Source organism: Malus sylvestris, chromosome 5, assembly GCF_916048215.2.
Source record: "Malus sylvestris chromosome 5, drMalSylv7.2, whole genome shotgun sequence".
NCBI classification, from domain to species: Eukaryota; Viridiplantae; Streptophyta; class Magnoliopsida; order Rosales; family Rosaceae; genus Malus; species Malus sylvestris.
Genome location: NC_062264.1, coordinates 24,719,680 through 24,788,231, shown reverse-complemented (window position 1 = coordinate 24,788,231; position 68,552 = coordinate 24,719,680). Strand labels below are relative to the sequence as shown.

The 68,552-nt window shown below is 36.5% G+C and overlaps 5 protein-coding genes across 7 annotated transcripts; 3 read left to right on the top strand and 2 right to left on the bottom strand.

The window, feature by feature from the left end:
* The first annotated feature begins 11,420 nt into the window (after nucleotides 1–11,420).
* On the top strand, nucleotides 11,421–14,343 carry LOC126621551 (lysine histidine transporter-like 8). The gene is made up of 5 exons (XM_050290076.1): nucleotides 11,421–11,867; nucleotides 12,126–12,259; nucleotides 12,370–12,803; nucleotides 13,278–13,409; nucleotides 13,507–14,343. The coding sequence occupies exons 1-5, from the start codon at nucleotides 11,554–11,556 to the stop codon at nucleotides 14,041–14,043; spliced, it is 1,551 nt and encodes a 516-aa protein (XP_050146033.1). The 5' UTR covers nucleotides 11,421–11,553; the 3' UTR covers nucleotides 14,044–14,343.
* A 31,335-nt stretch (nucleotides 14,344–45,678) lies between these two features.
* LOC126624747 (protein NO VEIN-like) lies at nucleotides 45,679–47,398 on the bottom strand. Of its 3 annotated transcripts, none has more exons than XR_007624209.1 (4): nucleotides 47,099–47,398; nucleotides 46,588–46,798; nucleotides 46,362–46,441; nucleotides 45,679–45,950 (listed from the first exon to the last, which is right to left on the bottom strand). XR_007624209.1 is itself a non-coding variant. In XM_050293848.1 (3 exons), the coding sequence occupies exons 1-3, from the start codon at nucleotides 47,165–47,167 to the stop codon at nucleotides 46,419–46,421; spliced, it is 303 nt and encodes a 100-aa protein (XP_050149805.1). In that variant the 5' UTR covers nucleotides 47,168–47,397; the 3' UTR covers nucleotides 45,679–46,418. The 3 variants fall into 3 exon arrangements, 1 of the variants encoding a protein (XP_050149805.1); XR_007624208.1 differs by having other exon boundaries at nucleotides 45,679–45,954; nucleotides 47,099–47,397; XM_050293848.1 differs by having other exon boundaries at nucleotides 45,679–46,441; nucleotides 47,099–47,397.
* A 2,830-nt stretch (nucleotides 47,399–50,228) lies between these two features.
* LOC126624036 (dehydrin COR410-like) lies at nucleotides 50,229–51,475 on the top strand. Its single transcript, XM_050293031.1, has 2 exons — nucleotides 50,229–50,577; nucleotides 50,885–51,475. The coding sequence occupies exons 1-2, from the start codon at nucleotides 50,392–50,394 to the stop codon at nucleotides 51,287–51,289; spliced, it is 591 nt and encodes a 196-aa protein (XP_050148988.1). The 5' UTR covers nucleotides 50,229–50,391; the 3' UTR covers nucleotides 51,290–51,475.
* A 514-nt stretch (nucleotides 51,476–51,989) lies between these two features.
* LOC126621029 (uncharacterized) lies at nucleotides 51,990–56,132 on the bottom strand. Its single transcript, XM_050289395.1, has 3 exons — nucleotides 55,404–56,132; nucleotides 54,759–54,944; nucleotides 51,990–52,595 (listed from the first exon to the last, which is right to left on the bottom strand). The coding sequence occupies exons 1-3, from the start codon at nucleotides 55,848–55,850 to the stop codon at nucleotides 52,308–52,310; spliced, it is 921 nt and encodes a 306-aa protein (XP_050145352.1). The 5' UTR covers nucleotides 55,851–56,132; the 3' UTR covers nucleotides 51,990–52,307.
* A 9,833-nt stretch (nucleotides 56,133–65,965) lies between these two features.
* On the top strand, nucleotides 65,966–66,526 carry LOC126621951 (uncharacterized). Its single transcript, XM_050290582.1, has one exon. The coding sequence runs from the start codon at nucleotides 65,966–65,968 to the stop codon at nucleotides 66,524–66,526; it is 561 nt and encodes a 186-aa protein (XP_050146539.1).
* The last annotated feature ends 2,026 nt before the right edge of the window (nucleotides 66,527–68,552 follow it).

Genomic DNA, 68,552 nt, shown 5'->3' with positions numbered 1-68,552 from the left:
TTGTGATACATATAATGAAACACAAAAATCATCTAAGGGCTGTTAATTGTGCTAGAACAAATGAAAAACTTGATTCAACAATTGTTGAAAAGTTGATTAAGATGTTTGATGAGTCAAATGAGCTGGTAAAACTTTTTCGAACAGTGAGAGATAAATTTGAAAATGATGGTTTGGTCAATTTCAAAATGACGTTGTTGGGTAGACAACCAAATGATAGCAAGCAATATGATCAACCAACAAGTGATGAAATAGGTGGAATAATAGTTGGTGATATAGGTTTGTCAGACTCTAATAGAGATATTATTATAGATTGCAAGAGTGAGGGGTTAAAACGTGTTACAAAATTTATGTCTCTTCAGTACCCTATTCTTTTTCCATATGGTGAAGATGGTTATAAGCCAGATTTAAAATAGAATGAAAATTATAACAGTCCAAAAATAAAAAGACAAAGAATACTTATGAGAGCTTATATAGCTTATCAGATCCAAGAAAGAGATCCATACTTAACTACTTTGTTAAAAGGAGGTAGACTTTTTCAACAATATTTAGTAGATTCTTATGCGACGCTTGAAGAAGATAGATTGGATTACATAAGACAAAATCAAAAAAATTTAAGAAGTGAGATTTACAAAGGAATTTATGACGTTGTGTCAAGAGGTGACAACGATGCAAATAGTTTGGGACAAAAAATTGTTTTGCCAGCTTCGTATACAGGAAATCCTAGATATATGATTAATAATTATCAAGATGCTATGGGTATTTGTAGAGAACACGGACATCCTGATTTATTTATAACATTTACCTGTAATGTGAAATGGCCAGAAATTATAAGAGAATTTGAAAAAAAGCCGGGTTACAAACCTGAGGACAAACCTGATATAATTTCTAGAATATTTAAAATGAAACTTGATGATGTGCTCGATTTCATCAAATCTAGAGAGCCTTTTGGTCAAGTTGAAGCAAGTACGTTCTCAAAACTTATTACTTTGCTTATCTTGGTTTGTTTTTTTTTTTTTTCCCTTCAAGAATCTAACTTTTTTTTATGGGTTTTTGTTTGTCTCAATTGATTTTCCAAACAGATGTTTGTACAATTGAATTTCAAAAAAGACCTCATTCTCATATGTTAATATGGTTGAAATCAAATTTCAAATGTTATGTGCCATCAAATATAGATTCAATTATATGTGCAGAATTGCCAGACAAATTTGTTAACCCTCGGCTTTATGAGATTGTTAATCAATTTATGATTCATGGTCCATGTGGACATGTTAATAAAAATTCTCCTTGCATAAGGGAAAATAAGTGCTCCAAAAAATTTCCTAAGCCTTATAAAAATGAAACAATTTTTGAATAAAATGGTTTTCCAATTTATAGGCGTCGGGATGATGATACAAAGTTTGTTATAAAAAAATGGATTGAAAATTGATAACAGTTTTGTTGTTCCTTATAATCTCGAGTTACTTTTGGAGATATAATGCTCATATAAATGTTGAATCCTATTGAGATATAAGCTTCTAAGAGAAGAATTAAACTATGATTTCGAAGAATTGTAAAAAAAAACACGCAAATGTAAAATTGCAACTTAATCAAGGTCAAAAACTTATCTACGATTGTGTCATAGATGTTGTGGAAAGAAAAAAAGGTGGTTTTTTTTTTTGTTTATGGTCATGGAGGCACTGGAAAAACTTTCTTATGGGATGTTATCATAAGTAAGCTTAGATATGAGAAAAAAATTATTTTAGTTGTGGCATCATCAGGAATAGCTTCATTGTTATTACCAGATGGTAGAACAGCACATTTTAGATTTAAAATTCCCATGGTTGTTACTGATTCTTCAATTTGTGCAATAAAAAAAAATTCATCTTGCAACATTAATTGAAAAAACAGATTTTATTATATGGGATGAAGCACCGATGAATCACAAACATTGTTTTGAAGCATTAGATAAATCAGTTTCTGATATTATGTCTCATTTAATGATTCACAAGGCAATACTTCATTTAGTGGTAAAACTCTTTTATTAGGTGGTGATTTTCGACAAATATTACCTATTATACCTGGAGGAACCAAAGAGGACATGATAAATGCTTCTTTAAATAGTTCTTATTTGTGGTCACATTTTAAAATATTTTGTTTAAAGGAAAACATGAGATTATCAAAAAATGGGTTAGACATTGATGAAAAGAGAAGAATCAATGATTTTGCAAATTGGATATTACAAATAGGTGATGGAAAAATCGGTGAAAACAATTCAAATGATAAAGATACATCTCTGATTGAAATACCTAAAGATTTAATAGTTAATTGTTCTGACAACCCAATTTTATCAAAATTTCTTGCAACTTATCCCAATTTTGAACATTCTTATCAAGATTTTGCCTACTTGAGAGAACATGCTATTATAACACCTCGAAACACAATTGTTACATATATAAACAATTATATAACCCATTTGTTACCTAGAGATGAACATGTGTTTCTAAGCTATGATTATTTGTGTTCTTCAAATGGAAATAATGAAAATTTAGAAATATTGTGTCCTATTGAATTTTTGAATAAGCTCGACTTCAATGGTTTACCTACACATAACCTAATTTTGAAAATAGGAATGCCAATTATGCTATTACGAAATATAAATCAATCTTTGGGTTTGTGTAATGGAACTAGATTAGTAGTTACTCAATTATTCAACCAAATTATTGAAGCTAAAATACTTGCTCGAAACAATATTGGTCACAAAGTATTCATTCTGAGAATCACTTTGACAACAACAGAAAGTAAGTGGCCTTTTATTTTTAAAAGACACCAATTCCCTGTTAGACCACGTTATGCAATGACCATCAACAAAAGTCAAGGGCAATCTTTGAAACAAGTTGGTTTATATCTTCCTGAACCTGTTTTTACCCATGATCAATTATATGTAGCATTATCTAGAGTTACGTTAAAAGAAGGTTTGAAGATTTTGATTCCAAATGGAGAGAATAACGTAAACAACTAAACTGCAAACATAGTATTTAAAGATGTATTGCAAAATTTATGAGCAAACTGTTTATTTTATTAACCTATGTCTAAACTGACACACCCCGACCGAGATCAAGGCATGCTGGCCGTTACGTGCGAGTGACATAGCTATGTGCACAGTGTGGAAGCAATAATGATACGAAATATACGAATAATAAAAAACCAAATTACTAGAGTGCACTACTAAACAGGAAGTGATATGAGTTAGTTACAAAAGTAAACACTCCTAATCAGAGCATAAAAGTCTAGATGTAGTCCAGTAGAACAAGTACTAGTTATACAATACTAGGAAGCTTACTTCAAACCTGGAGGAGCGCAAAACAAAAAACGTGAGTGGGCAAAAAACAAATGATTTACAAAACCATTTCATTTATCAATATACTAACCCCTCGCTGTAAAACATGTACAATTTTTCCTAGAATTAAGATATAAGCATATACATAATATATATATATATATATATATATATATATATATATATATATATACATATGAAATCATATTAATTCAATTCATGCTTCACATAATCATATTCAAATGTATGCCATGCCAAGATATAACAGAGTAAGCAATTCAGGTAAGAATAAATTCATAGAAATATGATATGTTAGCCGAAACCCCTAAGGTGATCTATACGACTGATTTCATAGCTCAAAGTTACTCTAGCTGGAGTCACTATAATGACCTATACGACAACATACTGCACATAAGTCGGAACCACTAAAAAGGGGTTTGTACGACAAGATTGGGTGTAATATAATTATGCTTAATTTTACTCTCTCATAATAGCCGGGCGATAAATCGCTAGTCACCTACGAGTCGGAACCATAAATAAGGTCTGTACGACAAGACTGTGCACTTAAGTTAGATCCAATATGAGCATATAGTGCGGCATGTGACGTAAATAAGCAGGCTTGTACTTCATATCTTTGGCTAAATCACAATCACCCTAGGTGTAGTTTTATGAGCTCAACATTATTCAATCACATATCACATCATCGATGATTCATATAACCAAACATAACTTATCTCAACTTACCTGTGCCTCCATAGCACCACATTTAAATATATAAGGCATCACACACCAATTCATACACGAAACATAACTGTATATGCATGGCATTTATGGCATATTATCATTTAAACATATTTGTCTGGGAAAATATCAAGTATATAAATATATACTGAAAACCAAAAGCCCACTCACTGGTATGTCGAAGGGTCGTAGCCCCCCTAGTCGCCCGTGGATACGCTCGTCCTCGGGATAAGCCTCACCTATATGCGAATTAACTATAAAAACATTATTTTAAAGCACATACACAAAACTAGCTAATAACTTCTCATACAAAGCTCAATTTTGGTATTTGAATATACCAACGCGACTTACACAACCTCACGAACATCGTGATATTTTTAAAATAAATTTTCTGTGGCTCACACGCCCTCACGCGCCGGGGAGGGCATGGCCCCATGCGCATCATCTTCAACCTTCAGACGCCGGAACAGTGTCGTCGGCGCCGGATTCTGGGCAGACCTGCAACTGCCTTTTTCTCGCTCGTTTTTGCACCATTTTTCACACAATTTTCACCAGAATGCCATAAATCACGAGAGGAAGAAGGTTATACCTCTTGGGAGCTTCAAATCCCTCGAAAACTCGTCGGGAAAATTCTACCAAAACCGACCACCTTCGAACCTCGTGATCCCGACGTCAAAACCGAGCCAACGGAGCACTCCGAGCTTCGTGAGAACCTCCTAGAGCTCGCTGTGAGCTTGGATTGTCCTAAAACATAACCATTCAAAAGTTCATGAATAGTGCTCAACTCGGAGCTTGAGTTTTTAACGTGATATCGAACGAGTTCTTACATGAAATGGGTACCCTTGAACTCGTATGGTCCTCACAAACACAATGGTACCATTTTCTTCCTCGATCTGTGAAGATTTGGCTTGGTTCATGGTTGTCCGTACGGAGGAGAGGGAAGAGAGAGTGAGTCCGAGAGAGAGAAGAGAGAGTACTGGAGAGAGAGAGAGAGAGAGGATGTGTGGTCCAGATTTTTGGGTCACCAATCAAAACAAACAATTTCCTTACTTCCAATTGGGTCCAAAGACTTAGGAAATTAATGAATGGGTCCAAAATCCAACTTAAATCACACAACATACTTTAACGTCCAAGGGTAAAATTGTCATTTCACGTCATCGAGAATAATCTTCCGAGATGGGTTGTGACATAAACATTTACATTTTTTATTCAATGTGATTAAAATAGTAGTATAACAATGTTGGTACCATACTTAACTGCTTTGGCCAAAATTTTCTTACATCTAATTACAAATGTTGTTTCAGTTTGCGATTTTGATTAGGATAAAATGCTTTGACAAAACAACGGCATATTTTTTACTAAATTCTACCTTATTTTCCAACTTTTGTCCATTCACATTTTACAATTTTTTTTCGCTTATCATTGACTTTCTTCCATTGCTTTCTTTCTTTTGCAGATGCCGTATGAACACTTAAGAAGACATATTACCTTCACACTCTCCAAACCAATTGAGGTTGAGATTAAACAGGTGAAATATGGGTTTAAAAAGTTATGCTGCAATGTTTCATTCTTTTTTTTTTCTTTTGCATGTTTTGTCTACATTTATTTTATAGCATGTTACACGCATGGTTTAGATGTTTACACAAATTTAACACCTTTAACTTACATCTTAATAAATACTTATACAACGTGTTTTATATATACTTTTTCTGCTATAGATTACAATTTGCACTACATTCTTTCTGCTCTATACACACTGAACAATATCTTCTTCTCTCTACCTATTATGTTTTTTAATATTTTACAAAAAAAAATCAAACATTTATCCATTTCAAATTTCTGGCAAAAAATTAAAATTTAAGCATTTTCAAAGAGATTAAAGATGTTTTAATAAACAAAGTTTTTATAATTGCTTTTTAGATATGCAGTGAGGTGTTAACATCCTACCCTAACGATATCTAAATCCTCAACCACAATGGAACAATTTGAATGGTATGTTTTCTTAACTTTCTTTTCTTGGTTGTCTTGAGTTTAAATTCAATGTTTACTAACCCTTCTCTTCAGGGGAATTGGCTGCTACCAATATATATACAAACTATCTTCTTTTTACCTCCTCTGAATACATGCCTAATTCCTTATTTGTTCACCGATGAGTTAAATTGAACATGTGTAAGAGTATTTTCGATGGGAACATCTAGATTTATACTTTTGCATGTCCAACTCAAACCCCTCATTGAACAACCAAAAAATTAGCCATGTGTTTACAACAAGTCAAAATAAGAAAGCATCTGTATATAAATTGGTAGCAACCCATTCATCTGAAGAGAAAAGATAGAAATAATGATTATTTCTCAAATAATGGAGCCTGAAATAATGCAGCAAACTATATCTCTATATTACACAGAGACACCAAACTAACTATACCTGATCCATCTTTTTACACCATTTCAATCAACATATTTAATTGAATTCTATCATTTACACCAAAACATGTAAACAACGATCTCAAATTTTGGAAACCAAACAATGATCTGTTTAAAGATTCGTTTTTTTTATTTTTTATTTTTTCAAATTTTGGTTGTTTTGTTTATGTGTTCAGACGCCTGATTTTCCGACAAGGCGATTCCGGCCGATGACCAGAGAACTAGACCTCGCTACTATCGATAAACGATTCCTCTTACTCCCATGACAAATATTCAGGTATTGCATATTGGATTTCATTTCAGTTTTTAGAAAACAGTCAAGTAGTTCTTTGATTCTGCAGGTGAAGATAATACACACGGTAACAGAGTACTCCTGCACCTTTGAATAACGGGTCAACAACCCAACTCCAAACTAGCAAGCAACAGACCATCCCTAACCCTCATAAAGTCGCATGGGCCGCCACCAGGAAGGCCCTTCCAAACCCTCTGCATCAGCATCGGTAAATCCAACTCATGCTCTCTACTTCACAAGTTCATTGTTATTTTTCGTAATATATTCTGATTTCTAGAACTGTAAATTCGGATGTGGAGATGAATTTTCTGTGCAAATTTGGATATTTGGATGTTGGTTAAAATTAGGGGAATGGCTCCGATTTTGTTAGTCAATTAATTTAATTTTTTGTTTATCTCAAGCTTCTAAAAATTTCCTGCATCATTGCTTAGTTTTACTCACTGAAATTTGAGGGGTGAATTTTTTTACCTTATGACCTCATTTGTGATTATCTAGTGCATAATTGTCTTTTGATCAGATTTCCGTTGAAGTGAATGGCAAACTGCAGTGTGATGTTAAGTGTGATGTTCAAACTTTGTGGCCTTTTGAAATAGGTGGGAGCATAATTCATTCTACTACAGATTGTTCCCCTTTCCATTTCCATGAGGTAAATTCTCAAATCTTTGTATTTTTGTGTTGGAGAAGTTGGTAGAACAAATTGTGCTTTACTCTACATATGACCAATGTCTATGATTTTACCTATTTTGATAATGCTTGAATTATGCTTCTTGGTTTTTAATTGGGTTTTTGTGTAGTGAGTTGGATAGATAGTACATATAGCATAGGTTTGGTTGCATATTTATTGGAAAAAGAAAAACATGGAGAGGCACAACACACTGAGGATAAACCTTTTGTCTTCAGGTTAGCACTACTTCTTTTTCCTACAAGTCATAGGTGTGCTAATAGTGTTGAGAACAATGCCTAATTTAGTTTAACTCTTTTCATTTTGATAATTACCTTTTCCACTGCCTTCTTGAACTTGGAATTAGTTTGATATCATTTTGGTTTTAAGCTTTTATAAAAGTATTTCATTCCAATGAATAAGTCATTGATCTATTAACTCTTATTTTGTTGAAGATTTAGTGCTAAAAGCTAGGAGTTACAAGTATTACATTCCATTCACCAAGTCATTGATATATTAACTCTTATTCGCTAGAGGATTGAGATTTTAACTCTTCTCATCTTTGCTGCAGCCAATAACAAGAATAAATATTCTCCATTGCTTCACCTACTTCTACCAACAAATTGAAACCTAAACATTAAAATTTCATCACTACGATTTCACCCATTTATCATAAAATTGGTAGACATAACTTCATACCATCTCAGGGCAAAAATAAAGGTTTTAATTTTCTTTTACTCCGTTATTGCTCATTCTCCGTTTACTTTTCCTCAGTTTAAGTCTCCAAACAAGCTACCGTTTGTAAGTCCTATCAATCTTCAATTTTTATTTTTCTTGCTTTGATTTCAGTTTTTTATTACTAATTTTAATCATTTGTGTCCACTACTGATATCTTGGTAAGTTAGTTTGAAAACGTGTCCCTTCGAATTGTAAAATCTGGCAAATTATTTGAAGCAATTCTGATTTCAGCTTTTTGGACTTTACAAATAGGAAGATGAGGAGACAAAAAGAAGTACAAGGGGATGCATTTAGCTTCCGCTTTTGAGGTTCCAGGCACCAAAAAACTGCCGACTGGTGAGCTCAAAAAAAAAAAAAAAAAATCTCAGTTTGATATAAAGTTTGGATTTTCAAGTATGGATTGGATTTAATTGTACATTTAATATGATGGGTTTGGTTTATATGCAAGGACTTTGCTTTTGTAGGTACCCTGGAATTAACAATGTAGCTGGAGTTCTCTATTGGCTTAAACACAGTGGAGAACTCAAGTACAGATCCCTTTATCTGTTTCTCAATCCTGGAACCTCCGCAAGAAGGTTCGTCTCTCTCTCTCTCTCTCTCTCACACACTTTTTTTTTTTAAATTCGTACATAAATGCTAGATCTGTTGCAGTGGGGCCGCAAATCCTACCCTCTGTTTGTTACTTTGTTCCAATTGTTGCAATCAATTTTTCATCGTTTATTTGGTCAATTCTTGCATTGTTTTATTTGGTGAATTCTCAATTAACGACTGGTTCTTCTTGCTTGGGTCTAATTGGGTAACTTAAGAATTTCATCTGTTGATTAAATTTCATGTGAGAATTTTTTGTCCTGATGGATACTTTTTTTTACCATTATTCAATTTTTTTTAATTATGTAGCCGAGTCGGTATTCCTTTGGAGTCTCAGCAAGTTTATGTTGTTGTTGTTTTGATTATGCGTTTTGTGACTTACGCTATTTTAATAAGAATGTTTTCAATTTAGTGTAATCTCAATGTCAATGGGTTTTTATGATACGCGTTATCAGTGAATTTATCTACATTTTTCAAATGTTGGTCTCGACGATTGTGATCACTGTACTTTGTGGATTTTGTTTGAATTCCCAAATTTTGTTTTAGGGTTTCAAATTCATTGGAAAATATGAAATAATATTGCATAGTTTCTGCTTTGGTAGTGATATATGCTTTTGGAGAAAGTTGTAAAGTCTGATACTTTTCCAGCTTTAATCTACTTTTTCTGTTGTCTTAAGGTATAGATCCCTGCATTTAATTTACTTTTCTTTTCAAGAGCAGTTTGAAGGATTAAAATGTTGTCATTTGGTATAGATGATCTTGGTTTAGCAAATTGATATCGAGATGGAACACTCCTAATTGCGTTGTAACTCCTCATTGCGTTGTAAGTTCTACTCACTCATCCTATATGAGTTGCTTCATAATTGTAATATTCAAAACCAGATGGCTTTTTTGGTTATGGTTCGATTATTATTTTCCTTTTCAATTGTTATTCTTCATTTTTGATGTGATTGCTGTTTGTGATTTCCATTCAATATGATCCAAACTCTCAGTTTTCTTTTCAGAATTCCTCTCTTTGCCTTTTCCAATGTTAATATTTTTCTCCCTGATAGAAATTTTAGGGTCTATGTTAATATATATATATATATATATATATATATTTTTTTTTTTTTTTTTTAATTTAGATCCTACAAGTTCAAGGCATTGATGATGGAATTAAATTCAACGCTAATCATTGTTCCTTTTGTAGATAAGGTTGTACAGGAGCAAGACGTAGCACCGCAGCATCGCGCAGGCAGTCTTGCTAGTAACTTCTAATGGGACGTGCGTGAGCACTTACATAAGCCATCACATGTGTAAACTGGATCCTTTAAAAAAAACTAAGGAAAATTCACATGTGTAAACTGGATCCCTTCTAAATTTCTAATGATTAAAAAAACATACTAGTGAGATTATATTTTTATATCATATTTTGTAAACTACGTAATGCGACAGTTGCAGTTGGTAGTTGGTTTCATCTTTAATGATTTAAAGAAAAAATTCAATCATCAAACCCCACATCATATATATATATATATTTATTTATTTATTTATTTATTTATATATATATATATTTTTTTTATTTATTTATTTATTTATTTATGGCTACCTGTTGAAAATAAATATGAATATACTTAAAGTTGTAGGAGGCAGGGAATCATATTCATACTTAAATAACTTCTAATGGGACGTGCGTGAGCACTTACATAAGCTATCACATGTGTAAACTGGATCCTTTAAAAAAACTAAGGAAAATTCACATGTGTAAACTGGATCCCTTCTAAATTTCTAATGATTAAAAAAAAAAAAAATACTAGTGAGATTATATTTTAATCTTATATTTAATAAACTACGTAATGCGGCAGTTGCAGTTGGCAGCTGGTTTCATCTTTAATGATTTAAAGAAGAAATTCAATCATCAAACCCCATATCATGTAGTTTTCAAAAGAAAAATTATATTTTAACACCTCAAAATTGGGTCACATAACAATCTTGTACCTCATGTTTTAAACATTTTAATGCCATACATCAACTTACGAATTCATTGAAATGTCAAACCTCCATCTACTTTTTAGTTAATTTTTTTATCAACTTATGTGACCCAAAGTTGAGGTGTGAGCTGGATCCTTTCTAAAAAATAAAAAAACTAAGGAAAATGCTTCATATGTGTAAACTGGATCCCTTCTAAATTTCTAATGATTAAAAAATAAAAATAAATACTAGAGAGATTATATTTTTATATATATTTTGTAAATTATGTAATGTGACAATTGATAATTGGTTTCATTCTTTAATGACTTAAAGAAGAAATTCAACCATCAAACTTCACATCATGCAATTTTTAAAATATAGTTCAAGTAAATAGTCTCCTTAGTATCACCCAAAAAACTAATAGTCGGATACATAGATGAAGCCATCAGAAAAATTAAGTTAGAAGAGACTTAGCTTCCTCCTACGGTTGTTACATATTTCAATTTTTTTCCTATAACATTATATGATTGGTTTGGCTACTGGATACCATTACCTTACCTTCCTCGTTTCCTTTGTCTGATGCTAATTGTAGAGACCATTTCAATGCACACTTTCAGATTAAGTAGTGCATGCACCCATCACTCAGCATAAACAATTACCCCAACAATATAAGCAAGTAAGTCAACAGCTAGTGTTAAAATTTGCATACAGCTCATCTAGTCGACACAGAACTATATTTAATACTACATATTACATAATATTTGGCTCAAATTAGTTGCATTCACCTACCAAACGGCACAAAGGCTTTTAGCTGGCCAGTTTGTGTTTTGCAAGCTGCAAGGAAATGGCAGCAATGGAAGAAGTGGTTGTGGAGGCAAATTGGAGCATAGATAGGGTTTATTCCTTTAGAAGCGCAAGTAGAAGATCAGACTCTGCTCAAGTCATTCCCATCACAAGAAGTCCCACGAGTGAAGATACTAACTATCATGTTACTTCAGCTGCAAACTGGGGAGGTGGTGAGCTCAATCCACAAGATGCTTGGCTACCCATCACAGAGTCCAGGAATGGGAATACCTTTTCAGCTACCTTCCATTTGCTTTGTTCAGGAATTGGAATCCAAGCCCTTTTACTGCCTGTTGCACTTGCCACTCTTGGATGGTAACAGTGATTATTTTCAGGCTCCCTTTTATCACTATGTATTTTATACATCAGCTTGTTTCTATCTATTAATTCTGCTTTAGTTTATTCAATCTTCAATCTAATAAATTTTGACAGCCCCATATATTTGTGTCCAAACTACAAAGTTACATATGCATAGTTGAATATATGCAAGGAAGAAAATATATGGTTTCAGTCAGCACAACCTTAGCTCTTGGTTTAACTTCCACAAGTTTCAATGGTCTCATTACATTGCAGGGCATGGGGAATCATATGCTTGTCACTTGCATTTACATGGCAGCTCTACACGATATGGCTACTTGTACACCTACATGAATCCGATTCTGGAACTCGTTATAGTAGATACATTGACCTTGCAATGACGGCCTTCGGTTAGTAAAATAACACAAATGTGTTACATGTAACTTTATTTATATTTATACAGACTATTCATATTTCATACTACATTATTCACTAAATAGCTATAATTTTTGTTTTTTAGGTCAAAAGTTAGGGAAGTTTTTAGCTCTAGTCCCAGTAATGTACTTATCAGCTGGTACATGTGTCCAGCTAATTATCTTAGGAGGTGGAACCATAAAGCTTTTCATCAAGACGGTGTGCAACGACGGGGCAAACTGTGATGCCAAGTCATTGACTAATGTAGAGTGCTTCCTGGTGTTCATGTGCATGTCTATTGTTGTGGCTCAGTTTCCCAACCTGAACTCCATAGCATGGGTCTCATTGATTGGTGCCACCACAGCTATAGCATATTGTACTTTGATTTGGGCTCTTTCAATTGGCAAGGGCAGGCCTAATGGCACTTCATACAACCCACCGGAGATGGATGACAAAATGGATAGATTTGGCGGGATTCTGAATGCTCTTGGCATCATTGTTCTTGTATTCAGAGGCCACAATGTTGTTCTTGAGATTCAGGTGAGTGTAATTCTTGCTAGTTTTTCTTTTTTATTCAAAACTTGGGTCTATTAGTCTACTAAGAGCTTATCTTTAATTAAGAAGTTTTTATGTGAACCGAAACACTTGTCAAGTAGTGTACTATTTTAAAGTTATAATGTAAATACATGTGCTACAATTTGAGCGGAATTAACACCATGTGGTTGTGTTCCAGATTGATTTAAAAATTCTCTCATTTTTTATTGTGTTCCAGGTAGATTCGAAAAATCTCTCATCTTTTTTGCACCCCAGAGTTTGATATCCACCCATCTTTGTGTTAGAATGAATTGATCTTATTGGGTGTGGAGCTTGCAGATGAAAATGTTTGAATCAAATCAAAGCCCCAATCATTGGTTTTGGTAGCCAAATTTTACTATTATTAGGTGTTAATAGTGCTGGTGTATACTTGCAATTTGATTGTAGCCTGTAAGAGTAAAGTTTTATACTTGATTGCAGGGGACATTGCCTTTAAGTCTAAAACACCAAACTCACAAGCCAATGTGGAGAGGAGTGACTGTATCATACCTAATTATAGCAATGTGTTTGTATCCTCTTGCTATAGCTGGATTTTGGGCTTATGGAAACAAGGTGAGAACAATTAACATTCCTCTTTTTCAACAATGAAAGTTGTAGCTCAAACTAATCTTTTGTACATGTTATAATTGAATTCTTTTGATCTATGCAGGTACCTTCATCGAATGGAGGACTATTAATTGCAATGTCGAAATTCCATCAACATGACACATCAAAAATTGTGCTGGGACTGATATACGTACTTGTGGTCATAAATTGTATAAGTACATTCCAAATCTACAGCATGATAATTTTCGACAAACTAGAGACGAGCTACACTAGCAGGAAGAACAAGGCATGCGCAAGGTGGCTTCGAACAACTTTCCGTCTTTTCTTTGGAGGAATGACATTCTTTGCAGCAGTAACTCTTCCATTTTTGGGTAGCTTGGCGCCTCTAATTGGAGGATTGACATTACCACTGGCATATGCTTATCCATGTTTGATGTGGATTGCGATAAAGAAACCAAAGCCTAAAAGTGTCATGTGGTGCATCAACGTGGGACTGGGAGGCTTAGGCCTTGTTCTGAGTGCTCTTTTAGTCATTGCAGCAGCATGGAACTTAGCTAGCAGAGGTCTTCATGCTAACTTCTTCAAGCCCCACGGGTTGGACACGGTCAACCACTTGGACATGGTCAAGACACAGTTTTGACACGGTCAAGATACAACAGGGGCCCTTTTGTAAAATTAAAAAACATTTTGGGGCAGTTTTTAAAATATTGAAACTAAAACCTAGAAGATTCCCCAACCTCAACCTAACTTCATTCCTCTCGGTCTAATCTGGCGCCTCCCTCCTCAGTGCTCTTTCTCTCTTCAGTTTCTTGGCCACTTGGTTCCGCATTAGTTCTATGCGCAGCATCTAGCATCTAACATGAGTATTTTGTTATATTATGAATTTGAAGTGTTGTTTTTAATGTATGTAATATTTATTATATTTTAATTGTTGTTTCCATGTCTTTGTTTTTTAAGATTTTCTGTGTCGCCGTGTTACATGTCCCTGTATTCGTATTTGTGTCTGTGTAACATAGGTTTCATTAACTGAGAAAACTTTTGAATTTCTTGTGCACTGTTATTGACTATATTAAAGATAAATTACAAATTATTTTGTTTTCACATCTCTAAAATATTTTTTGTAAGGAAATCAATATTATGTTATATTAAATTTGTAGTTTTTCAAAATGTCAATAACAAACAGACAATACTTGAGCTATCCTATGGGGTCTACCAGTATATTCTCTTTACATATTTTCACCATACAAATTTTATAATAAGAACCATGCATTGTATTTGGTTTGTAATCTTCATCTTAATTTGTGTTCACTTCGACTACTGGCATTACTGTAATTCCAAATCTTCATCTTGAATCATTTCAGTTCAATTTGTTGTCTCTTCTCGTGAGAGTTTAGTTTCAAAGTATGACGCTTTGAAATGTGATTTGGCCTTTGTAGTTATGATTGGATTAGAGAAAATGCGTTATTGTCTAGATGTTGTTACCCAATTATGGATACAATTCATTTCGAAAAACGAATAATTAAATGTTGTAATTTGCTTGTTTATGTGAGTGCTTTTGGTCAAAAGATTATGTGGGTGTTTGCAATAGTGATATTTTGTACAACGAGAATTTCAACTGTCACAAACTGTTATGCTATGAAGTAATGTTTTATTGGTTGAAAACAAAAGGGTTACATTCTAGGAGAAAATACATAAATGTACAAAATAAAGTCAATGTATCTAAGACTGTAGGTAGAAGAATCGAACAGCAAAATAAGACTAGGTTTTTCTATTAAAAAATGTTACTCTTATCACATATTTGTATCATTATTTGTACCATCTTTCTAATTGTGATAGGACCCACATGTGTAGATAGGCCCTACATCTATTAGAGATGGTACAAATATGTGGTAAGTTTAACATTACTCTTCCCTGTTAAGAAAATATTGTTACATTTTCTCTCCACGCGATGCCTTTAATCACTCTTTGTTTGGGTTAATATTTGAACATTGGACCTAGATGAAGGAAAGCCCAAGGATGCCAACTAAAAGGGGACTTGCCCGAAGCACAGCACTAAGCCCAAAGGCAAGGTGAAGCCTTCTCAGCTAAGATACAAGCCACGTTCTTACCATTGAAGAGACAAGTGATGAAAACTAACCTACTACTAGCCAAATAACACTTTCTAGTGGCATTATAAGTAAAAAGGCTGATGACTCACTACCATTCAGATGCTTTCAGGCAAGAGAAAAATCATAGTAGTCGGGCTAATTGGCCTATAAAAGGAGGAAGAGGCCACAGAGACAAGGACACTCAACCAATCAAACAAACAAACATACAAACTCTGCTCTCAAGCCAGATTTGCATTCAAAAGATGAAATCAACCTAGATTGAGTCCTTTGTAGATCCATTACTTAATGCATTCTCCAGTATGTATTCAAGTTATTTCCATCAGTTTTCCTATTTTAAGAGTTCCATTTGCATCTGGATCTAGTTAGTTTAATGGATATGTTATCAATAAAATCAATCAAGAATCAAGCAAACAGCTTAAAGGGGTGTGGACTCCCTTCATTTGAACATACAAGACTATGAACTAAAAGTCCTTGTTTACAAGGCAAGAAAAAGAACTTAATGTGGAGTTAACCCATCCACAACAATCCTTTGATAACAAGAAGTCTGAGTAACTTGGGGCACAAGTAATAGACTAAAAACACTCTTGTTCTACATCTGCTATACTGAGATAGCAATGGCATGCCTAGCACTTAGTTATTTTTTATTACAAGCCTCAAGGCTTACACCTAAGGCCCCACAAAGGCACATTTAAGAACTAACTTTGTCATCTTCTTATAGCACATCAACAACCAAGAGCCCGACTACACATCCAAAGTGCCCATTCCTTGGGGAGCTGTGATGAGGTCCGAGGATCCTTCTCTAGAGAAATCTTTGCCCGAACATAGTTTTGGCACGTTTGGTGGGACATTCATAGTCTTGTATGCCAAGAAAAAAGAAGGAAGGAGAAAACCTTCAGGTGGAACACAGGATACGGGCCACCTAGTGTCTACCAAGATCGATCATGATAAATCATCCAGAGAATTTTCCTTCTCTGCAAAGACCAGCTATTTTAGAAAGCCCAACTTCATTCGAAAAGTTAGGAGGGAAGGTAACCAATGAAGATTTGCAAGCCACCATGGTACAAATGCTGAAAAGTATGGAGACTATCACTCTGGAAACCAGAGGTCAATTAAGCAAACTCTGTTCCTTAACAGGGAGCCTGCAAAGAAGATTAGATATGGAGTACTCTACTCCAAAGAATGGTTATGCCAGGGAAATGATGAGGGAAGAGAGCCTTGAGAAAGAATCAGTTGTCCCCCTATTTCTTGTGCTTGAGGAAAAAAGAGATAAAGGAAAAAATAAGGAAGTATCTGGAGCTAGTTAGCCAGTATTGGAGGAGATCTTGGAAAACAGAGTTGTGCGACCCCCTATTATTTTCACTAGGTACTAGGGGCAGAGCGGGCAAGAAAGAAAGAAGTATGGGATGCCCCATTTAATTGGAGAATCCAGTGGAAAAGGTGACCTTACCAAGGCAAACAAGCTTCCTCCTTATAGGCCCTCGCCATTGGCTAATAAGGAAGGGGATGCCAAGTGGAGACAACCCGACCCAAAGAAGGAAACCTTCACGGGCAATGATCGCAGCCCAAAATGGGGAGCCTACATACCCCATGCAACAATACAGCTAACCAGCAGCTTAGAGATGAGTTAGTTGAGTTAAGAAGGGTAATGGCCCAAAATGCTCAACCTCAGGCTCGCCCGCTATTCATGATCACTTAACAGAAGCTATACCCGGAGTATATTGATGAGCATAATCCTTTTCCACTCAACTTCAAGATGCCCGTGTTTCCCACTTTTAGTAGGGATGATGACAGTGTATCCTCTAGAGATCACATCTTCAAGTTCTCCAATCATTGTGTGCCATTTGAAGACAATTCTAATTATAAGTTAAGATTGTTTGGGAACTCGTTGGTTGGCCTAGCATCTCAATGGTATTCTCTATTGCCCTCCAATTCTATTGCTAACTGGGGGCAAATGAAGATGGTTTTCCATGAGCAGTTTTATAGGATGGAGCCCGAGATGTCTATCAATGACCTAGTGGAGAGTAATACGAACATGAGTTTACAGAAGACTTCGTGATGAGGTTTAGAAGGATAAGAATGAGGTGCCAATTCCCTATCAATCATGCCCAACTCATATCCATTGCTCATAAGGCTTTGAGGCTACCTTTGAGGAAAAAGTTTTATGATGTACAATTCAATGAGTTATAAGAGTTGATAATTACTGCCACAAAGTAAGAAAAGTTGTTGCTTGAGGAACAGCATGTGAAGCACTCATCTAAAGCTCATATTTTTTACAAAATTAAAGCTACAATTCACAAAGTGGAGTTTGAAGGAGCTCAGCCAGAACAAAATGATGGCCATGGAAGATAAGGGATCGACATGTGTGCGGCAGAGATGACTACCCCCTTTAAACTTTTAATAGTAAAGGGTTTAGTTCAACCAGTCAATGATCAGAAAATGGTGATGAAAGATGATGGATTTGTCCCTATGAAGCCCCCTAAATACTAGAGCTATTCTTTTGATCTAACCAAGGCCTTAGAGATCTATGAAGAGTTGGTGCGGGCAAGAGTGATTGTGCCCAACATCACCAAAAAGATATCTAAACTAGAAAACCTAAGAGGAAAGAAGTATTGCAAGCTACACTATACCTTCAATTACTCCATAACCAACTATGTCCAATTTAGGGATTGGATACAAGACCTAATAGTGAAGGGAAATTTGCTGTTAGAAAAACCATATGCCAATACGACGATTGACACGGATCCCTTCCCGGAAGCCCCAATAAACATGATCAACCTAACTTGGGCTGAAAAAGGGAAAGGAAAAGCCGTCTGGGAAGTGAAATCAGAAAGAATGCAAGTTGATAGACCAACAAAAGGAACTATTAAACTGCCCAAAGCAACCATAGTTAAAGGGTTAGTGTTGTGTAGCAAGTGCCAGTTTGTATGTGAGATAGAAGTGCCAGCATCAGGAGCAATTATTGATCAAGAATTGATCAGAAGAAGAGAGAAAGAGGAACAAGAAGTCCGCATAAGTATCATGCATGTAGTTGAGAAAGAAACTTCCAGAAATGTTTTCCAAAGGTTAGGGGGAGATTTTCAACCAAATGGCTTATTAGAGGTATTCAAAAATTATGAAGCCTCCAAAGAGGTGGAGGATAAAGAAGCCAAAATACCAAAGTGGGTGGATGTAAGGCCTCCCCAACCAAGTTACAATGATGTCAGAATGAAGGGAAGAACAAAGAGCATTATATCCCTATTCACCAAGAAAGATTTTGCCCCACTCGGGCGGAAATGGTATGTAGTAGGAAAAGATGGGAGACATGTCAAAGAAATGGGAGCTTCTATGATCAAGAGAGGTCAGAGGCAACACAAAGCTCACATGAACTCATTAAAAGACCTCACTGCCTCAGAAACGTTTGAAAATGTGAAGTTTGAGAAAATGCCCTTATCCTGGGAAGTATAAAATCCTAAGAAGAGCTCAAGAGGACATGGTAATGATACCAACACCAAGATGGAACCCGGAGGCAATATATTTTGGAACTATCTCGCCTGAGAGAGGAGTGCCTCCACCGTTACTGGTTGATACTCTCTGTGAAAACCTAGTGCAGGCACATAACTTTGGCATAACTTGGGAAGAAAGGTTGCCCGAGCTGATGTTGCGAAAAAAAGCACAGGCTTGGTTAGATGAATTCATGGACCGTATTGGAGGCAAGATAGATGATCTACCTGGACCTAGCAACTTCCATGTAAACATATCAGTTGTTCTATTTGTCGTGTTTTGTCCCAAACATGATGAACCTGCCACAATGGAGGGTGATTACTTGGCAACATAACATATGATGGCACATGTTAATGTTGAAGAAGTAGGAAAATAGAAGTCGGGCAGAACAGGTTTGCCTAAGCTCATAAAGTAAGAGCCTGAAAGAGTATACTCAGACATAATGGTCTTCAGTTGCTCGAGTTTGGCTCTAGCTAACCATCTCAAGCCTATATATGTAACTACTTATCTGGAGGAGTAACCTTCAAAAGGGTTTTGATTGATGGAGGAGCTGCGGTCAATGTGTTACCATATAAGGAGATGAAAATGGTGTGTAGAAATGAGGAAGATTTCATCCCCATAGATCTAACAGTTTCCAGTTTCTTTGGAGCCATCACAAGAACTTATAGGATATTACCCCTGGAGGTTGACTTGGGCTCTAACCAAATCATACTAGCCTTCTTTGTTGTGGATAGTACTTTCACCTATAGAGTTTTACTAGGCCGAGATTGGATTCATCAAAGTCTCTCTGTGCCTTCCTCCCTACATTAACAGGTAGCAGTTTACCATGAGGAAGGAGTCGTGGGACCAGGATTTTAGGAGATGGTAGAGGTCGAGTCATGGCCATTCCTACCCACTAGCAATGTGGCAGAAGCCAGCTTTTGTAATCCTAGTATTGGGATTCTCCAGTGCTTAGAAGCTGATAAAAACGGCCGCCCGACTAAGGTAACGACCCAAAAGATTCTGGAAGAAGGATTATTCCTCACCAAGGAAGAATGAGATAGGCCCCATATTGTCCTAACTCCCTAACACCAGTTTTGTCAGAACAAAGAAGAAAAAACCAAGCAGTTACAGTCAGGTCTTTAATCAAAAGACTGTTGGTGTATGGAAGAGAGTAGAAGCAGGAAAGGGGGAGTTATTGCCCGAGCATACAACAAGAAGGTAAAATTAAAGACCTTCAAGGAATGAGAGTTAGTATGGAAAACAATTCTGCCTTTGGCAGCTGAAGTCAGAGGCTTTAGAAAATGGAGTCCTACTTGGGAATGACCTTTTGTTATTCACCAAGCACTGGATAAGGGAGGATATTACTTGACAAATTTGGAGAAAACTTGCAAAGACATCCAGTTAATGCTAAGTTTTTAAAGAAATATCATCCAACTCTCTGAGATGTTAGAGATTGTTATATTGAAGATAGTTAGTGATTTCAAAGAGAAGTAAAGTTAGATGGTGCAGTAAGAACTTCAATATAATGCAAGAACTGAAACAAGTAAAGTTTATTTCATAAAAAGAAAGTTACAATGGCCCTAGCCTAACAGATTTACATCTTCACTCAGAGTGATTATTCTGGAGTAGTAAGTCTCCATAATTGTAAAAATTTTGGTAGGCTCGGCCAAAATAGTGTTGCTATTAACAAGTTGAGACTTAGCATGTTCCAGTTCCAGATTTTCCTTTTTCACTTCTTCGATCTGTTGTTTAAGTGTGCCAAGGAGAGTCGCATGCTCAGCCTTTAGCACAACAAGTTACTCTTCTATCTTCTAGATTTCAAAAGTCACCACCTTGATCATTTCCTTTATCACTGAACCTTCATCCACCAGCTGTTGAATATGAGTGGAAGTACTGGATTTTTTTTCCTTAAAGCACCTCACTCGATTAGCTTGCCTCTCAGTCATCTGATGTTGATCCCTAAGAGCCCTCAAGTTCTCAAAATATGAAAGGAATGACTCATGCTGAACTCTTGATAGTTGATTAGCCTTGAACATATATGTTATGGCCTTCTCTACGTCGTGAAGAGCCTTGAGGCTGAAGAAAGCTGAGAAGTCCCTTTTCATCCACTCTTGAAAGACTTAGCATTGCTCTTGAAAGACAGAATATTCAGAGGGATGCCTTGAGGATTTCAGCTTTGTCTTGAGTTGCCCGAACCCTTTAAAAAGCTCAGGCAAAGCTACAGTTGTGAAAATAGGTGAAAGAGAAGAGGGCGCAGCAGTAGAGGAGGTCCTAACAGAGGGAGAAGCCCGAGAAATGGGAGCAGTGATGATTGTAGGAGCAGTGATGGTCTTAATCTTCTTCTTAAGCCTAGGGATAAGAATCATTGTGACCCCAGAAGCTAAAGGAGGTCGAGGAAGTTCCGTCTTAAATACTAGATGTGGAGAAGAATTGCCCGAGTCCTCTCCAGGGCCCTATTGCAAAACCAAGAAAAATGACTACAATTCAGAATGAAGAAAGGTAAGATGAGAGAAGTCAATATACCTGAATGGAGCCCTAGGCCTTGGAAGATGGGTAATGACTATTGGTTGTGGAGAGGGATCACTCCCACTAATTGGAGAAGGAGGAATTGTGCCCGAACCCTCACCAAATGCCTATACATATCAAAGAGAAAAAGCAAATGTCAGTAACTAAGTTATGGAAAAGAAGATAGAAGTGAATGTACTTCTATACCTGAGTAGGGTCTTAAGTAGAAGAAGGAAGCTCATCTGTAATGGTTGCTAGATGAGGAAAAGCCCGTGGGCTAATTACCTCTGAGACCACGGGGATCTCAGGGACTATAGGCTTCCCAAATGCTGTTGTTGTTGGTTACTGTGACTCATGTGCTGGAGATGGCTGGGGAAAATAAGAATGGAAAATAAGTATAAATAAAAAGATATTAAGACAAAAAGATTCAAGATAGAAGTATTCACAAGATTGCTGTCTTCTTCCACAAAATGCAACATCTCCCCAGTTGACGGGTCAAACTGGGAAGTAGGAGCCACCACCAATGGAGGAGAAGTTGAAGGAATGAAGGTAGAGCTTTGCCCGACTGAGGGTGCAGTTACTCTGACCTTAGCCTACAAAAAGAAAAGTTAGGTATTAAAATTATATGGTGATGGGAATACAAGTATAAAGTGTGGAAAAGAGTTATACCTTTGAAGGCTTAGCCCGAAAGGAGGAAGCATGCGTTGGTCAGGCAGGTAGAGATGAAGCCTCGGGTTGAGTTGACCCTTCACCTCTAATGTCCTATTTAAAAATACAAGTAAGGAGTCAGTGCAAATATTGAAAGAATAAAGGAGAGCAGGGTACTTAAAAAAATCGAACCTTTACCTCAAATTCCTTGAGGGTAGCGTTAAGAACAGGCTTGTCTTTCTTATACAACTTTGCTCCTAATGGCTCCTCTCTGGAAACGACAGTAGGCTTCTTGGTTGCTTGGGGCCCTAAACCCAAAAGAAATGAAGTTGTTTGCCCTTAAACATAAAATGCAAGTAAGAAGGGAAAGTTGAAACAAAATTCACTTACTGGAAGCTTTCTATTTCTTCTTACCTACACCTGACTCAGCCACAGAGCAGAAGACTTGGAAGATTTAGCAACCTATGCCTTTGTTCTCTTCTTTGTAGGGGTTGCCCGTAGACCATGGATGCAAAGCTGAGCCTGAGGTTGCTCTTTGGGCTCGGACGCTGAAGATTCCACTACTGTTGCCCAAGTCTACCATGTGGCCTGAGTTTCCACAACAGGCTTAACCTTGCCTTCTGAGTCTCCACGTAGCTCAAAGACATCCTTACCTACTCTAACGCCTTGTCTCTTTGCCTTAGTTGCGGCTTCATGAAGGACAAAGGCATCCATCCTGCCCAACGTCCATTTCTTCGGAGTTGCCTTGGGCTGCAAGTGTAAGGAAACCAAGAAAAGTGTAAGAAGAAGGTAGATTCATGAATTTTCATGAAATTACAAGTTAAAAAAGGTAAAGGGTACATTTTAGAAGGAGTTGATTATTTTGATGAATCATTTCCTTCCAGTCTGCAAGCTCATTTGGCTTTGGATATGATTTGATTGAGAGTTGCTTGAAGAAGCGATCATAGGCTTCGAGCAGGTCTCATCTATACTTCTTTGTCTATTTTGCTTCCCATCAAGAAGAAGAGCTTGAAGTGCATTCGATGTTCAGGGCCATAACCTTTCGGGTAACCTTGCTCAGTACCTCAAGACTTCGTCGGGCAGCTTGGAATGTGACTTCTTATGGAGAGTGAAGATGATAAAAGGTACTGCAATGAACGGAATGTAAGAAGGGCACCGGATAGCTTATCTAAATCCCAACTGTCTAACACAGAAGTTGGGGTGGTAAACTTTCAGCCCGGGCTCATAGCAGTCACTCATTTGTTACAACCACCCCCATATTTCCATTTTATTTCTATGTTCCCCTAGAACATTTTTAAATTTATTAATTTAATCCTTTATTTTCTTTTAATATTAGCCGTTGATCTAGATTCTCTATTGTTCCTAAACTGCCATGTGGTAGCTCTCTGACTCTCTTCTCTTCCCTATCTTCCTGAAACACTTTCCAATCTCAGACATCTCTCTCTATCTCTCTCTCTCTCAAGGGAAACCTCAAGTTCCAAGAGCTCAGCTCTTGTTTCTTTCCTCTTCGAAAAACAAATCAAACCTAACAGTTAACCTCATATCTGGAATCCTTGGAACTTGAGGAACACAGTTATAACCTTGCATGCATCGGTAGAACACCTCTGTGTGTTCTGCCATTGAAGCTGAGAGCTTCAAACCTCTGAAACTCGAACTCAGGCGGGGCTCACTACTTTATTTCTATTTTTGTTGAGTTATTCTCAGTTCAAATGAAGGTTCTAATCAGTGCATGCCTTATACTTTTGTTTTCCAGAACCTGACGAGCTCCGAGATCCACCCAGTCATTCCCGACCACATTCAAGACTCTATATGGTATATTTCCATTTCCATCATCTCAACTATTTTTCCTCTTCATTTTAGTACTTGATTTGAGTAGTGATTTAATTGTTCGCCGTCGACCGGAGCATTTTCCCTTCTGGTGTTCTTCCCCGATTTGCACCTGAGCCACCCAGGCCATCAGGCCTTCTCAAACATCACGGGCCTTAGCCCTTACTGGAATCAGCCGATTTCCCTTTTTGGTTAATTGGCCTATGGGCTGTGCATGTGCATGGGTGTGTGTGATTGTTTTGGGCCATGCCATGCATATGTGTGGTGTGTGTGTTATAATTGTGCGTATGTGTTGTGTGTATGTGTGTCGTGTGTGTGTGCACATGCCATGCATGCGTATGCATGCTGTGTATATGTGTATGTTTGTGTAGTGTGTGCGTGTGTAAATGTGTATGTGTGTGAGGTATGTTTTGGGCTGCACAGTGGGTATGCAGGCCCCGTGTGTGTGTGTGTACAGTGAGTGTGTGTAAGTGTGGGTTTGGGTTTAAGCCCAAACCACCCATTTATTCCTATCCAAAACCAAAACCCTTTACCTAAACCCATTAGACATTAACCCATTCAACCCAAATACTTTAGAAAATCCTTTTATTTATTTATTACATTTTTGTGCTTAGGTGAAGTTGCTAGTGAGGGAATTCGTAATCCTTATCCGCACAACTCTACTGCTAAGAAGTATCTGTGAGTGGATCATTTCTAAAATTTGCATAATTTCATAGTTTAATTGCATAAATAAAATGCATTCCTTACGAACTTATGAATTGATTTTTATATTAAGCATGTTTATGAAATATGTTGTTTATCGTCTCGTTTTTTGTGAGGAATTAATTGTTCGCCTATATTGAGCTATATTTTAATATATATCGTATTTTCTATAAAAATCATGAACTGGTAGACTATCTGATGGATGACGATAGGATGCTAGAACATGTTTTAGAAACCCCTCTTTATAGTATAGACGATGGATGACTTTATACTATGAAGTGGATATGTATGAGAGGCGTAACTATTTGTGTGTACCTAGCAAACACTATGCCGCCTGAGGCGAGGATCTGTTGTTGGCAGATAGGTCGGGAGAAATAATCCCTAGCTACGAGCTGAGGGACACGGAGCAGGCATTGGGCTGGGAGTTGGTAATCTCTGGCTAGGGCGCAGAGACCATGGTGCTAGCATAGGGCCGAGAGATATATATTTATTCAATGATCTTACTAGTAGTACATCGCGCTAAGAGACGATTTATGAGATGTTTGATATTTTGTGTTTCACGATATGTCTCTTGAGATATTTTTGGCATGCTAGGGTTTTCAGTAAAACCATCACTTATTATGCTAATAGTTTTCTTTATATAAACTGTGAGGGTTAGTATCTTGATAACTATTTTATTATTATTATATATATGAACTTGGTCCACTCACCTTTGTTTTGCGCCCCCATTCAGGTCTTAGAAACGAGGACTACGACACGACGTACGAGCATTCCCCAACCAGTAGCAATCTATCACCCACTTGTGTGATATCTTGTAATGATCTTTCCTTTTGTGATCTTGTTTTAGATTGTGTTATGTGCACTCTAGACCCTTCCTTAAACTTTGTTTATTACTCTTAGATTTTAATGATTATTCATGAATATTTTCTCCTAATCATTACTCTTGTAATCAATAAATGGCTTTCGCCACCCTTAGGTGTCAGCCAGCACGTGCCTATCTGGGTATTCAGAGAATATCGGGGTTGAGACGTGTCACTTTACTCCCCAAGCTAGGTTTCTTGATTGTATGCATCTGATAAATCTCTCTCTACATAAGGGGCTAGCATCTTCTCCAAAAACAACTTGGAAAGCATGGTCAGAGAACCAAGGATATCTCCTCAGCACTGACGCTCCCCATTCTAGGTCAGCCTGACTCCTGCAGACTCTAAAGAAGTAGAGATAGCAGAAGGTGGAATGATTGGTGGGAGAGGCCTCAACGAATATTTGGACATGGGCCACTTCTTCTGGAACTTCAAGCTTGGAAGCCCGAAGCTCGGGGAAATACCATTGAAGCCAAAGCTGGATCATCCAAGTTAGACCATTAAGGATGGTTTCGAATGGTTCACCCTTGGTAATCTCATACAGGAGATGATAGAGATGAGCAAGGAGGAAGGGGCCCATGGCTACATCGTCAAAGTTGTGAAGAAATTCTACTAGAGGAATACATTCCACTTTCACTCTTTTAGATTTATTGGGGAAGACGTGTATGTTGAGATAGTAGAGGAGAAAATACATGTGCTCCTTATCTCTGTTGGCGTTGGAGGAAGAGGGGCCGAATTCCTTCTTGGCAAATGGGATGAAGCCTGTAAATGAGGTCCCGTAGCTCTTGAAAGTTAAGGAGTTATACTCAATTTCAAGAAAGGGAGCAGAGCTACCCGAGCTTTTAGCGGTCGGGCGAGAAGGAGGAGCCCAATCATGGGTAATATCTACGACCCTACCCGAGGGCCTTAGCCCGAAAACCTACGCCATATCAAGGATGGTCGGGGACATAGGGCCCATTCTAAAGTCGAAGGTATTGGTGCCCGAGTTCCAAAAGATAATAGCCATAATGAGCAGCTTGGGCATAGCAATCACAGTCGACTTGGACAAGATTATCAGCTTATAAATTCTGTTGTTCATCCATTTCCTTTTAAAGATGGGCTCGAGTTCGTTTCTCCATTGTGTCCATGCCTCATCCTTCATAAGTGGGAAGCTGTGACGATGGTTTGACCATTTAGAAGATGAAATGTCCGACTTAGCCTGAAATAGGTTGGGGGTATACCAATTCTCCTTGGGCATATTGTTTTCTACAATTACAGGGACCTGAGAAGTCCATGCAGGCCCTAAGAAATGTACTCTTCCCTCATCGAAGAAAAGTTCAGTATGCAGGCCTGCCTAAGGGCAATGAAGGTCGTTGAGCAACCGGCGCATAGTGGAAATCCCTTTACCAGTCTCGTAGGGAGATTGAGTTCGAGCAACTTTGGGTGCCATTGGATGATTTTGAGAAGAAGATGGGAAGAAAATCAGAATTAGGGGGCAATAACTGAAGAACGAAAAAAGTTTTTGAAAAGTCTGAAGGCTCTGAGAGTTCTGGGAAGTTATGGGAATTTGAAGGCTCGAAATGGCTAAGGTACTTTGCTGAGGAGTTTAAGTGAGGATTATATATTAAGTGGTTAATTAATGATAGAATTCGTGAGTTAGTGCAAGGGTTTTAGTTAACCAACGACTGCTTTAAATGGTGCAAGTCCCGAGTAAATGAATGCGACGACTATTTAATCATTATTAGGGTCTTGGGTTGTAGACAACTCAACAATCATTAAATGGGGCATTGTTTGGGTTAATATTTGAACATTGAACCTGGATGAAGGAAAGCTCAAAGATGCCAACTAAAAGAGGACTTGCCCGAAGCCCAAAACCAAGGCCAAATGCAAAGTGAAGCCTTTTTAGCCAAAATACAAGCCATGTTCTTACCATTAAGAGACAAGTGATGAAGACTAACCTACTACCAGCCAAAGAACACTTTCTAGTGGCATTACAAGTAAAAAGGTTGATGACTCACTACCCTTCAGATGCTTTCAGGCAAGAGCAAAGTCACAGCAGTCGGGCTAATTGGCCTATAAAATGAGGAAGAGGCCTCAAAGACAAGGACACTCAACCAATCAAACAAACAAATATACAAACTTTGCTCTCAAGCCAGATTTGCATTCAAAAGCTGAAATCAACCCAGATTAAGTCATTTTTAGCGAAAAGCTATTTTTTGTCCAGTTTAAAGCTCTGCTATCTCCCTTAGTAGTTTAGTATTGATTCCCTTGTGTAAACTTGTTTACCATCCATTCCTTTTTAGCATATAAACCCATGTTAATTCAAAGAGAAGTGATTGCAAGAGGTTCAACCTTGACAGATAAGGTGAAATCTTGCTCGACGCTCTTTGTTTGTTTTCTAAATTTGTAGATCTATTACTTAATGCATTCTCCAGTATGTATTCAAGTTATTTCCTTCAGTTTCCTATTTTAAGAGTCCCATTTGCATCTGGATCTGGTTAGTTTAATGGATATGTTATCATTAAAGTCAATCAAGAACCAAGTAAATGGCTTAAAGGGCATGGACTCCCTTAATGTGGAGTTAACCCATCCACAACAATCCTTTGATAACAAGAAGTCTGAGTAACTTAGGGCGCAAGTAATCAACTAAAAACATTATTGTTCTACATCTGCTATACTGAGATAGTAGTGGCACGCCAGCATTTAGTTAGTTTTGATTGCTAGCCTCAAGGCATACATCTAAGGCCCCACAAAGGCACATTTCAGAACTAACTTTGTCCTCTTCTTGTAGTATATCAACAAGCAAGAGCCCGACTACACATCCAAAGTGCCAATCCCTTGGGGAGCTGTGCTGAGGTCCGAGGATGCTTCTCTAGAGAAATCTTTGCCCGAACACTCTTGTCTTCAACCATTCTTTTTTTTTTTTACTTGAATATACTATTTTGTTAGTCCATAAAAGATAGTACAACAGTCATGTACTATCTAAACATGAATATCAGGAACTTAAAGCTGCAGCTTAAAAAAAAAAAAAAGACACGCTATATTATTACCATCAAGGTGCATACAATGCAAAAGAGATGCAAAGCATCAACACTTCATTATGATACTCCAGACTTAGTTGTAGCAAAGATGCTTGCATGGTTGCAGGAATCCATCAGGGTCAATGCTCCACCGTCTCACTCCATGGTCAACGGCCCCTAAACTCCCAAATGGTCGTCCCTTCCATCAAGACGGCTTAATTGAAACTCAATTTTGACGGGGCTTAGGATCATGATAGGAATTTGGGAAGAGTGGGTATGGTTGTCATAGACGACGCTAGCATCTTTGTGGCAGCTGCATGCATGAACTTTCTTGACATCTCCTCTCCCACGCTGAAGCTTTGGCTGCAAGATAATATATGGTTTGGGCTGTGACAAGGTGTTTTAAAAACTTACAACTCGAAGGCAATTCTCTTCAGATTGTTGGGGCGCTCTCGTATCCCTCCCTGAACTGGTCAGTGCTTGGCCAAATTGTGGAGGATAAGAAAGCTTTTCTCCCCTTTCACTGAAGATTGAGATACCTCATGTTTGCCGCGAAGCCAGTAACTCACTGGTTTACTCGTTACAGCCTATCAATTGGCAGCCATTGTGATTGGTTGGGGACTCCCACTAACTTCATTTTGGGCCTCCTCACTGAGGATTGCTTGTAATGTCATGTATTACTTTGTAATCCTTGATGTATTATATGGCTTGAACCTTCTTGGGTTCAACCTTTCATGAATAGTACACTATCGTATCTTTAAAAATATGTACACACACACACACACACACAAAGCAACAAAAAACACGAGAGTTGGCGTGCTTAGTGTTAAACTCTAACAATGTGGGTATTGACTGATATAGATTGAAGGGTAGTATTGTCCAAAGACTAGTTATGCTGATATGGCAAAACAGTTAAATATTTAGCTGATGTGGCAGTTAGTTAGAGTTGTTAGGGCTAATATCTTACAGTGTAAGATAGCTAGTGGGCTATATAAAGTGTGTAAACTGTCATTGCAATTCAATTAGTGAAAATACACTGAAATTCATAGTCCTCTCTCTTTCTTTCTCTCTAATTCTCTATTCTTTCTTCTTCCATTTCTGCACTTCTTTCTTTCTTTTCGTTGATAATTTCTTGATACTTGTAGTTCTGTTATCATGGTATCACTCGCCCGTCGATCTTCGGTGCCAATTTCGTTGTGCAATTCCTTTTGGTCGATCGAAGGATCTTTGCTGGTTGATTAAAGTTTTTCATCGCTCATGATCAAGATTGCAATGTATATCAGGTTGTGTTTCTGATTTTTCTGTGCACACCAACTATTTGCTTGAATGTTTCAGTATCAAATTTCTGTCATTTGTATTCAAGATTAAAAGGCCGATAGCCATTTTATGAAAGATTACAAGGCCAATAGCCAAAATTGTTAAAGTTGTATAAGAATTGTTGAAGGTTGTCAAATTTTTACTCGAAAAAGGTCGATAGCCAGATAGTGATTTCTTAAGAAATTTGTAATTGGGTTCTTGATATTCAAGAACATAGTTTTGTGTGAAGAGCAAGTATTGTGTGATCAAAACTAGTTGCGATTGTATTCAAATGATAGATTATACTGTAAAGATTGAAAGATTACTTGGCATGCTCATAGTGCGATTACAAGATGATAATTTTGTTAAATGGAGTTTTTAATTTCAATCGGTCCTTAGAGGTTATGATCTTTTTGATCATTTCACTAGAGATGCTCTATGTCCTCCAAAATTTGTGATCCATACAAAGACATGAGTTACAAAAGAGGTTAGAATGGCTTTGAAACTGGTGAGAGTTCTAATTCTCAAATATCCCAATGTGGTTATGAAGGAGAGCAATCACATGGTTATCAATTTGGGTTTCATGGTGATTCTAGTTTCATGGGGAATGCAAGCAAGTCTTTTCACAAGCCTAATTTCTCTGAAGGTAACAGGAAGTATACTAGGAGCAATAACAACAATTCAGGACCTTTTTCGAGCAACTTTAGTAATAGGAATGGTAATGGGAACACTAATGGTAATTTTTCTAGGAATAGGAAAAGTCTGCAGTCACAAAATAGTAATTTCTCTGGAAATGGGTTCAGAAGGGTAACAATTAGAATGGTAATACGAATTATAGGTCTAGTATTTCACCTGAGTGTCAGATATGTTCTAGAAGAGGACACACTGCTGCCAATTGCTATCATAGGACTGATACTGGAAACACAAGGTTCATCATCTGTTAGATTTGTGGAAAAATGGGACATATTGCTCTTGAATGCTGCCATCAAAATAATTTCACTTACTAGGGAAGTCGTCCACCACCATTTCTAACTGCAATGACTGCACAGGCTCACATTGGTCAAGGTCCACCACAGTACAATGGCCATGACTTTTCTAATGGTGATGCATGGATCTTAGACACTGATGCTACACACCATATGATAGCAAATGTCAATGCCTTATCTCAAGTCAATCCTTACTATTAGGGGTGGGTTCAAAAAACCGAAAACCGAAAAAAACCGAAAACCAAACCGAACCGAACGAAAAAACCGAACCGAACCGAATTCTTTTGGTTCGGTTCGGTTTTAATGATCTAGAAACCGAACCAAACCGAACCGAACCGAATTAATTAAATTAATTTTTTTATTTAATTATTTGTTTTGGGTATTATTTTCTAAACCCAATTTGTAAGTTTAAATGTGCTAACCCAATGTGTTGCCAAACTTTAAGCTCAAAATATTAAAAAAAGGCCTATAAAAACTCTAAACCCTAACCTATTATTTCTCCCCCATATAAGGTTCCGGAACCAAACCTCTTCCCGAAGTACCTACATCCATCTCCATAGCACTGTCTACTTCTGCGCCAACTTTCTTTTCCAAATCTACTCTCATATAACATGTAACATAATCCATAAACATTTATTTCGGGTAGATTACTTGGGTAATTTGCGATGGAAAAGAATCCAACACACACTAAATAAATCCACCCACGCATTACTTTTACTAATCAAGTTGTCAACATGCAGTTACAAGCAAACAACACTGATCTTTGAACAACATCATACAATTTAACTTTTCTAAGTCATTTGTACGATTTTTGTGTGATTTTTGTGTTGTGAGGTTGTTAGTTTGGACTTTGAAAGACTTGATTGATGATTTTAGTTCAACTTTAAATGTTTATTTTCATTGTCTTTGATTCTAGTTAGAATGTTTATGTTATGATTGTGTTGGATATGTTAAAATTTAAAATTTCAATGTTTTTCATTTTTTGAAAAAAAATAAAAACAAAAAACCGAAACCGAACCGGAAAAAACCGAACCGAAAAAAAACCGAACCGAAAAAAAATTGAACCGAACCGAAATTTCGGTTTGGTTTCGGTTTTGGCAAAAAACCGAACCGATTTAAACCGAACCCACCCCTACTTACTATAGAGATAAGAAAATTACAATTGGAAAAGGTGAAGGTTTGGCAGTCAAGAATGTTGGTTCTACTTTCATTATTACTCTTTCTAATGCCTTAATCTTGCATAATGTTCTGCATGTGCCTCAAATAACTGTGAATCTTCTTTTTGTTAAGAAATTTTGCAAAGATAATGGATGCTGGTTTATTTGTGATGATGTGAATTTCTTTATACAGGAAAAGGCAATAAGATGATTTTGTACCAAGGAAAGAGTGATGGTGGTGAACTTTTGAAGATTCCAGTCAATGTATTTGCTAATTCTTTTGTTGTAAGCTTGAGTAGATGTGTTGCATTCTTGGGACATAAAGTGAAGACTGCAGTGTGGCATAAATGGCTAGGCCATCCATTCGAGGAAGTGTTGGTTTCAATGCTGAAGAGTGTTGATATTCCAATTAATAAAGATTCATGTTAAACTATATGTTCCTCTTGTATTAAAGGGAAGATGTGTAGACAAGTGTTTCCTGTTAGATGTAATAGAGCCAGTTTTATGTTTGAGAAAGTCCACTCTGATGTATGGGGACCATTTCCAACATAGTATGTAGAAGGGTATAAATACTACATCACATTTTTAGATGAATTTTCACGATACATGTGGATATTTCCTATGATCAATAAATCAGATGCCTTTCCAATCTTTGTTAAGTTTGTAGCATTTGTGTTTACTCAGTTTAATGCTTCAATTAAAAGTTTTCAATTTGATGGAGAAGGTGAATATATGAGTAAAGAGTTTAAGGAATTCTTAGCAGGAAAGGGTATTACACACATGGTTTCATACCCATATACTCCTCATCAAAATGGTATTGCTGAAAGGAGACATAGACATGTCATAAAGACTGCAATTACCGTATTGATTGAGGCAAGCTTGCCACAAAGTTTTTGGTATCATGCTTGCTCTCATGCAGTATTACTAATCAATAGAATGTCATCTAAATGCTTGGATTTGAAATCTCCATATCAGCTCTTATTTGGTAAAATCTCAGAGATTCATAATTTCAAAGTTTTTGGAACTGCAGTTTATCCTCTTATGAAGACCATACACTGTGAATAAGCTTCAAGCTAGATCTTCCAAATGTGTTTTACTTGGTTAAGCTTTGGGATATAAAGGAGCTATTTGTTATGATTTGGAAAGTAAAAGGTTGATTTTGTCAAGACATGTAGTTCATAATGAAGATGAGTTTCCATATATAACTGCATTAGTTCAAGATTCTAATCTTTCTACACAGTCACAGAATGCAAGAGTTAATATTGTTGTGATTCAAATGCAATTCTTGCAATTCAAAATCAAGTACCATAATCAAACAGTGGTCCAATTCAGGAATTACATAGTGAATCTTTAATAAAGACTATTTCTCAGCAACAATCTTCACATATGCAGCAATAATTTGATATTGGGAATGTGGCAGTTTCACCTATCAGTGATTTAAATACGCAGCAACCATATTCAGCATTAACTTCTCATCACCATCACTATACTCCTACAACAAATGAATCACCTTTGATGCATGTCCATCACAGTTCTCAATTAAAGGTAATTTTTCCATTCTCACCTCAGTTGAATGAAATTTCTGAAACTCATACATCAACTACAGATCCAATTCCTCATCACTCTATGGTTACAAGGTTGAAAAGTGGGGCTATTGAAAGACAGAATTATGTTGCTTATATGGCAACTTTTCCAGAGTTGAAAACTTTAAAACTTACTCAAGATGACCAATTTTCTGGTGGTATTCATTTGTCACTGAGATTTCTAATACCACATAACCATCTAGTTTTTGAAAAGCTGCAAATGTACCACATTGGCAGAATGCTATGCAAGAAGAATATGATTCTCTCAGGGCACAAGGTACTTGGATATTAGTGCCACCTTCAACTGATAGGTCGATTTGGAAGTAAATGGGTCTACAAGGTAAAAAAAAATCCTGATGGCAGTGTTTCCAGGTACAAAGCTAGGTTGCTTGCTCCAGGGTTCTCTCAGGAGTATGGAGTTAATTATTCTGATACATTTAGCCTAGTTGTTAGGCATACCACAGTACGAATTATTCTTACAATAGCTACAATGAATCATTGGGAATTAAAACAGTTTGACATTAAGAATGCATTTCTACATGGTGATTTGCAGGAATAAGTTTATATGAAACAAGCTCAGGGCTTTATTGATTCCACACATCCTAATCATGTTTTTAAACTCATCAAATCCCTATATGGCTTGAAACAAGCACCAAGGGCTTGGAATTCGAAATTTACAAGCTATTTGAGTGCTATGGGATTATGTGCCTCTATGTTTGATACAAGCCTGTTTATGAAGAAAGATGAGACTGATATTATCATACTTCTCCTTTATGTTGATGATATCATCTTGATAGGTTCCAACTCTATTAAAGTACATCAGGTTATTCATGAATTGTCTGAGGTATTTGATCTAAAGGATCTAGGAAAACTTACCTATTTTTTGGGCCTTTAGATTACATATCAGTTAAATGGTGATATCTTTGTCAATCAAATGAATCACCTATTTTATGGGCCTTCAGATTCATAAAGCTGGTATGGATTCCTGCAAACCTGCTTCAACACCATGCAAACCACACAATTCACTGCTAGTGATAGAAGGAATTCCTCTTAGTGATCCTACATTTTATAGAACTATAGTGGGATCCTTGCAATATTTGACCTTCACTAGGCCAGATATTGCATTTGCAGTAAATTCAATGTGCCAATTTATGAAAACACCAACAGTATCTTGGAGCTGTGAAAAGAATACTAAGGTATCTTCAAGGGACATCGAAGTATGGTATTGTGTACTCATCGGATGCAGAACCAACTCTTAATGCCTTCTCAGACTTGGATTGAGCTGCAAACTTGAATACTCGAAGGTCTGTGACTGGATATATTTTCTTTCTTGGCAACAACCACATATCTTGGCAATCAAAGAAACAAAGTTCAGTATCTAGGAGTTCTACAGAGGCAGAATATAAAGCATTGGCGCACACTGCTGCTAATATAGCCTGGATCAGGAGTATTTTGAAGGATTTGGAGTTATTTCTACCTACATCTCCAGTTATTCATTATGACAATATGTCTGCGATTGCATTGAGTGCAAATTCGGTGTTCCACTCTTGGATAAAGCACTTGGATACCGATTACCACTTTGTTCAAGAGAGTGTCTAGCAAGGTGACTTGGATGTTAGCTACATACGTACTAAAGATCAGTCTGCAAATATATTAACCAAGGGGTGAAATGGTCATTCCCTTGTTAAACATAGTTACAAGCTTAAACTTGGTAACCAAAGTTCAGATTGAAGGGGGATATTGACTGATATTGATTGAAGGGTAATATTGTCCAAGGACTAGTTATGCTAATATGGCAAAACAGTTAGATATCTAGCTGATGTGGCAGTTAGTTAGATTTGTTAGGGCTAATAGCTTACAGTGTAAGATATAGTTAGTGAGCTATATAAAGTGTGTAAATTGTCATTGCAATTCAGTTAGTGAAAATACATTGAAATTCATAGTCCCCTCTCTCTCTCTCTCTCTCTCTACAATTCTCTCTTCCTTCTTCTTCCATTTCTGCATTTCTTTCTTTCTTTTCGTTGATAATTTCTTGATACTTGTAGTACTGTTATCAGTGGGTCTTGGTAAGAAATGTTTATGAAGAAAACTACGTGGGATAAGACTTCAGGATAAGGAAAAAAGAACGTTGCACATGCCACAACTCAAATCCATAAATCAAGTACTTTTTATATTGTCAACAACATCCTCCTCTTTAATATCCATTAACATCTTGAAACTTGCTCCAAAATCTCACAAGGAAAGAATCTGAACTCCAACCTGGCTATCCTGTCAAAACAAACGCTAATAGTTAAAACTAGTTGAACACACTCACTAATAAAACGGTACTAAATATAGTCAAGGCACTGAAGAAACCAAACACATCCTTTTAACCCCGTTTTGTTTGATGGGGCATCGGGTGTCCCCCTTACTAAGAGACATTTAAGCCCTTAAATAAATACAAAAAGAACCAAACTAAGAAGAAAAATAAAATACTAATCACCCGAAAACAACATAAAACTTACAAAAACAGCATTACCGGACTCTCTTTCGCATCTAATAAGAACATTATAAAAAACAACAAAGTTTTGAGCAATGTCGATTTCACTTCAATCGATTTCGAAATTAGTCATGACAGATAGGCTTCACCGCCACGATCGCATTTACTTTGGCCTCGAAAAATTTATTCCTCTTTAGCCAGATATGCTTAATCCATAATTATTAGGGTTTCCATCTTTAACCAGATTGTTTCCAATTTGGTTAAATTCCTACCCATCAATTCAGAGGCGACATTGTGGTGGAATCAAATATGACAATGGTATCACTGATGATCCAAATTCGATGTAAATCATCATATCACACTTGCTGTGCAAACGAATTAGTCATAATCCCTCTTGCTTCAAGGCTTCAACGTTTTCATCCAAAGCTTTTGAACATGATGTCACTCCTGAGTTAGTCTGCCTGTAATTGTTTCATTTCGTACAGTTCATTGTCCGCTACGGTTTCTCAAGTGGTAATTTCAAACTCCGTTACTTTTTAATTTTTTTAATTTTAATTTTTTTAATTTCTGTAAATTCGTTGTTTCCTTAATATCTAGATTCTAGAGCTTCTCACCCATATATATTATCTATGCAATTCCCTTCTGTGGTTATAATATCACCCGTTTAATTGCCTTTTTTCCATCATACCATAATTGTCTTTAATTGTATAACGTTTGAAAAGGCAGTTTATTGTAATTAATACATTACAAATTGTTTCCAGTTGTTCTTAACACTATCTGGACATCAACAAGTTCAAATACATATATACCCTTTGGTTTGTGGTAGTTTGACAAAAGCAATCAGCAGGTAACCTTTTGATCTAATTTCCGCCTTTCTGTGCGCTCATACACTTGTTTAAATAGAAATTCTTTGTGCATGACGTGTGTCCTTTGTTAGAAGATGAATGTTGTATTGATAATATTGCAATACTATATCAAGACGTTTTGCTATTGAAATGTTGTCAACAATGATTTGAAAGCTTATTGATGTAATATCGGTAGTCCGTCATTTAGTAAAGAATGAACGCCTTCAAAGTGAAACTAGTTAAGTATTAACTCATTACTGAGAACCCATACTTGATATTTCTAACTCAAACTAACATGCATACAATAAACATATAGAGTTTGAAAGATATTAGCATGTGGGCTTTTATGGTTGAAAACCTCTTATTGCCTTAAATAATATGTTAGACCAAATTGAGGATTATCATATATATAAATAGTCTAGTATTCACCTGGATTTTGAGAGCACGTGCAAAAAAATGATCAAATCCCACTAGGTCAACATCTGGGGGTAAGGGCATTGCTTTTGCTGTACTTGTCAAAAATATACCCTGTAAAATGCAATTTTGACAGGCTACATTTGTGCACACTACATACATACATAGAGCAGAAATTAATACAAGCAATGCACAAACACACTCTGCGCACTGGTTTTGTTAAAAATAAAGTAAAAGCACATGCTTATCCAATATTCACAACCCACGTGCATAAGCAATGCACAAACAAACTCTGCATATGTATGCATAAGGGGGTAGATATGGTTTGGCCAACGTTGGGTTTAATTCCTATAACAATTTCCAATGGTTTCAGGGTATGGGGAATCATATTTTTGTCACTCGCATTTGCATGGCAGCTCTACAGCACATGGCTACTAGTACATCTGCATGAATCCAAATCTGGAACTCGATAGAGTAGATACATCCACCTTGCAATGACTGCCTTTGGTTGATACCACAAACCCTTCTTAGTTTCTATCAAATGAAATTAATCGAACCACAACAGCATAATTAACTTTACATATTTTCCTATTTCAGGGCCAAATCTAGGAAAGTTCCTAACAATATTCCCAATACTGTATCTATCTGGGGGTCTATGTGTGCAGCTCATTATCTTAGGAGGTGGAACCGTAAAGCTTTTCATCAGAACTGTTTGCACGGATGGGGCTGCCTGTAATGCCAAGCCATTGACTAGTATAGAATGCTACTAGCAAATGATACCCGCGCGATGCCGCGAGATTAAAAACCGTATAATTTTTTTTTGTACAAAGTACTATTTTCATACAAAAAATAATAATTGATGTGTATTTACATACTATTTACATGCAAAAGATTTAGTAGATAGTTCAAATAGTCAGCTTAATACAAACTATGCGGAAGCCGCCTTGCAATATATGATTTGGGTAAATCTAAACAATTGAACTCATACAAAAAAATAGTAAAAACCTTTTCAATGAAAAATATAAGCAAACCAGGAAAAGGGTTTCACTAAGAACCACTTGATTCGCTGCAAACCAAATTCAATCCCAATTTCCTTCACCAATTGTCTCCTCTAATCCCACCTAACTATTATCAACATAAGTTCGTATCCTATATGCCTTGAAATGCTAAACTTACAATTCACACACCTACAAATTGCAATTCAAAATTCAAAAATCGAAATACAAACATGAATCAGAAAACTACCAAACATAAATCCAAATCTTAGGAAGTTTAAATATTATAAATAAATAAATAAAGAAAAATCCATGATCTATAGACGGCCACCAACAAACATTCGTTCCTTTAAAAATACCCAAATTAATTTCAAATGAAATTTGGTGGGGGTCACTTCAAACGAAATATCTACAACCAACATTAATTCCACATCTTTTTTTACCTCCGTAGAAACCCTAACAACTGCGACAAATTGTGATGAAAAAGTTAAAGCATATGGTCAATAGTTTATTGCAGCAAGGCCATATGATTCAGCCTTAGAGAGGAAGAGATGTTGGTGTATAATCCTTTAGCTGAAGCTTGGCAGCAAGAATCATATTTCTATGTGTTGTTTCAGTTTGAATGTGAGCCTTTGGATCATAGTCCACATGGCATTTCAATCTTGTATCTAGCCTAAGTAATAGAATAAGCCAAGTGGCATCATCTCATAGGATGATACCAATGAATGGCTAAGATTGCATTGTATGTTGAAGAGTGAAGGATCTCCCTTCCCTTCCTCATAAATGATTAGATTGTATTATGCAGGATATGTAAATGAAATTTGAAGAGACATCTTTGAGCTTCTTCTCTCTCGGAAACTCTTTCTATCTTTGGAGACAACCTCCATTGAAACATATACTAAAACTACACACACAAACACTAACATGGCCTCAGAGCCAGGTTTCATCGTCTACTCTGGGCGTGAAATCTGTGCGATTGAGCTACATCTTTGAGCTTCAATCGAATCTGAAAAGTGTGATTTCGTGTATCCAAGTCTCATATGGCTGGGTCCGGAAATGTCGAGCTTAGAGCTCCGGTTTTCAATGGAGAGAACTATGAATTTTGGAGGATTCGTATGACAACTATACTGAAATCGTATGGTTTGTGGGAGCTGGTAGAAAATGGGTTTGAACCACCAGATCCGAAGTCTGAGAAAGATGTGGTCGATGAGACGAAGAAGGAGACGCCGGATGGAGTGTCGTTCAGTGAGATCCTGATGAAGGATGCTCGTGCGCTTGGAATGATACAAGGTGCAGTATCGGATCAGATCTTTCCCAGAATCGTGAATGAAGAGACATCCAAAGGAGCTTGGGATGCTCTAAAGGGTGAATTCCGAGGAGATAAACAAGTAAGAAATGTAAAATTGCAAGGTTTACGTAGAGATTTTGAATATACTCGTATGAAGGACAGTGAATCATTATCTGTGTATCTCTCTAGATTGTTTGATATCATTAACCAAATGAAAAGTTATGGAGAAGAACTATCTAGGGAGAGAATTGTGCAGAAATTACTTATTAGTCTACCGAAAACATATGATGCAATTTGTTCTGTAATTGAGCATTCTAGAGATCTTGAAATTATTGAGGTCCAAGAGGTTGTAGCTTCTCTGAAAGGATTTGAACAGAGGCTTGATCTACATACTGAGTCTTCGACTGAGAGGGCATTTGCAAGTTTAAATATAACATCTAAGGGGGTCAAAAGTGGTGGATTTTCTGGGAATCAAAGGTCTCAAGAGAGTTGGAAATCAAGGGGAAAGAATTGGGATCACAAACCAAATTATCCTCAGAGACAGAGCAATACTCAAAGGAATTGGGATCACAAACCAAATTATCCTCAGAGACAGAACAATATTCAAAGGAATTGGGATCATAGGCCTAATTATGTCCAGAAGCAAAACAATGCTCAGGGTGATTGTAAGTGGTGTGACAGGTTGCACTATGGGAAGTGCTGGTATGAAGGTAAACCAAAGTGCACAGGCTGTGGTAAGCCAGGTCACTCTATGAGAGATTGTCATGAGAATAGGGGCGTGCAAAAAGTTAATTATGTGAAGCAAATGGGAGAAACAGGATCACTGTTTTATGCCTGCAATGCAGTGACTGATGTGAAAGTCAATAACTCATGGTACATTGATAGTGGTTGTAGTAACCACATGACAGGAGATGAGAGATTATTGGTCAATGTTCAAAGAGGTTTGACATCCAAAGTGAAGATGGGAACTGGAGAAATCTGTGAAGTGGCAGGAAAGGGAACTTTGGTGATTGAAACTAAATTGGGAAGAAAACATATACAAGAAGTAATGCTTGTTCCCGGACTTGAGGAAAATCTTCTAAGTGTAGGGCAAATGATGGAAAATGGTTATTATTTGTTGTTTGGAGGTGATGTAGTGAATATCTTTGATGGATGGTCACTGGATAATTTAGTAGTGAGGGTACATATGACCAACAATCGATGTTTTCCTTTGACAATGTTGCCTGCAACACAGTATGCACTAAGGGCAGGTATCACTCATTGTTCTCAAATATGGCATAAGAGGTTGGGTCATTTGAATGAGAGAAGTCTCAAGGTACTTGAAGAACAGGAGTTGGTGCATGGATTACCTAAATTAGAAATGTCCCAAAGTGTGTGTGAAGGTTGCATGTTGGGTAAACAACACAGAGACTCATTCCCTTCCCAATCAACTTGGAGAGCTAAAGATCCACTAGAGTTGATTCATACTGATCTCTGTGGTCTAATGCAAGTAGAGTCTCATTCTGGAAACAAATATTTTTTGTTGTTTACAGATGACTGCACAAGGATGTCATGGGTGTATTTTTTGAGAAACAAGTCTGATGTGTTTGAATGTTTCAGAAAGTTCAAGGCAATGACTGAGTTACAATGTGGATATAAGGTTAAATGTCTCAGGAGTGATCGAGGGGGAGAATTCCTTTCTGCAGAGTTTGACAAATACTGTAATGGACAAGGAATTCAGAGACAATTGACTATGGCCTACACTCCTCAACAGAATGGAGTGTCCGAAAGAAAGAATAGGACTGTGGTGGAGATGGCAAAGTCAATGCTACATGAAAAAAAACCTTCCATATGCATTTTGGGCAGAAGCAGTGAATATTGCAGTCTATTTGATCAATAGGTGTCCTACTAAAGCTTTGAAGAAGTCAACCCCATTTGAAGCTTACAGTGGCAGAAAACCTGGAATAGCTCATTTGAAGATATTTGGCTCACTATGCTATGTGCATATCCCTTCCAATCTCCGACATAAGTTGGAAGAAAACAGTCACAAGTGTATCTTTGTAGGATATGGTTCAAGTGAGAAGGGCTACAGGTTGTTTGATCCCATTTCAAGGAAGATTGTTCTCTCAAGGGATGTCACATTTGATGAGAGTAAATCTTGGGATTGGAACTGCAATATAGATACTGGAGTGACATTTCCAGTTATCACTGAACATAAGAATGCTAATGAAATCTGTGAAGTTGATGACAATTCTCAGTTTGAAGAATACAATGTTTCTCAAAGTGAGAATGTGCTTGAGAGATCTCCAACTTATGATGATTGATGAGTAGATTTTATATTATATATTTTACCCTAATCTTAGTATATTTTGGTTAATATATTGGAAGAATTTTGATACTTTGAATTGTATTTTCAATATAGGACTTTCGACTTCCTCTGGAGCAAAACAGGACCAAATGGACGAATTTTGGAGTAATTCCAATTGGAGGACGTTCGTGAGTCAATTAGCTTGATCGTATCAAAATTTGGGATTTTTCCACCAAGCAGTTATTTTCTGGCGATGAAATAAATAAGCCGTGCGCAGTGCTGGAAAGTGACGTTTTTGGGCTTAAATGACGTTTTTGGAGCCCAAGATGACCTCGGATGGGTTCGTGGCCTTCTGGAAAAGTGTTCAGAATATTCCAAACATCAAATCTAGCTATATTGGGCCAGTTTTGGAGCAGCTTTTGGGCCAAAACGTGGCTGTTCAGATTTTAGACGAATTTTACTATTTTTATTTAGGGTTTTTATTAATTTTAGTTGGCTAGGGTTTTTGTGGTGGCTTAGCAAATATATTGCTTAGCCGTCTACAGTTTTAGGGGACGCTTTATTTTATGCAATACTGGAGACAGAGAGAAGTTCTAGGGTTTTGAAGATTTTCTACTTGAAGGTGTTTTCAATCCTTTTCTTAATAGATATTTCTATGATTTCAATTATGAATATGCGGAACTAATTTCCTTTGCTAGGGCGAAGCCTTGAGCCTTAGCATGAATATGTGATTTTTATTTAATTGCTTATGATCGATTGCATGCGTACTTTGAATTGTTAATCACCGGGATAAAAACTATCTAATTGTCGTAATGCCTGATCACCATTAGGATCTTTAGAAAAGTAATTTGATGCAATTTTGGTCGGAAGGTTCCCTGAAATTGACGCTGGCTTCTTGTGATTAATAATTGTAATTTCTCTTAGGATGAATATCACGTCTTAAGGATTGCATGGTTTTTCAAAGGATTTTCATAAAGCATAATGAGTCTTTCATGTTCATATTTGATCCGAACGTCCGGACGGGTTGCATGTTAGATATACGTTCTACGTTGGAGGTTCCAAGTAGAATATGAATTAGGAAAATCTAACCTTCAAAGTGGTATGTGTAGATCATAAGTAATGGGTAAAAATTCATAGGATTACTAGGTGATGGTGGAACCCTAGTGCCTTCTCAATTTGATTTTCTCAAAACTGTTTTTTTTCTCTAGTCCTAATATTGCAGATTGTCTTATCATTAATAGTTAAATTCGTTTTTAATTTAAGTAGATTATAAAATCAATCATCTAAATTTCTACTTTACAATCATTAATTGGAATCTGATTTGTTTCGAATTATTTAATAATCCCTGTGGAGAATGACCTTGCGAGATCCGTTTATACTACAATAACCTTGTGATTCTTGCAAGTAAAATAGAAGGTTTTTATCGCATTCACATAAGCAGTAAAAATCCTATCAATGATACACCGAAGAAATGGAGAAGTATCAATGAAATCATGACTCAATGCAACATGTGTGTTATTGAACCAGAAAGCTATGAGGATGCAGCCAAAGATGATTCATGGAGGAGTGCAATGAAAACTGAATTAGACATGATTGAGAAGAACAACACATGGCAGCTTGTTGAGAGACCATATGACAAGCCTGTTATTGGTGTTAGATGGGTTTATAAGACCAAACTTAATCTGGATGGCACCGTGCAGAAGAATAAAGCTCGGCTGGTAGCTAAAGGCTATTCACAAAAGCCCGAAATCGACTATAATGAAACCTTTGCCCCTGTGGCAAGGTTGGATACAATTAGAACTTTAATTGCCCTTGCTGCACAGAAGAAATGGAACTTGTATCAATTAGATGTAAAGTCTGCATTTCTCAATGGGGTACTGAAAGAAGAAGTGTATGTTGAGCAACCTCAAGGCTTTGTGAAGGAAAGTGAAGAAACAAAGGTGTACAAGTTGAACAAGGCTCTATATGGCTTGAAACAAGCACCAAGAGCCTGGTATGATGAGATTAATGCATACTTCAATAATGCAGGGTTTGAGAAGAGTTCAAGTGAAGCAACTTTGTATGTTAAGACAAGTAAGGACTCAGGTATCATTATTGTCTCTCTATATGTAGATGACATTGTATATACTGGTAGCAGTCCACAAATGCTTGAAGAATTCAGAAATGACATGATGAAACACTATGAGATGACTGACTTGGGCTTATTACATCATTTTCTTGGAATGGGTGTGCTGCAATCTGAGAACAACATTTTTATACACCATAAGAAATATGCACAGAAACTAATTGAGAAGTTTGGTCTGAAAGAATGCAAGTCAGTTGCTACTCCACTTGCAATGAATGAGAGGTTAAGCAAAGTTGATGGAAGTGAACCTGCGGATGAAGGAGAATATAGGCAGCTTGTTGGAAGTCTGCTCTATTTAACTGCAACTAGACCTGATGTGATGTTTGCAGCAAGTATGTTGGCAAGATTTATGCATAATCCCACTAAGAAACATATGGGAACCGCTAAGAGGGTACTAAGATACATCCAGGGAACAATCGATTTTGGTATTGTCTTTGAAAGGGGAAAAGCTACTACCCTAATCGGCTACTGTGATAGTGATTGGGCTGGAAGTGAGGATGATATGAGAAGTACTTCAGGGTATGCATTCACACTAGGATCGGGTATGTTCTCATGGGCTTCAATCAAACAAAACACTGTGGCACTATCTACTGCAGAAGCAGAATATGTCAGTGCAGCAGAGGCTACATCACAAGCAAAGTGGCTGAGATTTGTTCTAGAAGACTTTGGAGAAGAACAAGTGGAAGGAACTCAGATCTTGTGTGATAATACATCAGCCATTGCTATGGCAAAGAATCCAGTCTTTCATCAAAAGACAAGACACATCAACAGGAAGTTCCACTTCATCCGAGAAGCAATTCAAGCCAAAGAGATTGAGTTAGTGTACTGCAGGACAGAGGAGCAGATTGCAGATATACTTACTAAGGCCTTACCTAAAGATCGATTTGTGTATCTAAGGGAGCTACTTGGAGTTAAATCAGCCAAAGGATTAGAAGGGAGTGTTGGTGTATAATCCTTTAGCCGATGCTTGGCAGCAAGAATCATATTTCTATGTGTTGTTTCAGTTTGAATGTGAGCCTTTGGATCATAGTCCACATGGCATTTCAATCTTGTATCTAGCCTAAGTAATAGAATAAGCCAAGTGGCATCATCTCATAGGATGATACCAATGAATGGCTAAGATTGCATTGTATGTTGAAGAGTGAAGGATCTCCCTTCCCTTCCTCATAAACGATTAGATTGTATTATGCAGGATATGTAAATGAAATTTGAAGAGACATCTTTGAGCTTCTTCTCTCTCGGAAACTCTTTCTATCTTTGGAGACAACCTCCATTGAAACATATACTAAAACTACACACACAAACACTAACAAGAGAACCAACCTGAATAGGCATAAGCAGTTGCATGGAAAATATACAATATGCATAGAATATTTACAGCTCTTTCTTTTGACTGCTTAATGCTTACTACCATATGCAGGACCTGAAAGCTACAAATCAATTATACATATGCCAATGTGCGATACATGAAAATGAAAGAGATCCCTCATTTTCTAGTTTTCGGGTCTTCCTTTTATCTAACCTGTGTAGAAATTCATGTACAATATATATTACTGAATTTAATGGCTGAATATGCGGTCAAGAATCCATAAATATCTAGCCAGTGGAATATCTAAGCAACTTAAAATGGATTGATGTATAGTAGGACTCAAAGTGCAGACCACATATCTAAATATTTGGAAGAAATCCTTAAAAGACAGACATGAGCATTTCCTCTGCAAAGGCCTGCCTATTCGAATGAAAAATTCATAGATCAGAGAGAAATCTGATCTATGAACTTAACCCCAGTCAATATATGCCCTACTTTTTACATACAACATTAATGCACTTAAAAACCACTGATAACATCTCTTGAATCTTTCATTGTGCTCACTGACTTATCAAACACAAAACCAATGAGAATAAAAAATTACATTGCATCCGAAGAGCAAGAGGGTCTGTACAACTTCCCAATGTCCATATCAGCATGCTTGCATCAATGCTGTCTTTAAACACAGAAATCAAACAACTTAATCAACATTCGCATCAAACACGAAACAACAATTCCGTTGAACATACCTAAAGGAAAATATCGTAGCAGCATTTCCCCATCTATTTTCGCTAAAATGAAATCTGTGGCCTCAACAAACTTAAGCATGAAATTAGTTCAATCGCCTCATGAGCTTCAATTTTTTCGATAAGAGGGTTTGATTTATGCGACAAAGCAAACCAATCACTAAACTTTCTAACCAGATCAATACCCAAGTGCCAAAATTCAATATATACTAAAACCCATTTTGCTTTAGAACACTGTTCATAAGCAACAGTGTTGTTCCGTAGCTCTTCATTTTTATTCTTCCCTACTATATTAATTAAGTGTAGGTTAATTTAGATTTGATAAAAGATATGCAACCTGCTATGGGAGCCATGTGGATCCCTGAACATTGCATGCATATGAAGATACCAAGATTCACGCTAGCCAATCGTGGAGCTCTGCACCAAAAAATGGAAACACTACAACAATTTAGAAAAAAAAAATGTTTGACATATCTGTTTGAGGTTACCCACACATGCATTATGAAAATATATAGGATGTTGTTTAAATTGAAAATAAGTTTATATATAACCCTTTAATTTACCTTTTTCTCCAATAAAGCCCTGATGTCTCTTCCCCTTCTTTGTAGAACGTCCTACACTGCAGATCGAATCCATATTCTTCCTGGAAAATCCAACCTCATTATTAAAAACCAGCAGAGTAGCCGGAGCTCCACTCCCAGTTATGTCCTTCTTTGTCATCACAAATTCCAGTGTTGGTTCAACCCCTTCTTCGTATTCATTGACTTCCGCATTCTGCAAATCAAAAACCCAAAATTAAAATCCACTAAAAGTACAAAACGACAATTTGTTTTCAAGTTCCATTGATGCTAGTATCGAAAAAAATTGAAACTTTTTCACATTTTTTTAGAGACAACAAAAGACCCATAAATTGTTTTGATTTTCGAATAAAAATCAACGAAGAAACAAACCCAGCAAATAAAATTACACAAAAAAAGAAACCCACAAATTATTTCGAGTTTCATTGACGTGGGTAAGGAAAAGATTGAAACTTTTTCACTAATTTTTGGAAAAACACAGCAAAAATTTTAATACGTGTATGAGCTTAATGAGAAAATGGTATGTCTTTCTGGTACAGCTCGGTAGATAGGATGGTGACTGCATGGTGAAGGTCAAGAGTTAAAGAGAAGTCGAAATCAGGGAAGAATATGAGTTTTACCCGATGACTCGAGTCGGGAAGGAAGACAGTGGGAGTCGGGAAGGAAGACATACAAAGAGAATATGAAGAAAGAAGTAGTTTTGTAAGATGCTGAGAAGAAAAACAGGGAAGAATAGAGCTTGTGGTTTCTGTGAGAGAGAGCTCGTTGTTTCTGGAAGCAAAAGGGAAAAAGGTCGGCTTTCCCGTCCTTCTTCTTCTTTCAAGATTACAAACACGTGTACATCACCAGCACGTGTAAATCAGGAGTAGCGCCAGATAAAGGCACCAACTGAGATTTTGGCAGAAATGAAATAAAACAAACTAAACAAGGGCAAAATCGGAACTACACTGTTCTTATGAACAGTGATTCAGTTGTTTTTGGGTTTTAGTATAGATTGAATTTGGTGTTTGTATGCATGGCTATTGCTGTGGCTCAGTGCTTTCCCAACTTGAACTCTATAGCTAGAGTCTCACTGCATGGTGCCGTCACGGCAATTGTGTATTGTACTATGGATTGGACTCCTTCGATCGCCAAGGGTAGGCCCCGTGACGTATCCTACAACCCCCCACCGGAGGAGACCCTCGTTGCTACATATGGTGGTATACTGAATGCACTCGGTGTCATTTTTCTTGCATTCAGAGGTCACAATGTTATCCTTGAGATTCAGGTGATTTTTCTTGGTAATTTTAATTAGCAATTGTCTAATTTTAAGACCAGACATTGCTATATATAGACGTGAAAACATCAATTTTTCTTGGACAGGATATCTGTTTTCAATAAAAGATGGTCGACGTGTTGTTGATATGTCATCAATAACATTGGTAGATAACATTTTGATAACAAAATGCATTGATGCAGTAACAATAGAAATTGTCAATACCATATGGACCTTATTAAAATGAAATTCACTTATTAACAAAAGATGGACATCGTAAATATATTGTGAAAATGTATGTAAAAGTTATTGTCACTAGAAAGTTGGAAGGGTAACTCCTCTGGCCATAGTTGGATTTTGGGCTTATGGAAACAAGGTGAGACCCCATTCTGTTTTCTTTTTCAACTTCTAAAGACATCTCAAATTGTCACTTAGTATCACGGTCTAATGATATTCTTTTTCATTTGTAAGTGAGAGGTCTTAAGTTCAATTCTCGCCAAATTCGAATTTGAACCACATTATTGCTAGCCCATTGTGAGGCTAAATATCGTTACAAACTCCATGTAGGGATGGGCAAAATAACCATGGGTTTGGGGAACCGTAGTTACCCGTCCATTTAAAGTTCACGGTTATGGTTATGGGTAACCATTTAGACGAACAAACGGTTATGGGTATAACCGTTTATCTGTGAAATTTAAATGGGTAGTTATGGGTATTACCCGGGGTTATAACGGGTATCCATTGGTTCTGGGTATTACTCACGGTTATAACGAGTATTCATTTACCCATTTAATTTAATATATGTAAAATTAAAAAAAAATTAAAAACCCTAAATTTTCAATCTCTCCGCCAAACTCAGAGTCTCAAACGCCCCATACCCCACTCATCTCTTCCTCCTCGCTAATTGGTGTCGGTGTTCCTAAATGGGATACTAATTCAATTTATACATTTCTTTTGTAGGCCTCTTTTGGTGACAACGAGTCGATGAGACTTTGTAATTGAACGTGTTTAGTTTCAGAATATTTTGGAGCTTTGAATCATCTAGTATTCAAGATAATGACTACTTTTTGTTTTTAAAGCTTTGATTTGTAATCATATGAATTATAATTAAAGACTTGCTTGGGTGTAGCAAAAAAATATCATTCGTAAACTATTATTTCAATTATTGGAATTGTATGAAGACTTAAATGATTAAAATAGGGAAATGCATGCTAAAATGTACTTATAACGGTGTTTAATTGTCAGCAAACAAAAATTATGACAAATTTTTCTTTTGTAAGTTTCAAGTTGTTAAAAAAAAAACATGTAGACAGGTGAAAAAATGGATAAATGGGTAAAAAAAGGATAAACGGGTAAATAGTTATGGTTAAATGGGTAAACGGTTATGGTTAAATGGGTACACGGTTATGGGTATGGTTAACCGTTTATAAACAATTATGAGTATGGGTATAACTGTTTATGCAATTACCCAACGGGTAAACAGTTATGCTGGAATGAACATAAACGATTATGGATAAATAACCGCGGTTACTCGCTTGCCATAACTGTTGCCCATCCCTAGTTTGATGGCTGACCATGGTGTATAGGCCACTTCTCTTTCTGCATATCATCAATAGAAAAGTGTTTTGCTCTTTACAGTTAAAAGAAAATCATAAACTGACACCTATGCTAAGGAACGAGAAAGTTTTTTACTGTCACAACGTCACAATCCCGCATGAGTTGTTACCAATCCACGTGTTATAATATAGTTGGATAATATGATTCATATATCATGAACCTAGAGTATATTATTGAGTGAATTAGTAATATAACGTTACAATGTGATGATCACCCAAAGTTTCTTGTAAGTGGCTTATGGAAAATACGTAAAGAAAAGTTATACACACTTGTCAAGGTGTGATTAATTTGTCAATAAAAGAGAAATAAAAGAGAAACGTAATTACATGCTCCTATCTATAATTCTTGTTATACTTAAATACGATAACCTGAAACAACTTTTACTGTCTTGGATTTCAGTCAAATTTAAAAAAAAAAACTAAGATTCACATTGATTGGAGGGTTGACCCATGTTCAGCTTGGAAAACAGTTTTGTAATACTTATGCTTTGATTAGCTAAATCAAGATTAACAAAATTAAATTTCTGAAAAGTTAACTTCCCAACCCAAACACCGACCAAACACATCCATGTGATTATGTTAAGAGTACCATTAATCCCTGTTAATCTCCTAATCTCAAAAACCATGCACAAAACTCTTGATAACTGCAGAATTTTGCACACCGTCCACACCGACCCTTATGAGTTTTCTCCTCTCCAATGCAAATGGTACGTTTCTTTTTCGTTTTTTTTAATCACTTAAAGAGTCTTGGTACATTTCATGGTTGCTAACAAAACTCGCAGCATTTCTCTATAAATACCAACACCGATCTGCTATGAAACCACCAGTGAAAAATCAGAGTTAATTAATCGCCATTTCCGACATTAGATAAAGCTCAAACCTTTCTTTTCGATTCGATTACACTTTGGTTTTGCTAGCATGGAAGATCAGTACCCGAAAGAGAGTCAGACACATGCCAAGGGAGCAGAAGAAGAAGCTCAGGGTTGTGGGATGTTTGATTTCTTGAAAAAGAAGGACAATCAGAAACCCCACCAGGAGCAGGAGCAGCACAAGCACACTACTCTAGCTGAAAAGCTCCACCACCATGACGGCGACTCTAGCTCGGTGAGTCTCGTTGATTTGGTTATCATAAAATTAAACTCTCAACATAATTTGTATCAATGACTCAACAAGTGTATGATGCACCATACAAACATTGATTTGTTTTCTCCTTTTACACTTCTCCCCTTGTTCCTGTTTGTTGATTCTTCTTTGATTTATTCAATGAAAAGGTTTGGGAAAAAAATTGCATGCAAAAATCACTTCTTTTTTAACTTCAAATGCAGAACATGCGTGCTTAGTCCCTTTTCTTTCTTTCAAGAATCGGATTTTCAATCTTTACTGATAAAATATTTGTTGCTTGTTTTTCCAGTCTAGCAGTGACGAAGAAGGTGGAGAGAAGAAAAAGAAGGGACTTAAGGGTAAGATCAAGGAGAAGATATCAAGTAACAAGGAAGGGGGAGATGCTTGCCACGCATCCGTTCCAGCGAAGAATGGACACGCTGATGAGACGGGATTTGTAGAGAAAACCAAAGACAAGCTTCCGGGACAGCACAAGGAGGCCGAACATGTTGCTGAGGAGAAGGGATTTGTCGAGAAAATCAAGGAAAAGCTTCCGGGAGAGAACAAGAAGGCTGAACATCATGCTCCTGCGGAGTATCATGCTCCGGATGGGCATTCCCACGACAGCGAGGCAAAGAAAGGGATCTTGGAGAAGATTAAGGACAAGTTCCCTGGGAGTCACAAGACCGAAGAGGAGAAGCACAAGGAGAATTAGCATGCACGATGCAGCCAATAAAAGATGTTGTGGTTTTGATGTTTGCTTGTAGCCTATGTGTTTTGTTTTAGGGTTTTTCTGTACTTGTACAACTGTTTGCTTGTAAGGGGTTTAATATTTATGGTCCCTTCATCCTTTGTATTGTGGAAGTGCTTCATGTGCTTTTAGCATTCAGTTAAATTTCTATCTGCAAGTCTTCTCTTTCCTATATATTACCTTCTCTCTCGTTTTTCCTTAAAAATTCTTTATTTAAGCTCTTAAGCAAGGACATTCTATTTTCGGGATGTAATCCAAAACCATTCAGCTTTTAAGTTCCTTCTAAAGAATCATTCATACAAAAAATTAGCCAACTAAATAACTGTTGAGCGATTTGAAATTCGCATCCTTAATGCCTTTGAAATGACCAAGATTAGCCAACTAAATAACCGCTGAGCAATTTGATATTTGGATCTTCGTTTTATCAAACGATCACATTTTAGATGATTCTTTGAAAACTAGATGAATTAGCATTGGAGGGCCTAAAGTATAGACAGTTTTTGTCATTGAACTGCATTGACGGATGTGAGCATTTTTTTTTCTACGATAAGGACATCCTTGACATAAACTCATCTTTAATGCCTTAGAAATGTTATTTTCCATGACAAATTTCATTGCATTTACCTTGGCTAAAGTCGCCTAACATCAAAATTATTAACAAAACTTGTATAAGAGCATCTAAAGTTTTGAATCAACATTTTCATCTACCAAACAGAAGATATATGTGCCATACATTCAAGCAACAAATTGATTACAATGAAGCTTTTTACAAATCGATTCTACAGAAACGAATGGAAGGCAACAATTACTCGCTTTCTTCTCTTGTTTTCTACACAAATGAAAAATCTACAAAGAGGTCGAAGTCATTGTTACAAAATTCCAAGTCCGATAGACATCAAGGTAATCTAAGCAGTTAAAATGATACAATTAATCCACACTAACATTGTCAAAAAGATTACTAATGATAAACAGAGCACAGCATTCAGTCGTAGACACAATAATCTGTCAAATTTGAGTGCTTGCCTAGTGTGCTTCCTCTAAGAGTGACAGAGCATCTGATTCTCTCATAAAACTTGGACTTCACTAGTTTTCCCAAAATGTAGGCTCTTGACCTCACAACAAACGTCAGATTCAGCGGTATTACCACTCTCTGCCGATCCTCTTTAACATCTTGAATAACTGAAATTCCCCCGTAAAGAGCCACTTGGTACCCTAGCACAACCGTCCTTATTGTCCGATGCGTCTTCCTTGCTTGGTAGAAGTTTTCAACCTGTTTCATTTCATCGGAAAATGGTCTAAGATAAAAAACCAACAAAGGAAATAAAGACTTCCAAACTCTCCGTAAACTGACCGAAAAGTGCTTAAAGTTGGGTAGTGATCTTGCTATCAGTTCCGAATAAAATCTCGATCCCTAAAAGCAGTACTTCCTGTTTAACCCTTGTAAGTTCTTGATTTTTGTACTAATTCCTATGTTTTCATGTACATTACTTGCATTGCCTTCCATCTAGTTCACTGACCACCCAAAAAAAAAAATAAATAATAATAAGGGTTAGATTAGAGCATCTTCAAAGTAGATGTCAAATTTTCAAAATCAACACTAACAGTAGAAACCGACAACAACAATATTTTCTAACCGAAAAGCCAAATCTGATGTTGCATAACATGGATTGATAGCCCTTACCCTTGTTGCCAAACTTGACAGCAGCTTCAAATCATTTTTTAATTGATTATTAAATGCATTTAATTAATTTAATTAGTTTTTTTAACATTTATTATAATAGTTTAATTTAACATATCGGATGGAGATCAAAATTTTAAAATATATCAAAATGCTACATAAGATCATCTCCAAAGGAGAAGTCAAATTTTGAACACAAAATTTAAATTTGACAGTTCATGTGACATTTTAACATATTTTAATGTTTCACTCTCCAGCCGAGGTGTCAATTTAAATTATTATTTTATTACATTATTTTTTTCTTAATTTCTGTTTTATATTTTAAATATTACATATATAAATAATTCATATTAAATAACAACAAAATACTAATACAAATCATCCAACAAAATACAACCCTTAATTGAAAATATTAATTAAAAACAAAATATTTGTGAACATGCCTCAAATTTTTTCAGACTACGAAACTTCCTTAAAACAAAAAATTAAAGGTCTCGAGTTCGAAACCCACTGCTGATGTGGAAGCCAAACTTGTGGCAAAGAGAAGGCTGAAATGCTTCTGTAAATCTTTTCGGCTCTCGAAAATGGTAGATAACTATGACTTACCATTCATTGTCCCCCTTTTTAAAACGAAAAAAAAATAAATTTGAGGCATGTCCACAAAATAAAGTAGGATACCTATTGAAGAACGAATGACTGTATTTTACAAAGTTGAAAAGAACTTGTTGATTAAAAAAGAAGAAAGAGGTAGCGTATAAAACAAACTCTACAGCAAGCTCCTTTGCTACCATTCCATGTCGGATTTAACATTTCTGTTGGAAAAAATTAGCTATTGTCCTTTTTTACTGTTATAGCTTATGTAGAAATTTTGACATTTTCTTTAAAGATGCTCTAAGCTGTCAAATTGAAATCTTATTTTTAAAATTTGACATATACTAAAAGAGACGCTCTTAGGCCATGCTGAGCTATAGAAAGACTTTAGCCACAAGATAAGAAAGGCAACGTAATCAGAAAGTTGGAATCATCACCCGACTTTTGGTGGTCTTTTAAGACTTTAACCAATTAAAAGATGAACAAATAGCCAAAAAGTGGATTCTGATTCTCCATTGAAATCCATCAAGCTTTGGAATTTAACATACTCATATGTTTGATAACAATAGCATATATTTCGAAACCAATCGAGTAGCTTTGGTCATGGTTATCCCAAATGAAGAATTCTCTACTCCAGTAAGCTTTTGATGTGGACATTATATTGTTATGTGTCGCTACTCGCTACCAATAACACCATACCCTAAATAACCCACCTCTCAAAGAATTTGCTTTACTGATTTTTCAAGCTGAACAACATAATACATGAATCTAAATTAGTAACGCCATTCGAAAATATTTCACATTGGGACAATAAAATTTGGGCCACGCGTCCCAATAGAGATGTTTGTATTTAAGGTGTTGGGGGGTTTTCATGCTTCTAGCAGCGCACACAGCTTTTTCGGTGACCCCAATAAAAACGATTGAGAGGACACATCAAAATTTTCAAACCTTCAACTGCTGTCCCAACTCCCAACGTCTGCCCTTTTGACCAAACCGAAACCGTATTTATAAATATTTTAATTTTTAACCGGCTACGTACAAACCCCTTTAACGTTGGAGCTCACTCTTAACTATGACAAGTTAAATTGACAAAATTACCCATGGACAAAATATGAATTAAGTTAGAATCCCCTTGTTATCTATGGCAAAACGGACATCACGCACCTGCCCGGACGCAACCTTGAGCTGGTAATAGTGGAGCTCCAATGGAGTAAACGTGACGTGGACGCCGAAGAATGTCGCGGGATTCCTGTAAGAGATCCTCACCGTCGAATTCAACGACAGCATGTCCGTCGAGACCCCCGTCATGTCGCTCCCCGCCTGTATATTTAGACTCTCGAACACAATATTCTGCTCGCCCCCAGGAAAAAACGAAACAAAACCTAACGCCGTCAGACAAAATGAAACCAAATCCCCGTCAACCGAATCAACCAACCGAGTCAACTCGGTCCATTACCGTGTAAAAAACAATAAAACCTAAAAGTTACTCCGGCATGCTTTATTGTCTCCATGTCCATGTTCACATTGTATTTATTTCTGAATTTCTAAATTTTCGATTGAATAAACAAAAAAAAATTCAAGTATATATAAACATCTCAAAACGTCTCGTTTGAGACGTTTCGTTTATTTTTTACATTTTAATTGAATAAATGAAAAGATATTCAAGTAACATAAATAAATAAATTAGACATCTCCCCTTGCACATTAATCATGTTTATTTCTGTTATTCTAATTGAATAAATCATCGAGGATTAAGTAACTAAAATAAACGTTAGAACAAAAAGAAAAGGAAGGTCGGAAATCATTTACCTTAACGATGACTCGAGGCTCGTAAGCCTTGCTGGCGCCCCACAAGATCAAAGAAAACACCGTGAAGAGCACAACGAAAAGCAGCGCGAAGCAGAAGTACAACCTAATATTACGCGCGGGGCCGCCGTCGTCGAATGCGGAGTCATTTTCGTCGTCTTCGGACAATTCCACTTCTTCCCCGCGCTGCAGCTTCCGCCAGGCGGACATGCTGCGGGGGTTTTTCAGGGAGGCGGAGAATCTCGACGTGGAGGACTCGCGGGAGTGGTGGATGGGGGAGCAGTGATAGTAGTGGTGCTGCGGCGACCCAACAGGACTCGAGCCGTACGACATCTTCTCGACGTCGTGGTTGGAGGGGCTCTGGACGTAGTACATCGGACGGCGAGGCGACCGCGGCGGTGTCAACTGCTCCACGCTCATCGTCACATCCGAATCCGACTTTTGGTGCATTATCGTCTGTCGTTCGGGGACGTCAGTGTAATTTTGGTAAAGTTCGGGGGCTGAAATAAAAAGCACAGAGCTACAGAAGTCTTCACACTTCGTCTCTGATTTCTGCGGTTTCGTTCGTTGTTTGGTTCTGGAGGACAAAGGGAAGGAGTTGCACTGTGTGTTTTGTTCACGTCTGCTTATATTTGCAGGGTATCTGCCGTTGGATTTGATCGGACGGTAAGGATGAGGTGATCTTGGGGGCACGTTATTTAAGGAAATGTGCTTTGGTGGTATTGATGATTGGTGGAGGCCGAAAGGATGAGGTTTTTGGTAAGGTGACAGAAAGTGGAAATGTCCTCGTTATTTGACCCCCCGTTTTCTGTGGATTTGTTAACTTTTCCAGTTGTTACCATACATGCTAATTAATTAAGCAACTTTAAATAAAAGTTCTCCGTATTGTTTATTTCATATTTTCACATTAAAAAATTAATCATGATACTATTTATTTTACCTTTTATTTTGTCTTTATTGTTAATACTCAAAGTTTTGAATCTTTTTCATTAGTTTTCTTATTAATTAATCTCATTACCTTATAATGAATGTAATTAACCAAAGTTAATTCAACCACGTGATCACGTTGAGCTGTACTAGGATCAAGGTCTAAAAAATCGATATTATCCCGATATTTCTATCGAAATTTTCGTGTTTTTTGAGTACCGATATTTCCGATATCATCGATATTTTAGACTTTGATAGGAACTCTATGTGGTACTTAGTCACTCATGTATCTTATCATGCAATGTATGAAGTGTAAAATATTGTACTAATTCATTATATATAAATGATTATGGTGTGTTTAAACTTCTTTCATTAATCACTACATATTTTCTACACTCACAATGTTTGCCAGCTCGCTATATAATCAACTTAAATCAGTTAAATCCATCATGCAATGCATTTCCTTCTAATTTATTTGTGATAAACTAATAGATAATTGACTAAATAAACATCGTACAAAATTTCAATAAAAATTTCTAAGTTTTTCTTACAATTTCCGTGGTTTTTATTCAATTTTTATCGATATTGATAATATCCCGATATTTCCATCGAAATTTCCGTGTTTTTGGACTACCGATATTTCCGATATCATCGATATTTTATACCTTATAGGACAGACGTGGTTGTCTTTCTGCATTAAAAATCAAATTTAAATTCTTATCATTATAGTACTTTTTTTTAATCAAGAAAAATATATTAAAAGAAAAACCCTCGAGCACAACCGTTACCTACAGAATCAAACTGAAGAGCAAATGAAGGAATACAATCATCCCAAATATGACAATTAGTAATCAGAAAGCCTTGGCGAGCGAAGGCATCCACCACAAAGTTAGCCTCTCTATAAATATGTTTTCAGTCAATGCAATCAAAATTGGTCGCCGTCCACTTGATATCTTCAATAATAGGAACCAGATTTCATGGAGTCGCACCCCAGTCCAACACTGACTGAATGACCAACTTAGAATCACCTTCAACCATAATCTTTGTATAGCCCTTCCTCTGATAAAAAAGAAAGCCCTCTCTGAGAGCCTTAACCTCCACTTCAGAAATAGTGGCACCATCCAGATTTAAAGCTCCACCTCCAATAATCTGCCCATTATGATTACTTAAAACCAATCCCGCCACCGTCTTGTCCCCAACCACCGAACCGTCAAAATTTAACTTAACAAAACTCTTATCCGTCAAGATTTCCACTGATGATACTTCCACAATATGCTATGATTCCTTAACACAATATGCTATGCATCTTTAATGTTGACAGCATCAGTGGAAACTTTCAAACTATAATTCTTCGTTGATTATTCAAATTTGAAAATATGAAGAAGAAAAAAACGCAAGACAATGTGCATATATAACCATGATAGCATTTCAAATGGCCGCAACGCATTAAGGATAATAAGGAGTAACATTGATACTGATACAATTACACTTTTGAGTTTTTGAAGTTTGGATTTTCTTTTTCTCCACATTTCTACTGCTTTCAATTCTCAATGAGTTTTGGGTACACAATCTTACAAAGAAAAAGCCAATTGGCAAGAAAGAGATGTAAAGTCTGGTCATCGATCAACCTTCCCTTGATAGAATATAAGGGTCAAGAAGAGTTCAGGGACGAAGTTGGCTAGCTCATTGAATTATCGTGGTGTTGTGGGTATCACGACCTCCATCTTTATCCGTGCAAGAAAGAAACATAATTTGTTGAAGCAGGTGGGAATTTCAACAACTTAAAGAAAAGAACTGCGCTCCATCGCACAACTTCCAACTCAAGGTCCGACGCCAATATGCTGACTCTCATAGAAGTAAAGAGCAGTACTTTTCACCATTAGAAAACTAGTGGGTGCATTCCAGCAAGTTGTATTCCTCTCTTAGAGACTAGTAAAACCTTAATACCAATCAAATCCATCGTAGCAAAAACAAATCGTTAACTTTCAATATGGACTTCGACTTTGACAGTGGAATACTTGAGGTTTCTATAAGGCCTAACTACATTTTGGTACAAAATTAAAACTTAAGAGCTAGTTTGTTAACCAAATAGTTTTATGTTTCTAATTTTTACTTATAATCCTATAGATTGATGAAAAATATGTGGTCTGATGACCAATGAAGAAAGGTGAAGGATAGATGGTGAAAGCAGTGTGAATCGATGTTCTAAAAAACGGTTTATACAGCTGGCTAACACCACGATTAAATACTAATCGGTTAGAAAATAAGGTATTGCGCCTATGTGTGCCTAGGCGGAATAGGTAGTTGTCTTGTTTTTTTAATTGACTATGATTCTTGACTCACTCTCTCCCAAACAAAAAAAGAAAAAAGAAAACCAAGAATGCGATGTGTTCGTGTCCCTAATACTTTTATAATTTATTTATATTTATATTTTGCATTTTATGTTTCCCCATTACAAGTATAGTTTTTATTTGTTGATTTCTTTTAAGAATAAATATGCATTTATTTATATGTCGTATAATAAATTTAATAATTAACATAAGAAAATTAAAAAAAAACCCTAGGCCACCTGTTAGGACCCTACCGGATGCTCGATAGCGGCGTAGCAATGTTTAAAACATAGGTGTGAGAGGAATATGTCTAGAAATGAAACACAAAATGTCTTGATTATGCTCCCTTGGCTGATTTCCATGTCGCCTTTTTTATTCTTCCTTTGAATGGCGTAAAGCCCAAGTTCGAATGTTAGGGCCCACAACTCTTAGGTTGCATAAATGTTTCAGGGCCGGATGGTGCATTTGACTTTCGGGTCAGTGGTCCATGTCTCCACGCCTGTAGGCCACCTATCGTAACCACACTTAATAGGGCACGAGCCTCCCAAGCTGCTAATTGAACAAGGCAAAATAGGGTAAAAGAGGCTCCTCTAACACTATCAATGGGAACTTTTAGATTCTTCTAACATCATATATATTGACAAGTAAATATGGATGTAGAAGAATTTGTTAATAAAAAATTAAAAAAAAAACGAAATGGCTTAAATTAATCCTTGCGATGTAATGAAAGAAATCCATTTGATAAGCATGTATCACTTTTGGTTATGTTGGAGTTTCAAGAAAGGAACAGGATAGGCGGTTAGCATCCAATGCGTTATTAGAGCCAACAACTCTTAGGTTGCATAAATTTTTCGGGGCCGGATGGTGCATTTGACCTTTGGGTCAATGGTCCATGTCTCAACGCCCGTAGGCCACCTATCGTAACCACACTTAATAGGGCTTGAGCCTCCCAAGCTGCTAATTGAACAAGACGAAATAGGCTAAAGGAGACTCCTCTAATACTATTAGTGTGAATTTTTTATATTCTTCTAACATGATATACATTGATAAGTAAATATGGATGTAGATGAATTTGTAAAAAGTAAAAAAAAAAAACCAATCGAAATGGCTTAAATTAATCCTTGCGATGTAATGAAAGAAATACTTTTGATAAACATGCATCACTTTTGGTTTCGTTGGAGTTTCTAGAAAGGAATAGGTTAGGGTTTGCATCCAATTCGTTATTAGTTAGCACGTAACAGAAAAAACCAAAAACAAAGGGAACAAAAAACTAAACACGTCAAAGGAAGTGGGTTTCATTACCTTTTGCACCCCTATATTTAGACTCGTACCTCCTTGTTAAGTTGTTTAATTATAAATATGATCTCCATTCATCCATTACTTAAATAAATAAATAAACAGTTTGTAATCACTTTAGCATCAATTTAAGAAACACACACCTTGAGCAATGGACTCCTCAATCGGATATGCAACTTTCATTGCATCCTTACTCCTATGTCTCTCATCGTCTCCGATGCCATTTGCAAATGCAACAACGTCATCATTAATTAGTAGTGTTTGCAAGCAAACCCAAGACCGATTCGGCTACAACTACAATCAATGCATAAAATCTCTTTTGAAAGATATTCCAACTCGATCAGCATCTAATCTCAAAGATCTTGACACAGCTATTGTTAAATTAGCACTAAAAAATGCACAACAAAGCAAAGCTTTCTTTGTCAATGCGCTCAACAGCACCGGCAAAGGTATTGTTAAGGGGTTCGAAGGAGTCAAACAATGTGTAGATTCATATGATTTTGCGGTAGACGGTTTCGCTTTCTCAGTGCGAGGGATCAAGGATAATGACAAATCGGTCTCCCAAATACTCACACAAGTACAAGATGAAATTTTTCGTTGTGAAAAAGCATTGGGCTCTGCCGAAATTGAACTTCCTGATTCAGTATCTTCGACAAACTTTTTGACCACGTTATGTAGAGACGTTGCATTTGTTATTACTTCTCAGTTATGAAATATCTAGAAAAGATACGTAAACAATGTATTAAATTGAATATGTATTACTTACATGCTAAATAATATACATATGATTACTATATATTTAATTTGTAAAAGAAAAGAAAAGAACGAAAAATGAATGTGTGAAAACAAAACGCTGTTTTAATATTTCTGTGTTGCTGTTTTGGCTGTCCATATTACGCATGCACCCAGATATACTACACATGGAAATCTTAAGAACACAATATGCTATGCATCTATAATGTTGACAGCATCAGTGGAAACTTTCAAACTATATTTCTTTGTTGATTATTCGAATTTGAAAATATGAAGAAAAAAACGCAAGACAATGTGCTATAATAACCATGACAGCATTTTAAACGACCGCAACGCATTGAGGCCAACAAGGAGTCACATTGATACTGATACAGTTACACTTTTGAGTTTTGAGGTTTGAATTTTCTTTTTCTCCACTTTTCGACTGCTTTCAGTTCTCAAAGAGTTTGGGTACACAATCATACGAAGAAGAAGTCAATCGGCAAGAAAGTGATGTAAAGTTTAGTCCCGTCGATCAACCTTCAAGAGATGTAAAGTTTAGTTTCGTTGATAACCCTTTCCTTGAAAGGAGACGCAGGTCAAGGGGAAGATTTGACTTCAAGGACGAAGTTGGCACTCATTGAATTGTCGCGGTGATGTGGGTATCTCGACCTCCATCTCTAGCCGTGCAAGAAAGAAACAGAATATGTTGAGGCAGGTGGGAATTTCAACAACTCAAAGAAAAGGGCCGCGCCCCACCGCGCCACTTCCAACTCAAGGTCCGGCTCCAATATGCTAACTCTCCTTGAAGCAAGGGGCAATACTTTCCACCATTAGTAAACTGGTGGGTGCATTCTAGCAAGTCGTATTCCTCTCTTAGATACTAGTAAAACCTTAATACCGATCACATCCGTTGTAGCACAAATAAATCGGTAACTTTCAATATGGACTTCGACTTCGACAGTGGAATACTTTAGGTTTCTATAAGGCCTAACTACAATTTGGTGCAAAATTAAAACTTAAGAGCTAGTTTGTTAACCAATTTGTTTTAAATTTTAAATTTTTATTTATAATTCTATAGATTAATGAAAAATATGTGGTCTGATGACCAATGAGGAAAGGGGAAGAATAGATGGTGAAAGCAGTGTGAATCGATGTTCTAAAAAACAGTCTGCACAGCTGGCCAGCACCATGATTAAATACCAGTCAGTTAGAAAATCAGGTATGGAGCCTATGTAGGCCTATGAGGAATATATGATTGTCTTTTGTTTTTTTAACTGAGTTTTAGTCTTGACTAACTCTCTCCTGGACCCAAAAAAAAAAAAAAAACCAAGAATATGATGTGTTCGTCTCTCTTTGCCATAAATCTTTAATGTTGTAAAACATTTGTAGTAATTTATAATTTATTTATATTTGTATTTTGCATTTTATGTATCCCAATTACGAGTATAGTATTTATTTATTTATTTGTTGTAAGTATAAATATGCATTTATTTATAAGTGGTACAATAAATTTAATAATTAACATAAGAAAATAAAAAATAAAAAAACCGCAAGCCACAAGTTAGGACCCTACTCGACGCCCGATAACGGCCTAGCGATGTTTGAAACGTAGGTGTGAGCGGAATATGTATGAAAATCAAACACAAAATGTCTTAATTGTGCTCCCTTGGTTGATTTCCGCATTGCCCTTTCAATTATTCCTAGGTTTAAAGGTTAGACCCCACAACTAATACGATGTATACATTTTTCGGATGCCAAATGGTCCTTTTGACTTCCGGGTCAGGGATCCATGTCCCTAAGCCCGTAGGCCGCCTATCCTAACTGCGCTTAATAGGGCTCGAGCCTTCCAAGTTGCTAATTGAACAAGATGAAATATGCTAAAAGAGACTCCTCTAACACTATTAGTGTGAATTTTTTATATTCTTCTAACATGATATACATTGATAAGTAAATATTGATGTAGATGAATTTGTAAAAAGTAAAAAAAAAAAACCAATCGAAATGGCTTAAATTAATCCTTGCGATGTAATGAAAGAATTACTTTTGATAAGCATGCATCACTTTTGGTTTCGTTGGAGTTTCTAGAAAGGAATAGGTTAGGGTTTGCATCCAATTCGTTATTAGTTAGCACGTAACAGAAAAAACCAAAAACAAAGGCAACAGAAAACTAAACACGTCAAAGGAAGTGGGTTTCATTACCTTTTGCACCCCTATATTTAGACCCGTACCTCCTCGTTGAGTTGTTTAATTATAAATATGATCTCCATTCATCCATTACTTAAATAAATAAATAAACAGTTTGTAATCACTTTAGCATCAATTTAAGAAACACACACCTTGAGCAATGGACTCCTCAATCGGATATGCAACTTTCATTGCATCCTTACTCTTATGTCTCTCATCGTCTCCGATGCCATTTGCAAATGCAACAACGTCTTCATTAATTAGTAGTGTTTGCAAGCAAACCCAAGACCGATTCGGCTACAACTACAATCAATGCGTGAAATCTCTTTTGAAAGATATTCCAACTCGATCAGCATCTAATCTCAAAGATCTTGACACAGCTATTGTTAAATTAGCACTAACAAATGCACAACAAAGCAAAGCTTTCTTTGTCAATGCGCTCAACAACACCGGCAAAGGTATTGTTAAGGGGTTCGAAGGAGTCAAACAATGTGTAGATTCATATGATTTTGCGGTAGACGGTTTCTCTTTCTCAGTGCGAGGGATCAAAGATAATGACAAATCGGTCTCCCAAATACTCACACAAGTACAAGATGAAATTTTTCGTTGTGAAAAAGCATTGGGCTCTGCCGAAATTGAACTTCCTGATTCAGTATCTTCGACAAACTTTTTGACCACGTTATGTAGAGACGTCGCATTTGTTATTACTTCACAGTTATGAAATATCTAGAAAAGATATGTAAACAATGTATTAAATTGAATATGTATTACTTACATGCTAAATAATATACATATGATTACTATATATTTAATTTGTAAAAGAAAAGAAAAGAACGAAAAATGAATACGTGAAAACAAAACATTGTTTTAATAATTCTGTGTTGCAGTTTTGGTTGTCTATATTACGCATACACCCAGATATACTACACATGGAAATCTTAAGAACACAATATGCTATGCATCTTTAATGTTGACAGCATCAGTGGAAACTTTCGAACTATAATTCTTTGTTGATTATTCGAATTTGAAAATATGAAGAAAAAAACGCAAGACAATGTGCATATATAACCATAACAGCATTTCAAACGACTGAAACGCATTGAGGACAACAAGGAGTCACATTGATACTGATACAGTTACACTTTTGAGTTTTGAGGTTTGAATTTTCTTTTTCTCCACTTTTCGACTGCTTTCAATTCTCAAAGAGTTTGGGTACACAATCATACGGAGAAGAAGTCAATCGGCAAGAAAGTGATGTAAAGTCTAGTCCCGTCGATCAACCTTTAAGAGATGTAAAGTCTAGTTTCGTTGATAACCCTTTCCTTGAAAGGAGACGCAGGTCAAGGGAAAGATTTGACTTCAGGGACGAAGTTGGCACTCATTGAATTGTCGCGGTGATGTGGGTATCTCGACCTCCATCTCTAGCCGTGCAAGAAAGAAACAAAATATGTTGAGGCAGGTGGGAATTTCAACAACTCAAAGAAAAGGGCCGCGCTCCACCGCGCCACTTCTAACTCAAGGTCCGGCGCCAATATGCTGACTCTCCTTGAAGCAAGGGGCAATACTTTCCACCATTAGTAAACTGGTGGGTGCATTCTAGCAAGTCGTATTCTTCACTTAGATACTAGTAAAACCTTAATACCGATCACATCCGTTGTAGCACAAATAAATCGGTAACTTTGAATATGGAATTCGACTTCAACAATGGAATACTTTAGGTTTCTATAAGGCCTAACTACAATTTGGTGCAAAATTAAAATTTAGGAGCTAGTTTGTTAACCAATTTGTTTTAAATTTAAATTTTTTTTTATAATTCTATAGATTAATGAAAAATATTTGGTATGATGACCAATGAGGAAAGGGGATGAATAGATGGTGAAAGCAGTGTGAATCGATGTTCTAAAAAACAGTCTGCACTGCTGGCCAGAACCGTGATTAAATACAAGTCGGTTAGAAAATCAGGTATGGAGCCTATGTAGGCCTATGAGGAATATATGATTGTCTTTTGTTTTTTTAACTGACTTTTAGTCTTGACTAACTCTCTCCCGGACCAAAAAAAAAAAAAAAACCAAGAATGTGATGTGTTCGTCTCTCTTTGCCATAAATCTTTAATGTTGTAAAAAATTTGTAGTAATTTATAATTTATTTATATTTGTATTTTGCATTTTATGTATCCCTATTACGAGTATAGTATTTATTTATTTATTTATTTGTTGTAAGAATAAATATGCATTTATTTATAAGTGGTACAATAAATTTAATAATTAACATAAAAAAATAAAAAATAAAATAACCCCAAGCCACAAGTTAGGACCCTACTCGACGCCCTATAACGGCCTAGCGATGTTTGAAACGTAGGTGTGAGCGGAATATGTATGAAAATCAAACACAAAATGTCTTAATTGTGCTCCCTTGGTTGATTTCCGCATTGCCCTTTCGATTATTCCTAGGTTTGAAGGTTAGAACCCACAACTAATACGATGTATACATTTTTCGGATGCCAAATGGTCATTTTGACTTCCGGGTTAGGGATCCATGTCCCTATGCCCGTAGGCCGCCTATCCTAACTGCGCTTAATAGGGCTCGAGGCTTCCAAGCTACTATTTGAACAAGACGAAATAGGCTAAAAGAGACTCCTCTAACACTATTAGTGTGAATTTTTTATATTCTTCTAACATGATATACATTGATAAGTAAATATTGATGTAGATAAATTTTTAAAAAGTAAAAAAAAAAAAAACCCAATCGAAATGGCTTAAATTAATCCTTGCGATGTAATGAAAGAAATACTTTTGATAAGCATGCATCACTTTTGGTTTCGTTGGAGTTTCTAGAAAGGAATAGGTTAGGGTTTGCATCCAATTCGTTATTAGTTAGCACGTAACAGAAAAAACCAAAAACAAAGGCAACAGAAAACTAAACACGTCAAAGGAAATGGGTTTCATTACCTTTTGCACCCCTATATTTAGACCCCTACCTCCTCGTTGAGTTGTTTAATTATAAATATGATCTCCATTCATCCATTACTTAAATAAATAAATAAACAGTTTGTAATCACTTTAGCATCAATTTAAGAAACACACACCTTGAGCAATGGACTCCTCAATCGGATATGCAACTTTCATTGCATCCTTACTCTTATGTCTCTCATCGTCTCCGATGCCATTTGCAAATGCAACAACGTCTTCATTAATTAGTAGTGTTTGCAAGCAAACCCAAGACAGATTCGGCTACAACTACAATCAATGCGTAAAATCTCTTTTGAAAGATATTCCAACTCGATCAGCATCTAATCTCAAAGATCTTGACACAGCTATTGTTAAATTAGCACTAACAAATGCACAACAAAGCAAAGCTTTCTTTGTCAATGCGCTCAACAACACTGGCAAAGGTATTGTTAAGGGGTTCGAAGGAGTCAAACAATGTGTAGATTCATATGATTTTGCGGTAGACGGTTTCGCTTTCTCAGTGCGAGGGATCAAAGATAATGACAAATCGGTCTCCCAAATACTCACACAAGTACAAGATGAAATTTTTCGTTGTGAAAAAGCATTGGGCTCTGCCGAAATTGAACTTCCTGATTCAGTATCTTCGACAAACTTTTTGACCACGTTATGTAGAGACGTCGCATTTGTTATTACTTCACAGTTATGAAATATCTAGAAAAGATATGTAAGCAATGTATTAAATTGAATATGTATTACTTACATGCTAAATAATATACATATGATTACTATATATTTAATTTGTAAAAGAAAAGAAAAGAACGAAAAATGAATGCGTGAAAACAAAACATTGTTTTAATAATTCTGTGTTGCAGTTTTGGTTGTCCATATTACGCATACACCCAGATATACTACACATGGAAATCTTAAGAACACAATATGCTATGCATCTTTAATGTTGACAGCATCAGTGGAAACTTTCGAACTATAATTCTTTGTTGATTATTCGAATTTGAAAATATGAAGAAAAAAACGCAAGACAATGTGCATATATAACCATAACAGCATTTCAAACGACTGCAACGCATTGAGGACAACAAGGAGTCACATTGATACTGATACAGTTACACTTTTGAGTTTTGAGGTTTGAATTTTCTTTTTCTCCACTTTTCGACTGCTTTCAATTCTCAAAGAGTTTGGGTACACAATCATACGGAGAAGAAGTCAATCGGCAAGAAAGTGATGTAAAGTCTAGTCCCGTCGATCAACCTTTAAGAGATGTAAAGTCTAGTTTCGTTGATAACCCTTTCCTTGAAAGGAGACGCAGGTCAAGGGAAAGATTTGACTTCAGGGACGAAGTTGGCACTCATTGAATTGTCGCGGTGATGTGGGTATCTCGACCTCCATCTCTAGCCGTGCAAGAAAGAAACAAAATATGTTGAGGCAGGTGGGAATTTCAACAACTCAAAGAAAAGGGCCGCGCTCCACCGCGCCACTTCTAACTCAAGGTCCGGCGCCAATATGCTGACTCTCCTTGAAGCAAGGGGCAATACGTTCCACCATTAGTAAACTGGTGGGTGCATTCTAGCAAGTCGTATTCTTCACTTAGATACTAGTAAAACCTTAATACCGATCACATCCGTTGTAGCACAAATAAATCGGTAACTTTGAATATGGAATTCGACTTCAACAATGGAATACTTTAGGTTTCTATAAGGCCTAACTACAATTTGGTGCAAAATTAAAATTTAGGAGCTAGTTTGTTAACCAATTTGTTTTAAATTTAAATTTTTTTTTATAATTCTATAGATTAATGAAAAATATTTGGTATGATGACCAATGAGGAAAGGGGATGAATAGATGGTGAAAGCAGTGTGAATCGATGTTCTAAAAAACAGTCTGCACTGCTGGCCAGAACCGTGATTAAATACAAGTCGGTTAGAAAATCAGGTATGGAGCCTATGTAGGCCTATGAGGAATATATGATTGTCTTTTGTTTTTTTAACTGACTTTTAGTCTTGACTAACTCTCTCCCGGACCAAAAAAAAAAAAAAAACCAAGAATGTGATGTGTTCGTCTCTCTTTGCCATAAATCTTTAATGTTGTAAAAAATTTGTAGTAATTTATAATTTATTTATATTTGTATTTTGCATTTTATGTATCCCTATTACGAGTATAGTATTTATTTATTTATTTGTTGTAAGAATAAATATGCATTTATTTATAAGTGGTACAATAAATTTAATAATTAACATAAAAAAATAAAAAATAAAATAACCCCAAGCCACAAGTTAGGACCCTACTCGACGCCCTATAACGGCCTAGCGATGTTTGAAACGTAGGTGTGAGCGGAATATGTATGAAAATCAAACACAAAATGTCTTAATTGTGCACCCTTGGTTGATTTCCGCATTGCCCTTTCGATTATTCCTAGGTTTGAAGGTTAGAACCCACAACTAATACGATGTATACATTTTTCGGATGCCAAATGGTCATTTTGACTTCCGGGTTAGGGATCCATGTCCCTATGCCCGTAGGCCGCCTATCCTAACTGCGCTTAATAGGGCTCGAGGCTTCCAAGCTACTATTTGAACAAGACGAAATAGGCTAAAAGAGACTCCTCTAACACTATTAGTGTGAATTTTTTATATTCTTCTAACATGATATACATTGATAAGTAAATATTGATGTAGATAAATTTTTAAAAAGTAAAAAAAAAAAAAACCCAATCGAAA

Excerpts from the sequence above, each read along its gene's own strand:
- LOC126621951 (XM_050290582.1), top strand. The coding sequence starts at position 65,966 with ATGGACTCCTCAATCGGATATGCAACTTTCATTGCATCCTTACTCTTA.
- LOC126624036 (XM_050293031.1), top strand. The coding sequence starts at position 50,392 with ATGGAAGATCAGTACCCGAAAGAGAGTCAGACACATGCCAAGGGAGCA. Across the intron at positions 50,578-50,884 it reads ATGACGGCGACTCTAGCTCG|TCTAGCAGTGACGAAGAAGG; the intron begins GTGAGTCTCGTT and ends TTGTTTTTCCAG.
- LOC126621029 (XM_050289395.1), bottom strand. The coding sequence starts at position 55,850 with ATGCACCAAAAGTCGGATTCGGATGTGACGATGAGCGTGGAGCAGTTG. Across the intron at positions 54,945-55,403 it reads AGCCTCGAGTCATCGTTAAG|AATATTGTGTTCGAGAGTCT; the intron begins GTAAATGATTTC and ends GGGGGCGAGCAG. Across the intron at positions 52,596-54,758 it reads TCAAGGTTGCGTCCGGGCAG|GTTGAAAACTTCTACCAAGC; the intron begins GTGCGTGATGTC and ends GAAATGAAACAG.
- LOC126624747 (XM_050293848.1), bottom strand. The coding sequence starts at position 47,167 with ATGCAGTCACCATCCTATCTACCGAGCTGTACCAGAAAGACATACCAT. Across the intron at positions 46,799-47,098 it reads TTCTCATTAAGCTCATACAC|AATGCGGAAGTCAATGAATA; the intron begins GTATTAAAATTT and ends TTTGATTTGCAG. Across the intron at positions 46,442-46,587 it reads GGGCTTTATTGGAGAAAAAG|AGCTCCACGATTGGCTAGCG; the intron begins GTAAATTAAAGG and ends TTTTTGGTGCAG.
- LOC126621551 (XM_050290076.1), top strand. The coding sequence starts at position 11,554 with ATGGCAGCAATGGAAGAAGTGGTTGTGGAGGCAAATTGGAGCATAGAT. Across the intron at positions 12,260-12,369 it reads CCTTGCAATGACGGCCTTCG|GTCAAAAGTTAGGGAAGTTT; the intron begins GTTAGTAAAATA and ends TTTGTTTTTTAG. Across the intron at positions 12,804-13,277 it reads ATGTTGTTCTTGAGATTCAG|GGGACATTGCCTTTAAGTCT; the intron begins GTGAGTGTAATT and ends ACTTGATTGCAG.